The sequence below is a fragment of the Cannabis sativa genome, chromosome 8, assembly GCF_029168945.1.
Source record: "Cannabis sativa cultivar Pink pepper isolate KNU-18-1 chromosome 8, ASM2916894v1, whole genome shotgun sequence".
NCBI classification, from domain to species: domain Eukaryota; kingdom Viridiplantae; phylum Streptophyta; class Magnoliopsida; order Rosales; family Cannabaceae; genus Cannabis; species Cannabis sativa.
The window spans coordinates 43375260-43447348 of record NC_083608.1 but is presented as its reverse complement, the minus strand read 5'-3'; the positions used below and the strand labels follow the sequence as shown (position 1 = coordinate 43447348).

The 72089-nt window shown below is 30.4% G+C and overlaps 3 protein-coding genes and 1 long non-coding RNA gene across 12 annotated transcripts; 3 read left to right on the top strand and 1 right to left on the bottom strand.

The window, feature by feature from the left end:
* Positions 1–43497: 43497 nt before the first annotated feature.
* Positions 43498–49484, bottom strand: LOC115699694 (patellin-3). 2 transcript variants are annotated; one of them, XM_030627220.2, is made up of 4 exons: positions 47787–49484; positions 47574–47698; positions 44225–44366; positions 43498–44130 (listed from the first exon to the last, which is right to left on the bottom strand). In XM_030627220.2, exons 1-4 carry the CDS (start codon positions 49014–49016, stop codon positions 43879–43881), a joined length of 1749 nt encoding a protein of 582 aa, XP_030483080.2. In that variant the 5' UTR covers positions 49017–49484; the 3' UTR covers positions 43498–43878. The 2 variants fall into 2 exon arrangements, with proteins under 2 accessions (XP_030483080.2, XP_060957965.1); XM_061101982.1 differs by having other exon boundaries at positions 43498–45372.
* On the top strand, positions 44524–47531 carry LOC133029955 (uncharacterized). Of its 8 annotated transcripts, none has more exons than XR_009683882.1 (5): positions 44534–44606; positions 44693–44761; positions 44850–44953; positions 45278–45407; positions 45602–47517. XR_009683882.1 is itself a non-coding variant. In XM_061101984.1 (3 exons), the coding sequence occupies exons 1-3, from the start codon at positions 45339–45341 to the stop codon at positions 46871–46873; spliced, it is 354 nt and encodes a 117-aa protein (XP_060957967.1). In that variant the 5' UTR covers positions 45279–45338; the 3' UTR covers positions 46874–47531. The 8 variants fall into 8 exon arrangements, 1 of the variants encoding a protein (XP_060957967.1); XR_009683884.1 differs by lacking the exon at positions 44534–44606 and having other exon boundaries at positions 44686–44953; positions 45602–46054; positions 46145–46248; positions 46693–47519; XR_009683887.1 differs by lacking the exon at positions 44850–44953 and having other exon boundaries at positions 44524–44606; positions 44693–44806; positions 45602–47527.
* Positions 49485–55814: 6330 nt separating the features above from the next.
* On the top strand, positions 55815–57948 carry LOC133030078 (uncharacterized). The gene is made up of 2 exons (XR_009683974.1): positions 55815–56649; positions 57100–57948. It is a non-coding gene; the product is annotated as an uncharacterized LOC133030078 (long non-coding RNA).
* An 8008-nt stretch (positions 57949–65956) lies between these two features.
* LOC115698637 (protein trichome birefringence-like 19) lies at positions 65957–69252 on the top strand. Its single transcript, XM_030625766.2, has 2 exons — positions 65957–66755; positions 68313–69252. The coding sequence occupies exons 1-2, from the start codon at positions 66210–66212 to the stop codon at positions 69132–69134; spliced, it is 1368 nt and encodes a 455-aa protein (XP_030481626.1). The 5' UTR covers positions 65957–66209; the 3' UTR covers positions 69135–69252.
* Positions 69253–72089: the final 2837 nt, after the last annotated feature.

The following is a 72089-nucleotide window of genomic DNA, read 5'->3' as shown; positions in this document are numbered from 1 at the left end:
AACTTGTGCATAAAGGCCATCTCAACCCGTTGATTAAGTCCCCAGCGTCTTTGGAGGATTTGACAGATATTGATGCCTCGGGATGGAATGATCAGATGGTGGAGAGAGTTTTTGTTCCTGCGACAGCTTCTTTGATTAAGTCCTCGGATAGGAATTTGCTTCCTGTCATGGATGTGGCTTGTTGGAAGTCTTCAAAAGATGGGAGTTTTTCCTTGAAGGCAGCTTACTGGGACTATAACAAATCTCAGTTTGATGAAAAAAATGAGGCCTGTAGGCGGATTTGGCAGTCAAATATTCATGAACAGTTCAAAGTTTTTCTTTGGAAACTTTGTCAAGACGCTCTGCCTTTCAGCTCTAAGCTGCAGAGCCTTTTTGGGAAACCCCTGGGCGATTGTTCTCTTTGTGGTTGTGAGAGTGGAGACGATGTAGGACACTTTGTGTCTGGCTGCCCGGTTACTACTCGCCTTTGGTTCTCTTCCCGATGGGGTCTTCGTCCTGATGCTCTTTCTTTTCAGAATGGCAGGGACATGATTTCTTGGCTCTCACAACCTCCTTTTCAATCTCTCCTCCAACCAAAGGATTCGGCTAGATTTTTCCTTTATGGTGCTGTGTTGTATCATAAATTGTGGCTTGTTCGGAATGACGCTTTTCATAATGGGGTGCCTGTGGATCTTTCTTCTTTGAAAAAGAACATAGATCAGTGTTTCATCGAGCATGAATGATCTTTGCTTGAAGAGGTTGACAGGTCTGAAGTCTGCCGTGGCGTGATGGAGATCAGATGGGGACTTCCTAGGCCTGGAAGGGTGCGGGGTTATGTGGATTTTGCGTCTGCCAGAGAATTTGGGGCTGGGGCAGTGGTTTTCTTTGACTCCTCTGGTGGGATTTTGGCTTGTGGCGCGAAGAAAATTATGACTCTTGATGTGTTGCAAGGGGAATTGGAGGCCTTGCTTTTTGGGGTCTCTTTGGCCAAGGACCTGCAGTTAGTAGGGGTGGATTTCTTCACTGATAATTCTCTGTTGGTCAAAGGTCTGATTGACAAATCTTCTCCTTCCTGGCTGTCTCATTTCTCTTTTGCTAAATTGTATGAGTTGTTGGTTAGTCTTGACTGTTCTGTTAGTTAGATTTCTCGTGTTTTAAATAAGGCCGCGCATGCTCTTGCTCGATGGGGTTTGTCCCATTCTTGTAATGGTTTAGTGCGTTTCATGGGATGTGGTGTGGTGTTTTTTGCTCACGGGATGTGGTGTTTCATGAGACCATTTTTCCTTTTGTTCAGTCTGCTGAAATACCACCAGATATTCAGGGTTTTTTTTCCTATTTCTACACCTGAACCTGAGCTATTTGCAGCCTCTTCACCCCATCTGAGCCTCATTTTGAGCCCCCTTCCATTTTCAGTTCCCTGTGCTAGGCAGCAGCAGACAAGATTTTCTCGAACCATCACTAAACCTTCATATCTTAGTGACTATCATTGCTTTCTTGCCACTAATGATCTTGTTTATTTTTGTGAGTTTACAATGTCAGTGACTGCACATGCTCTCTCCCAAGTGCTTGATTACTCAAAATTGTCTCCTAAGTTTCGAGCTATGGTGCTGTCCATTTCTAGTCATATTAAACCCATGTGCTTTAGTCAAGCAAAGGGCATTCCTGAATGGGATAATGCAATGGATAATGAGATCGATGCCTTGGAAAAGAATCACACTTGGATTGTGGTTACTCTCAGCATGTGATAGGTTGTAAGTGGGTTTACAAAATTAAATACAATGCTGATTGCTCCATTGATAGATTCATAGTAAGGCTTGTAGCTAAGGGATATAATCAACTTGAAGGAATTGATTATCATGACACTTTTGCTCTTGTCACCAAGCTTGCTTTTGTCAAGCTCATACTTGCCTTAGCTGCTATCCATGGCTGGTTTTTACATCAGCTTGATGTAAATAATGCTTTTCTTCATGGAGATCTCTATGAAGATGTCTATATGACTCTACCTCCTCGGTATAGTCCTAAGGGGGAGAACAAATTACCACCAAATGCTGTTTGCAAGCTTCAAAAGTCTCTATATGGTTTAAAGCAAGCATCAAGACAATGGTTCGCCAAGTTCTCTACAACCCTTTTAGAGGAATGTTTTTCTCATTTAACCACTGATCATTCCATGTTTATAAGGCACTCTTCTACTAGTTTCATCATCTTACTTGTCTATGTAGATGATGTTATTCTAGCTAGCAACAACATGAGTGAGTTAGAGGCCTTAAAACTAAGGCTGAATGACAGGTTCGAACTCAAAGATTAAGGGGATTTAAAGTACTTTCTCAGGCTTGAAATTGCAAGATCAAGCAAGGGCATATTTGTGTCTCAAAGACCATATGCTCTTCAACTTTTAGAAGAACTTGGTTATTTGGGAAGTAAACCAGTAAGCACACCAATGGAGCCTAATCTAAAGTTGTCACAAGATGAGAAAGACAAGCTGGCCGACCCTACAATTTATAGAAAGATCATTGGGAAGTTGCAATATCTTGTAATTACAAGGCCTGATATAGCTTATTCAGTCAATAAGCTTAGTCAGTTCTTAACCATTCCAAGAGCTAAACACCTTGTTGCTGCACAAATGGTTCTTCATTTCATAAAGTCAAGTCCAGAACAAGGTATTTTGCTTGCTGCAACTTCAGAAATTCAGCTAAGAGCATTCACGGGTGCTGACTGGGCTGCTTGCATTGACACTAGGAGATCTACAACAGGTTTTTGCATCTTTCTTGGAGATTCTATCATCTCTCGGAAAAGCAAAAAGCAACATACTGTGTCAAGATCCTCAGCTGAAGCTGAATATCGAGCAATGGCAAACACAACTAGTGAGGTGATTTGGTTATTGTCATTGCTGAAAGAGTTGAAAATAGAGCACAAAGGGCCTGCCTTGATGTATTGTGACAACAAAGCCGCTGAATATATTGCAGCCAATTCTGTTTTTCATGAGAGAACATAACATATCGAGATTGACTGCCATCTTGTAAGGGAAAAAGTTCAAGAAGGACTAATCAAGACTATATATGTTTCTACCAAAGAACAACTGGCTGACATTATGACCAAAGCTTTATTTCCAAATCAGTTTAAGGCTCTTAAGGACAAGATTGGGTTGGTTGATGTATACCATCCATCTTGAGGGGGAGTATCAAAGTTAGTTGGTTAGTTAAAATTGTTTGTTATAGTCAGTTGATTAGTTTGTTGATCAATCTGTTATGACAGCTGTAATAACTAACTGATATGAGTTGTATAATTGAGCTATAAAAGCTCTGCTTCTGTACATTGTTCAGTAATGAAAAACAGTTGGTTTTCTCATTCAATTCCTCTCTCAATTCTCTCTGTTACTCTCTCTTCTTCTTCTTCTTTCTTCCACAGCTAATAAAGAGCAAGGTCTTAAGTCCTTGACATTACAATCAAAACCTTACTGTTGATTCTTATCTTGATCATCTTGTCTGACACTGCTCATTAGATAATCTAAACAAAAATGTTAAATTGAAAAACACATCTTCAATCGGAAACAATCAAAAAGCCCATCTATTAGAAGAAAAACTCATTAGTAACAATCGCTACCATTGGAAAATTGAGAAGAGAGTGAGTGAGAAACATAAAATTAAACTAAAATAAAATTAAATATTTTTAATATTCTGTAAAAACTTTAACTCTTTGTAATTTTTGGGTATTTCTGAAATAATTTATTTCTATGTTTTCTATACTTGTATCTAGGCCCATCTCAAGCTAATTTGGGGCTTAGACAAAAAAAAAATCTAATTGAGTTTTTTATATAGTGATAAAAATTTAAAATATAGTATTTTGAAAATATAATTGAGGCTTTTATCTTAATAAATTGTTAAATATAGTATTTTGAAAAATGTTTTTTTTTCTTGAAAGAAAAAAATGTATTTTCTTTTAGAAAATAGTTAAATTTTTTGATAAATAATAGTTGAAATACAAAATATGCTATTTTTCAAAAATAAATTTGGGCCTTTTTGTTAAAAGTGTTTTTTGGACTTGGGTGCGGGCCTTGCTTGTGTCACAAATGTTATTTTGTATTTTTATATTAAAAAATATAAAGTTTTATTATTACTTAACATCGATATTGCACTTGGTTATTTTTTGGAGAGTAAATAATCAGCCCATGAAAAAAAGTATGATTAATTGAAATATAATTTCCGTGTGTTATCTACTTGGATCATGCAAAAAGTTAGTCTAGGAAAAATAGAAAAATCATGGGTAAGAATTTCACTACGTATATATATATACATGTAGGATAGTAGTTTACAATATTATACATTTCAAATCTGCACATCAAATTTAAACATTTTTAGGAGCACATATAATAATTAAGGCATATGGAACGCTGGGTTTTCCTTTTAATATATGTACTTATTGTTTGCATGGGCTCAATTCAAATTGGATTTTCGGTACAACTTTAAACTCAATTAGTTTTATTGTTTCATTGAAATTTTTTAAGAAACTAAAATAAATGTTAATGGCAGTTTTATTTTTTCGATACTGCCAAAAGTTTTGGCGGTATTGGTGGAGTTGGAGTACTAATTTACGGGCTCGCCTGCAACCGGTTTGGAAGGAAACGGGTATATATATATTTTTTATATGTACATTTTATTTTAATTTAGCTAAGGAATAATAAAAAAAAGACAAAAAATTATTCCTTAGCTAAATTAAAATAAAATGTACATATAAAAAATATATATATACCCGTTTCCTTCCAAACCGGTTGCAGGCGAGCCCGTAAATTAGTACTCAACCTCCACCAATACCGCCAAAACTTTTGGCAGTGTCGAAAAAATAAAACTGCCATTAACATTTATTTTAGTTTCTTAAAAAACTTCAATGAAACAATAAAACTAATTGAGTTTAAAGTTGTACCGAAAATCCAATTTGAATTGAGCCCATGCAAACAATAAGTACATATATTAAAAGGAAAACCCAGCGTTCCATATGCCTTAGTTATTATATGTGCTCCTAAAAATGTTTAAATTTGATGTGCAGATTTGAAATGTATAATATTGTAAACTACTATCCTAGATGTATATATATATATATACGTAGTGAAATTCTTACCCATGATTTTTCTATTTTTCCTAGACTAACTTTTTGCACGATCCAAGTACATAACACACGGAAATTATATTTCAATTAATCATACTTTTTTTCATGGGCTGATTATTTACTCTCCAAAAAATAACCAAGTGCAATATCGATGTTAAGTAATAATAAAACTTTATATTTTTTAATATAAAAATACAAAATAACATTTGTGACACAAGCAAGGCCCGCACCCAAGTCCAAAAAACCCTTTTAACAAAAAGGCCCAAATTTATTTTTGAAAAATAGCATATTTTGTATTTCAACTATTATTTATCAAAAAATTTAACTATTTTCTAAAAGAAAATACATTTTTTTCTTTCAAGAAAAAAAACATTTTTCAAAATACTATATTTAACAATTTATTAAGATAAAAGCCTCAATTATATTTTCAAAATACTATATTTTAAATTTTTATCACTATATAAAAAACTCAATTAGATTTTTTTTTTGTCTAAGCCCCAAATTAGCTTGAGATGGGCCTAGATACAAGTATAGAAAACATAGAAATAAATTATTTCAGAAATACCCAAAAATTACAAAGAGTTAAAGTTTTTACCGAATATTAAAAATATTTAATTTTATTTTAGTTTAATTTTATGTTTCTTTTTAGTAAAAAAAAAAAATAACAGAGAGAAACAATAGTTGACATAAGCTCCCTAAAATAACAATAGTAAAACTAATAAGTACACTAGAAAAGATCTATGCTAAACTTAATGGAAGAGGTGTTGGCACTGGAGGATGCAAAAGGGTGTACACTTGTAATTTCCAATAAAAGAGATAACTAGTACTCCTGTGTTCTTCTGATATAAATTGTCCAATTTTTGTTGTCTCATTCGTCAAGATATCATATTGGTAAATAATATAAGAATTACGGAGTAGAAATATAATATTTTCATCGTCCCCGTGGAAAGCAGCCACACTTAAATGGTGTGATGCTTTCCACTTCACCTCTTCAACTTGATGCACCAAACTCCACTTTAAGGAAGACTTCCATACTCTTATAAACATCTTATATAATTGACAAAATTTATTTTTGCACCAGTAAAATTAAAAATATAAAAAATGACGAATGAAAATGTACAATAATCGAAGTCATACACAAAAGCCTAAATATTTACTTAATTTAAAACTCTTATAGCTTACTTCATAGAATATCAATAACTCTCTCATATCTGATGTAAGTGTTGTGTTGGACCCCATATATGTAAAGTACAAATATCAACAATTAATAGATCAAGAATAGTCCAACAGAATCAACCACATGACAGACTAAAATGCCAAAGTTAAGAGACCTTAGGCTTCAACAATTTCTTATTTTTCAACCCAATATAAATGACGAAGCTGTTAATGCTCTTGTAATGCTTCATCTTTGAGACTTTGATGCATGTATACAATTATAAACAAAGTATATGCATATGCATATACAAAAAGAACTTAGAAAAATATCTACATTGCCCTGTGGTGTGTGATGGTTATCTACATCACATTCAGTTTAAAAATGTGAATTAAAAATGAGAAAAGACATGTTAAATGAGATGAATATGATGAATTATCATAGAATTTGGAGTTCTAAGATATAAGTGGTGAAAAATTCTAAGTTTTGATGCTCAACACGCTTTGTTTGTGATTGAAAATTAAGTCTGAAGTTCAAGCAAATTTTTGACTTTGATGCATTCACTTTGAGGAAAAATGTTGTTAATAAAAGCTCTAGACCTCTCTTTAAGCTTTCTAAAATATCTTGAATCGCCCGATTCCGAGTAATATTGAAAGAGTTATGACCAAAATATTATCAGTCCTCGCACCAGGAAGCTCGCTACCAAAAGTGCTTCAAGCGTCGCGGCACTACAAGGTAGTGTTGCGGCCCACATATTCTAAACTACGAAAAATTAAGTTTTTTTTAATCTTTTTTTTTCGCTATATAAAGGCTATTTTTCAACTTTTTTCAGCAAACGATTTTGAAGTACGAAAATTAGAAGCGAGAAGCGGCTCTGAAGACTTTCAACATTTATTTTTCGAAGAGTTCTTCTTTTTTCTCTATTTTTCTTATGTTCTTAATTGTTATCATATGTTTTCAATGATTATGAGTAGTTATACTTTTTATTAGGGTGTTAATAGAGATTGTTTGAGACTTTATTTTGGTTTTAATTTGATTTAGTTCTTTCTCAATTTTCTATATGCATCTATTTCATTCGAACTTAATTATTTTTAATTTTTCGATCACCAATTAATTGTTTAATGATTTCAATGCAAAATCTAAGAAGTGAGTATTGATTGTGGTATAGTGAAATAGACATAAATTTTGATATAGGACGAGAGTACCTATATAATTTATGTAGCATTTGGGATTTTTATGCTTAATGCCTCCTATGTATTTAAATTTATCAAATTTGCATATAGGTTGAGATTTATATGTTTTAGCTCGAATATAAGTATCTTTAGTAAATCTGCTATCACATGAAAATTAGACTTTAAGAATTAAATTATGTTAAATCAAATAAAATAGATTCAATTGAAATTAATTACCCTAAGTTTTTATCATTGTTGAGTTTACTATTCATTAATTGTTTTATTTGTTTGTTAAATTGTTAATTCTAATAATGTAATATTATGATAAAATAATATTGATTCTATTTTATTGCTTTTAACTTATTTATTTATTTTATTAAGAAGTCTAGTAAGGACGACATTGTTGCTCCTAATGCTAACTTTTAGAGGCGACAAATAGTGTCACCCCTAATAAGGAGTATTAGGGACGAAGTATTAGGAGCGACATGTTAGGGGTGATATGTCGCCCCTAATACATTTTTAAGGGCAATATTCGAGGTCTTTAGGGGTGACAAAAGTCGCCGCTACTACTCTCTTTACTTGTAGTGTAAAGAGCTTCATTGAACAAGAGAAGAAGTCTTCGGGAGAAGACTTGTCTAAGACTTACTTCGGAAGGAAGTAAGCACACACTCATCAAAAGTTGAAGGGAGTTCGCTATTGGTGGTGTTCAAAAATCAGATTGGCAAAATGTATTAGAAAGGATTGCAACAAATCATTAAAGAGAGTCTAAATTTGTTTAAGTCAATTACTTTTGTAATATTTGATACTTCACTAAATTATTTGCTTAAGTCAAGTTTTAAATTCTGCACAATTTATTTCTATTTTTGTGTTGTTACAATAAGTCTGAGTTAATAACAGTAACAAGTTTTGAAAACTTGTAAGCTGTTACAGTGGCATTTTAATTACAATTTTTAAAGAAATAAATTGGGTAGATTTAAATTTGAGATTTTAGGTTGGATTAAAAAAAAATAAAAAAGTTAGAAGAAATTATTAAAAGGAAAAAACCAAAAGCATGCCGGAAACAGTTTTAAATAAATAAACAAAAAGTTGCATTATACGAAACAAATAGTTGACATAAACTTCCTAAAATAACAATATTAAAACTAATAAGTATACTAGAAACAAAATATGCTAAACTTAATGGAAGAGGTGTGGGCACTGGAGGATGCAAAAGGGTGTACACTTGTAATTTCCAATAAAATAGGTGGCTAATAGTCCTATGTTCACCTGAAAATTGGCCAATTTTTATTGTCTCATTCCTCAAGATATCATACTGGTAAACAATATAAGAATTACGGAGTAGAAATATAATATTTTCATTGTCTCCGTGAAAAGCAGCCACACTTAATTGGTATGATGCTTTCCACTTCACCTCTTCAACTTTATGCACCAAACACCACTTTAAGGAAGACTTCTCATCCTCATCACTGCTACGAGGATCATAATTGAATTCCCAAACTTTCAAAAGGAAAGATTTCCTTCCTACCAGATTGAGTTGTGAAAGTCGTAGCCGTCCCCGAACCACTCCAATTCGCACGGTTAGCCTGCCTTGTATTGTGTCAAGGATTGAGGTGTCAAGGTCTGGAGGAAAATTAAAATATCGAAAGTATTTGGGATGGTTTGGATCCTTAAAAGGATCAATGGCAATAATCCTGTAAGCACGTTTGGTGATCAAGTCATTCTCTGTCTCTAGCCAATGTACCATTCCATTACATGAAATGTAATTTTCATCATCCAACTTTTTTCCAATTAAGAAGAAGTTCGATCTACTCCATTTTCTAGTATGAAAACAAAAGGTCATAGTTGTATATTCTTCTCTACTACTTCTTCTTCTTCTTCCTTCCTTGTTCTTATTATACCATAATACAATGACCTTGTACCTTCTCACACTCCTTGTACTATCCCTGACCAATCCACCACTTCCCTCAAGTGCTAGACACCGTTTACATTCTTGTGATGTTAAGGGAATTATTGGGAGTTGAATCCATTGTCTAGTGAGTGGATTACATATAAGAAAATGTGTATGTTTCTTACTACTACAGAAAAGTAACAACAAATCATCTAAAGATGACAACAAAAACAATTTTTGTGGTGGTAAGAAGTTGAGGTAATAATTAGCTTTCCACGTTGTCGAGGGTGAAACAAGGAAATTGATGAGATTCTGGAAATTAGTCTTGGAAGACTTACCATGGAGAGCTCGAGATTCTGGTGTTAAGAAACGAAAAAATGGTATTTCATCAAATCCTAAGTGCCTATAACTGTTTCCAAAGAGTAGCGTCACTGGGGATTTCGATCGAGTGTGGTAATGATAAATTATTTTTCTTCGACGATACTGCTTGGAGTTAATAAGAGAAAACCAGTATTTGCATACCAAACGACATTGTACCAGGGATTGAAAATCATTAATTCTGACAAATATTTCAACCAGTATACGGTTGTTGAGAATATCATTGATGCTCTCTTTTGGTACAACACAATATTCTTTTGGTTCTATCTTGATTTTCTCCGTAACTCTGGCTATAATTCTCTTCGTACTTTTCATCATAGTTGTGATGATACACAAATTAAGAATGAATGTTTTTTTTTTCTATAAATACAAGATGAAGAAGATGATGATATATATAGAGAGGATTTATTACTATAAATATCCTAATTTGAAGTGGAAAAGGCATTTTTAATATATTTATTATTATTATAGGAAAACGATTGATTAAAAAAAAAATCTTTTTAAATTACTTTATTTATCTTTTTTTCGTTTTTACGTTCTCTTTTTAGAATTTTCAATTTAATAAACCCTTATTTACATAAATATTTCTTTCTTGACTTTTCAAATTCATTTTTACATTTTGTTCTGAATTTATCTCTTTCAAAAAGAAAAAAATCACAACTTTTTTACTCTTCTCCATTGTAAAAATGCTACCCACTATTTTGTCGCCATTGTTTGAGTCGGAGCTACCTCTAGACCAGTTTCTGAAGAGAAATGCAAGCTCAGTTCGACTTCGAGCGATGACTGCCAGCCACGCCATCTCCGACAACACCGACCTACTCCAACTGCTCCCAGCGCTGCGATTGGCGGTGACTTCCAGTGCGGCCAACCATCAAGTCGACTTGGCTGAGGGCCGTCGCTGAGGGGTTTGGGTGGCCAATGTGAATTAAAAATGAGAAAAGACATGTTAAATGAGATGAATATGATGAATTATCATGGAATTTGGAGTTCTAAGATATAAGTGGTGAAAAATTCTAAGTTTTGATGCTCAACACGCTTCGTTTGTGATTGAAAATTAAGTCTGAAGTTCAAGCAAATTTTCGACTTTGATGCATTCACTTTGAGGAAAAATGTTGTTAATAAAAGCTCTAGACCTCTCTTTAAGCTTTCTAAAATATCTTGAATCGCCCAATTCCGAGTAATATTGAAAGAGTTATGACCAAAATAGTATCAGTCCTCGCACCAGGAAGCTCGCTACCAAAAGTGCTTCAAGCGTCGCGGCACTACAAGGTAGTGTTGCGGCCCACATATTCTAAACTACGAAAAAATTAAGTTTTTTTTTAATCTTTTTTTTTTTGCTATATAAAGGCTATTTTTCAACTTTTTTCAACAAACGATTTTGAAGTACGAAAATTAGAAGCGAGAAGCGGCTCTGAAGACTTTCAACATTTATTTTTCGAAGAGTTCTTCTTTTTTCTCTATTTTTCTTATGTTCTTAATTGTTATCATATGTTTTCAATGATTATGAGTAGTTATACTTTTTATTAGGGTGTTAATAGAGATTGTTTGAGACTTTATTTTAGTTTTAATTTGATTAAATTCTTTCTCAATTTTCTATATGCATCTATTTCATTCGAACTTAATTATTTTTAATTTTTCGATCACCAATTAATTGTTTAATGATTTCAATGCAAAATCTAAGAAGTGAGTATTGATTGTGGTATAGTGAAATAGACATAAATTTTGATATAGGACGAGAGTACCTATATAATTTATGTAGCATTTGGGATTTTTATGCTTAATGCCTCCTATGTATTTAAATTTATCAAATTTGCATATAGGTTGAGATTTATATGTTCTAGCTCGAATATAAGTATCTTTAGTAAATCTGCTATCACATGAAAATTAGACTTTAAGAATTAAATTATGTTAAATTAAATAAAATAGATTCAATTGAAATTAATTACCCTAAGTTTTTATCATTGTTGAGTTTACTATTCATTAATTGTTTTATTTGTTTGTTTGTTAAATTGTTAATTCTAATAATGTAATATTATGATAAAATAATATTGATTCTATTTTATTGCTTTTAACTTATTTATTTATTTTATTAAGAAGTCTAGTAAGGACGACATTGTTGCTCCTAATGCTAACTTTTAGAGGCGACAAAAAGTGTCACCCCTAATAAGGAGTATTAGGGACGAAGTATTAGGAGCGACATGTTAGGGGTGATATGTCGCCCCTAATACATTTTTAAGGGCAATATTCGGGGTCTTTAGGGGTGACAAAAGTCGCCCCTACTATTCTCTTTACTTGTAGTGTAAAGAGCTTCATTGAACAAGAGAAGAAGTCTTCGGGAGAAGACTTGTCTAAGACTTACTTCGGGAGAAAGTAAGCACACACTCATCAAAAGTTGAAGGGAGTTCGCTATTGGTGGTGTTCAAAAATCAGATTGGCAAAGTGTATTAGAAAGGATTGCAACAAATCATTAAAGAGAGTCTAAATTTGTTTAAGTCAATTACTTTTGTAATATTTGATACTTCACTAAATGATTTGCTTAAGTCAAGTTTTAAATTCTGCACAATTTATTTCTATTTTTGTGTTGTTACAATAAGTCTGAGTTAATAACAGTAACAAGTTTTGAAAACTTGTAAGCTGTTACAGTGGCATTTTAATTACAATTTTTAAAGAAATAAATCGGATAGATTTAAATTTGAGATTTTAGGAGAATCATTGTCCCCTTTCCTCTTTGTTTTTACAACTTGGTTTTTTTTTTTTTTTCATATGACCTTTTTTAAAGTAAGGAATACAGTTCACATATTATTATTATAATATAAATTAGTCTGTAATCCAATTAACGAATTGATGTGAAATTTTAAATTGGGTAACTAACGTACGAAATAAACTACAAGATTTGATAATTTTGTATGTATGCGAGATTAATACAAGATTGAACAAATTAATTATTATACTTATAGGGTTTTTAGCTTTTCCAGTCCTAACAAAAAAGCGATTCCAAGCTACTGCATCGACGTCTTTCTCAAGCAAACTGGTCAATATATGAGGAAATCCAACAAATGCATTTCTTTCGTAAGTACAATCAAATTATATTTTAACTAATATATTTTATGTATTTAAATATTTTAAAGTCATAAAAAAATCAGATCTGAATGATATCTCAGATCCTCGTTTGAATTGGACTTAAAACTCGATTATGAGATGAGTTTCTTTTTTGTTTTTGAATTAAATCTTCCTTTCCTTTTAGATATTCATATGAGTTATGAATTTTAGAAATATCTTTTCGAACTCAAAATTTTAATCCCTTAAATTTTCTTGGCCCGTGAGACCCCAATTTCTCCATAGGAGACGGATTTCTAAAACACAGTAACACTATTCCTCTAGTTTATATTATTTTATTTTTCAGTTTATTGTATATACATACAGTATGTGAATCTAGATAACACTAGTCCTTTAGTTTTAGATTCATTAAGATTGTTTGTAGTTGGTTTGTTGGGGAATTTATGCTGGTTTCTTTTTGAGTTAGTGAAAGGCCTATAGATTTTAGAATTTTTGCTTGAATGTTTGCACAGTGTGATGAAGTTTTTGAGTTAAATTTTTTAAATTTAGTTTTGAGCTTGGGAGATCTCGGTCAGTGTCGTGTTGGGTTGAAGGCTGAAATGGTGGATAGTTGATTTCATCTTGTTGTTTGTTATTGATTTTGTTCTTTTTTGGATGAGCTGATATAATGGGATACACTGTTAATTTTGTTATAGATTTGTTTTATATTGATTTTGTTCTATTTTGCGCCATTATTTATGGCTTTGGCGTCTTACAAGGCTTTAGCACCTATTATATGGTTGGGCCCCTAATTATTTAGGGTAATTTGTTTAAATTTTCATGTTTTTTGGTATTGAATGTATAAGAAAATTTTGACAGAAGAATATTTTAAAGTTAAAGTTATGCACTATACATATTTATTAGTCAGAATAAAAAGATTATTTTAGTTAATGTATGATTTAAAAAATATTTTAAACTGAAATAAAGTTTAAGAGGGTTTATTTTAAATGCTAATTCCTATTAGCTATATTTTGGTTTATATTTTTTAAGGAATTTTCGTGTTTGTAATTTTAGTATTCAGATTCTAATATTATAATTAATTAAATAAATTGAAGAATAAGAATCTTGAGGATCTTGTAATAAAGGGAGGTGGGAACACTAATGGTCTAATGATAATATATTGCTTCAGATATATTTGGGAAGTCAAATTATTATGGAATTTTTGTTTGTTCTCAATATTATGGAAATGTACCAAAATTATTACATTATTTGTATTTTTAAATAATTTCTGGATGAGTGGTATTAGCTTTTTTATGGAAGAAATGGAAGTACAAATTTGATGGATGAGCTGCGCCATTGTTTATGGCTTTGGTGCCTTTCAAGGTTTTCGCGCCTGATTTATGGCTGGCCCCTAATTATTTAGGATAATTTAGTTAAAATTACAAGATATCATTAATTATAAAAAATATTATAAAATTTAATAGCTAACAATTATGATATGTAATTATGAGATTATTGCCTCATTAGTTTATTATGGATAACATAATATTAATTTTCGTATATAAATTATAAATGTGAGATTTTGTAATTAATTGGAGGTAGGAACATTTATTGTGAATTGAGAATATTTTGTTTTATTTTATTTTTATTTTTGGAAAGATATTGAAATAAATGAGAAGTAAATGCTAATGAAGTATTGAGATTATTGCCTTATTAGTTGTATAGGAAGATATTAATATGAATGGTTTTTATAATAATTTGAATGGTATAATAATTAGGAGGTAATCTTTTTAAATAATAAATAAGGAAGCATTATGTCATAATACCGAATTGGATTAATTAATATTAATTTAATATTATTAATTAAATGTATAATTAAGTGGTATTACAAAAATGTATTTTGAATGTGAAGAGTGCAATCTTAAATTTAAGGATATTAATACAATTTTGATTTAATTTAGGCTGAATAAAGATTATAGATACCATGTTTTACGCTATAAATAAAATAATAAACAATTTAACTTATTAAGAATTTTGACATGTTTTAGTCTAAAAATAAGTAATACTTTTAAGAGATAAAATGAAATAATTAGTATATAATATTTTGAATATTTAAGGAATAATAGGTATTAAAAGGAAAATTTTATTTATGTTTGTTTTTAAAAGGGTAAAGGTAAGGAATAGGGATCCTATGAAGGTTATGAAGTATATTGCTATAATTTAGTTGTTACTAGCCAAAGGGTACTCCCTTTGGCTAGTTCTAGTATTTTATAGGGAGATCTAGTTGCTTAGTCTTGGTGGTTGGTTGAATCTATTCAGTTTGAATAGTTTTCTAATTAAAGTTTTATTCTGTTTTTTGATATTTTTTTCAGGTAGAACTTCAGTATTATATTGAGTTGGGAGCGTTGTTAGAAGATGTTATAGCTTTATTGTCTAAATTTCCGGGGGCAGTTTTGTCCCATGGGGCTCGCTCTTAGATTTTAGCGGCTTATGGTTGGCAAAGCATGCTCTGCGGTTAGACGATGGGCTATCCTGGTTCGAGGAGGTTCCAGCGCCGGTGGCGGACGTGGGCGTTGTAAATTCATGAGTGATTTTAATCACTTTGTCAAAAAAAAAAAAAAAAAATTGAGATTTTAGGTTGGATTAAAAAAAAATAAAAAAAGTTAGAAGAAATTATTAAAAGGAAAAAACCAAAAGCATGCCAGAAACAGTTTTAAATAAATAAACAAAAAGTTGCATTATACGAAACAAATAGTTGACATAAACTTCCTAAAATAACAATAGTAAAACTAATAAGTATACTAGAAAAGATCTATGCTAAACTTAATGGAAGAGGTGTTGGCACTGGAGGATGCAAAAGGGTGTACACTTGTAATTTCCAATAAAATAGGTGGCTAATAGTCCTATGTTCACCTGAAAATTGGCCAATTTTTATTGTCTCATTCCTCAAGATATCATACTGGTAAACAATATAAGAATTACGGAGTAGAAATATAATATTTTCATTGTCTCCGTGGAAAGCAGCCACACTTAATTGGTATGATGCTTTCCACTTCACCTCTTCAACTTGATGCACCAAACTCCACTTCAAGGAAGACTTCTCATCCTCATCACTGGTATGAGGATCATAATTGAATTCCCAAACTTTCAAAAGGAAAGATTTCCTTCCTACGAGATTGAGTTGTGAAAGTCGTAGCCGTCCCCGAACCACTCCTATTCGCACGGTTAGCCTGCCTTTTATTGTGTCAAGGATTGAGGTGTCAAGGTCTGGAGGAAAATTAAAATATCAAAAGTATTTGGGATGGTTTGGATCCTTAAAAGGATCAATGGCAATAATCCTGTAAGCACGTTTGGTGATCAAGTCATTCTCTGTCTCTAGCCAATGTACCATTCCATTACATGAAATGTAATTTTCATCATCCAACTTTTTCCCAATTAAGAAGAAGTTCGATCTACTCCATTTTCTAGTATGAAAACAAAAGGTCATAGTTGTATATTCTTCTCTACTACTTCTTCTTCTTCTTCCTTCCTTGTTCTTATTATACCATAATACAATGACCTTGTACCTTCTCACACTCCTTGTACTATCCCTGACCAATCCACCACTTCCCTCAAGTGCTAGAGACCTTTTACATTCTTGTGATGTTAAGGGAAATATTGGGAACTGAATCCATTATCTAGTGAGTGGATTACATATAAGAAAATGTGTATGTTTCTTACTACTACAGAAAAGTAACAACAAATCATCTAAAGATGACAGCAAAAACAATTTTTGTGGTGGTAAGAAGTTGAGGTAATAATTAGTGTTAAAATTAGACCTCTCTGTAATATTTATTATTACAGTTTTACAAGAAGAAGAGAAATACAAATAAATACAACAAAGACCAAAACAAATCCTATGTGGCTTCGGTTCTAGTGGATCAAGATCTGGTTATTAGTTACAACCGAAATTGTAACTAACTCCCAGATCTGTGATCAACCCTAATCTACAAGTATAAAAGGGACTAGAGCATTACCAAAATCTCTCAGTTGAGAGATACCAGAAAACTCAAGCCCTAGTTTCCAGATCTGGAAGTACTCATCTCCAAGTGTTGTTCCAAGTTCATGCAAAAGAAACAGAAGAAAGTTAGTGAGTGAGAACAGAAAATAAGAGAGAAATAAACACAGAAAAACAAAAGAGTGAATACGTTAGAAATACCAGTCGATCTGTGACTTGGATTTCTCACCTGTTGTAATATTCCTTCAAATAGTGCAAGATCTGAGGTCGATCTTCAAGGCGAGCTCATCAGAGGACATACCCCTAATTTAGGGCGAACCTCTATAATTTCTGGTGTTTGATTTCTTACTCTAACCTACTGTGTTTTACCTAATCTTTGTGTATGTGTGTTTATGGTGTTTCTGGGGTGATTTCTGGGTAAGATCGATCAAGAGATCGAGCTAGATCTCTGGTGCTAGGGTTTGAGAACCAGAGAGAAAGGAGAGATCGAGAGAGAGAGTCTGAGAACTCTCGAAGGTTCGAAAAGAGGAAATGAGCTAGGGTTTGCTCTTATTCCTCTTGGTTTTATTCAAAGGAGAACGACAGATCGTTTTGGATCAAACGATCTGTCGTGCAGGTGAGAACGACAAGCTCCATTGTCGTGCAGGGAAGAAACGACTAAGGTTTCTTTGTCGTTGGTTGAGTTTTAAGTTGAATTTTTTTCTAGGACAATTTTGTCCTTGTCGTTTTGACTTTATGCTTGAGTTGGTGTAGGGCATTCTTGGAATTTCACCAAGAAAATTCCTACAGTGGTATCAGAGCTTTGGTTCAAGCTTAATTCAACTCAAGAAAGGTTCAAGAAAGTGACAAAGGCTGGGAGAAGAAGAAGAAACACAACAAGAAGTTGTGGACAGTGGAAAACCTGTGGAAAATCCACAAACTGATAATAAATCAATTTTTCTAAACTCAACTCAATTTAATTTTGATTTTTCTAACATGAGTAATATCAAAGTTGATATTGATCGTTTTGATGGATCTGGTGATTACAGGATCTGGAGGAGAAAGATCAGATCTCTGTTGGCTCAACAGAAACTACTTAGGGTTCTTGAAGACCCTATTGAATGGCCAGACAACACATCAAAGATACAACAAGAAGAGCTGTTAGAAACAGCTACTGGAATCATAATTTTCAACCTCTCTGATGCCATTATCAGATTGGTTGATAAAGAAGAGACTCCTGCCAAGATTTGGAAGAAACTTGAAGAACAGTTTCAACAGAAGTCTTTAACTAATAAGATTTACCTAAAGGAGAGGATTTTTGGGTTCAAGATGAGTCATACTAAAACCCTAGATCAGAATCTTGATGAGTTTCTCAGAATGCACATTGAATTGGCAAATTCAGGAGAGAATGAAGCTCTAAGTGATGAAAATCAGGCAATAATCATTTTGAATTCATTGCCTGATTCATACAGAGAGGTAAAGACAGCAATCAAGTATGGAAGGACTTCAATCACACTTGATGAAGTCATTTCAGCCCTAAAATCTAAAGACTTAGAGATGAAGAGTGAAAAATCCAATTCTGGACATGGTGAAATGAACCTAAGTAGAGGAAGGCCATCTCACAAGAAACCCTACCAGAACAGAGGTAGAAGTAATAGTACACATCATCATAGAAACTCAAACAGAGGGAAGAGTAGATCACCATCAAGAGATTCTGGTGATTCTACAGGTTGTTTTTATTGTGGAAAGACTGGACACTATAAGAAAGATTGCTACTTCTACAATAATAAATACAAGAACAAGAAAGGGGGCAGATTTCCAGAAAGAACAGATCAAAACAAACATCAAAGTGACAAACAACAAGAAGCTAACTACTCAGATGGTTATGACAGTGGTGAAGTTTATGTTGCTTCTACATCTTTCAAAGATGACTGGATTTTGGATTCTGGGTGCACTTTTCATATGACAAACTCTAGGGAAATTCTAACAGACTACAGAGATTCTAAAGGTGGTAAAGTAATTCTGGGAAACAACAATACATGCAATATAGAAGGTTCAGGTAATATCAGTTTTAAAATGTTTGATGGAATTGTCAGAACTCTAACTGGTGTAAGGTATGTTCCTAACCTTGCTAGAAATTTGATTTCTATAAGTGTTCTAGATGACATGGGTATTGTTAGCAAAATTGAAGCAGGTTCAATGGAGCTAAGTAAGGGAGCTATGACAATTATTAAAGGGCACAAACATGAAGGACTTTACTACTTAGATGGAGAACCAGTGACTCAATGTAACAATGCAGTCACTAGCAATCCAGAAGACCTAAAGGCTGTACTATGGCATAGGAGATTGGGGCATATCAGTGAAAAAGGCCTACAGATTATGAGTGATCAAAAGCTACTGGGTAAGGATAGAGTAAGTAAAGTGGATTTCTGTGAATCCTGTGTCCTAGGTAAACATCATAGGTTAAAATTTAAAACTGGCATTCATAAAACTAAGCATATATTGGAGTATGTTCACTCTGATCTTTGGGGACCAGAGAAAACTCCAACACATGGGGGTAATGTGTATTTTATGTCTATTGTAGATGACCATTCTAGAAAAGTTTGGGTATTTTTACTTAAACATAAAAATGAGGCTCTATCTAAATTCATACAATGGAAAACCCTAATGGAAAATTTAACTAATCAAAGGGTTAAAACCCTAAGAACTGACAATGGTTTAGAGTTTTGCAGTGATGAATTTAACAGATATTGTGGCTCTGTTGGAATTCAAAGGCACAGAACTGTGAGAATCACTCCTCAACAGAATGGGGTAGCTGAGAGGATGAATAGGACCTTGATGAACAAGGTCAGATGCCTATTATTGCAATCTGGACTTACTAAAGGATTTTGGGGAGAAGCTGTGTTAACAGCAGCCTACCTGGTGAACAGAAGTCCATCCAGTGCCATTGAATTCAAGACACCAGAGGAGATCTGGTCAGGTAAGCCTCCTGATCTCTCAAATTTAAGAGTATTTGGATGTGCAGCCTATGCACATCAGAGTGTTGGTAAGTTAGAACCTAGAGCTCTCAAATGTGTGTTCCTAGGCTATCCTGAAGGCACTAAAGGCTACAGATTATGGGTAAGAGAGAAACAAGGGTTTAAAGCTATAAACAGTAGGGATGTTGTTTTTAAGGAAGACTTATTTCCTTGTATTACTAATAATAATGCTATATCTAGTCCTACTTTAGACACTAACCCTGCAGGCACATTTGTGGACATGCAAACAAGGAACACTCAACCTAATACTGTTCAGGTGGAACCAGAACAGGTGGAAAATACTCAGGGAGATGAAAACTTGGAAGGAAATGACCAAGTTCAGGATGACAACATTCAGGTGGAACCTATTACTGAAGAAGGATAAGAAAATGAGGCAATACAAGATTACCAACTGACCAGAGACAGAACTAGAAGGGTTCCTAGACCTATACAGAGATTCAGCTTCACAGCTTGGGAAGAAGTGCTAGCCTATGCATTCTTTTGTGCTATGGGAGTGGAAATGACAGAACCTAAAACCTATGAGGAAGCTATGCAGGACATAGATGCCAAGAAATGGTCCAAGGCAATGGACACGGAGATGGAATCTTTGAGAAAGAACAGAACCTGGATACTAGTGAAGAAACCTAAGGGAAAGAGCATAGTTTCATGCAAATGGCTTTTCAAACACAAGGAAGGACTTACTGAGACAGATCCTAAGAAGTTTAAGGCAAGACTAGTGACTAAAGGGTTTACACAGAAAGAGGGAATTGATTTTAATGAGATATTCTCACCTGTGGCTAAGTATAAAACCATCAGAATTATACTTACCATAGCTACTCAATTTGACCTAGAAGTTGATCAAATGGATGTAACTACTGCATTTCTACATGGGGAACTTGAGGAAGAGATCTACATGCAACAACCTAAAGGATATGAGGAAAAAGGCAAGGAAGACTTGGTTTGCAAACTGATTAAGTCCCTGTATGGACTTAAACAGTCACCAAGGCAATGGAACAAAAGGTTTGATGAGTTTATGATCAAGAAGGGGTTCTCTAGAAGCTACTATGATACCTGTCTATACTACAAAGGCACTAAAATTGATGAAGTCATCTACTTACTTCTGTATGTAGATGACATGCTCATTGTGAGCAAGGAAAGGACCAGAATTGACCTAATGAAAGGTTGGCTAAGGGAAGAATTCGAGATGAAGGACTTAGGCAAGGCTGCTAAGATCCTAGGCATTAACATCTCTAGGGACAGGGAGCATGGGACACTAAGGCTACATCAGAAAAACTACATAAAGAAAGTCATAGAGAATTTCTCTATGGCTAATGCAAAGCAAACTAAGCAACCTATGACTAATCAGTACTATCTAAGCAAAGAGCAATGTCCTAAAACTACAGCTGAGAAAGAATCTATGAGTGAAGTGCCTTATTCAAGTGCAGTGGGATCTGTGATGTACCTAATGGTCAGTACTAGACCAGATTTAGCCTATGCCATTAGTGTACTAAGTAAGTACATGGCTAACCTAGGTAAACAACACTGGGAGGCTATGAAGTGGCTGCTAAGATACCTATTGGGATCTACAGAAGTGGAATTAAACTACAAGAGAAGGGATAATAGTAGAATGATCACTGAGTACAGTGATGCAGACTATGCAGGTGACAGAGATAGTAGAAAATCTACCTCTGCCTATTTCTTTACACTATGGGGGAATTGTATCAGCTAGAAAGTACAACTGCAGCCTGTTGTAGCATTACCCACAACAGAATCTGAGTATGTAGCTGTTACAGAGGCTATTAAAGAAGCCATTTGGCTTAAGGGATTACTAGAAGAACTTAAACTACTAGATGAAGAACCTATAATCTACTCAGACAGCCAGAGTTGTATCCACTTGTGTAAGAATCCTGTCTTTCACGACAGAACCAAACATGTGGAAATCAAGTACCACTTTATACGAGATAAAGTGACACAAAAGGTTGTACAGATAGAGAAAGTTCCCACTGAAGAGAATCCTTCTGATATCGGTACTAAGGTGTTACCCTTAACCAAGTTCAAGCACTGCTTGGACTTGTTAGGGGTTGGTAATGGTGGATGACCATTACCACTATGAGCTAAGACCCTTGAAGAACGAAGCACTATAATAATAAACATTACAGAAGAGATCTAAGGTGGAAATTGTTAAAATTAGACCTCTCTGTAATATTTATTATTACAGTTTTACAAGAAGAAGAGAAATACAAATAAATACAACAAAGACCAAAACAGATCCTATGTGGCTTCGCCTCTAGTGGATCAAGATCTAGTTGTTAGTTACAACCGAAATTGTAACTAACTCCCAGATCTGTGATCAACCCTAATCTACAAGTATAAAAGGGACTAGAGCATTACCAAAATCTCTCAGTTGAGAGATACCAGAAAACTCAAGCCCTAGTTTCCAGATCTGGAAGTACTCAGCTCCAAGTGTTGTTCCAAGTTCATGCAAAAGAAACAGAAGAAAGTTAATGAGTGAGAACAGAAAATAAGAGAGAAATAAACACAGAAAAACAAAAGAGTGAATACATTAGAAATACCAGTCGATCTGTGACTTGGATTTCTCACCTGTTGTAATATTCCTTCAAATAGTGCAAGATCTGAGGTCGATCTTCAAGGCGAGCTCATCAAAGGACGTACCCCTAATTTAGGGCGAACCTCTATAATTTCTGGTGTTTGATTTCTTACTCTAACCTACTGTGTTTTACCTAATCTTTGTGTATGTGTGTTTATGGTGTTTCTGGGGTGATTTCTGGGTAAGATCGATCAAGAGATCGAGCTAGATCTCTGGTTCTAGGGTTTGAGAACCAGAGAGAAGGGAGAGATCGAGAGAGAGAGTCTGAGAACTCTCGAAGGTTCGAAAAGAGGAAATGAGCTAGGGTTTGCTCTGATTCCTCTTGGTTTTATTCAAAGGAGAACGACAGATCGTTTTGGATCAAACGATCTGTCGTGCAGGTGAGAACGACAAGCTCCATTGTCGTGCAGGGAAGAAACGACTAAGGTTTCTTTGTCGTTGGTTGAGTTTTAAGTTGAATTTTTTTCTAAGACAATTTTGTCCTTGTCGTTTTGACTTTATGCTTGAGTTGGTGTAGGGCATTCTTGGAATTTCACCAAGAAAATTCCTACAATTAGCTTTCCACGCTGTCGAGGGTGAAACAAGAAAATTGATGAGATTCTGGAAATTAGTCTTGGAAGACTTACCATGGAGAGCTCGAGATTCTGGTGTTAAGAAACGAAAAAATGGTATTTCATCAAATCCTAAGTGCCTATAACTGTTTCCAAAGAGTAGCGTCACTGGGGATTTCGATTGAGTGTGGTAATGATAAATTATTTTTCTTTGACGATACTGGTTGGAGTTAATAAGAGAAAACCAGTATTTGCATACCAAACGACATTGTACCAGGGATTGAAAATCATTAATTCTGACAAATATTTCAACCAGTATGCGGTTGTTGAGAATATCATTGATGCTCTCTTTTGGTACAACACAATATTCTTTTGGTTCACTCTTGATTTTCTCCGAAACTCTGGCTATAATTATCTTCGTACTTTTCATCATAGTTCTGACTTGTGATGAATGTTTTTTCTATAAATACAAGATGATGATGAATGATGATATATTTATATATAGAGAGAGGATTTATAGTGTATATATTTAAAATATGATTACAGCACAAAAGAAACAAATCAATATATTAGTTTCAAAACCATTTAGTAATGCTCTTCTTCTGAACTATTTTTCACAGGGGTACTGATAATCTCATATCTCAATTCTCATCGTTTAAAAAATAAAACACAGATTGATTTAATTGCTTTGACACTGATCAGAGAATATAAATAAAATTAAATATATATATATACTTAGATAACCATATAAAAAAACAGAAACAGAGGGAAATAAAAAATGAAGCAAAAGGGAAAAAAGAAACCTAGAAATAGATGAAAGCTACAACGAAAGAAAGACCCGTTGTTCCCTATCCACTCCTCCTTAGAACCTTGTTCCGGAACTTAATTGTAACACCCTAACTAACTTAGGCGTATTACGTGATTTTTAAACGTACTGTGCAGCTCGTTGCTAGTCAACGAGGTTTATGGAAAAACGTGATTAATTAAAATTTTGCTTTTTAATTAAACTTATAAAACAATATTACAAAAGACTCGGGATCCCGATTGTAAAAATATTTACAAAAAGTTTAACTGTTTAACTGTTACATAAAATAAAGGTCGTCTAACGACCAATTACAAAATCAGCCTTGCTGTCCCGAGGATCGTACGCTCCAGGCCTAACCGCCCCGACATGTACAATCTCATAAGCTCGCTCACGGTCCATCAGCTATAGCCTTGCCTTTACCTACACATAAACGTAAACTGTGAGTCGACAGACTCAGTAAGAAAAGCATAATAATATCATACATAATTCTAACTGCCGTGTCCAACACGATACTGAGTCCCGCTACTGCCATGTCCAACATGGTGCGAGCCCTTCTTGCCATGTCCAACATGGTGCGAGTTACGAACGTTCATAGGGACGGTACTATTGACACGTAACAACACGATCGGTCGAGCCGGTCATACTCATTCTTGGTCATACTCCACTGTACCGACGTGTTACTATATCCTCCCGATCGGTCGAGCCGGTCATACTCCATTCTTGGTCATACTCCGGCTGTACCGACGGGATACGTCAATAGCACGGAACCACCAACCAAGTGTCGGCTGATCGGTCAAGCCGGTCATACTCCGCCGTTGGTCATACTCCACTGTCACCGACGTGACGGGGTTGGATGGTTCGAAGCAAACATACAACTAATGTAATCTAATAGGCTTCTTACATGCACGCTAAACATGTAATCTACATATGCATACTGTTATACTAATCTTACACGGATTCCGAATTCGGGTGTGCCGTCAACTTTGACGCCGAAGGCTGAGCGGCGGATTACTGGCTCCTAAACCATAAAAATCACAACGTTATAAGTGACACGCTAAATCACTTCCCGGGGACTTAAACTAGGAACTAAAAGTTTCCCTATCGATAAAAAGCATGGCAATACCCCTAAAAACATAAAAACGAGGAAAACTAGGGTTTCTGAAAATTCCCCAACCGGTAGACCGGTTGCCCAACCGGAATTCCGGTTCTGGGAATTACTGGACACCCATCCGGAATTCCGGTTGCACAACCGGAATTCCGGTTCCTCGCAGAATTTTTCAAAAATTCCTAACTCAACCAAATCAAACCCAATTGGTTCCAAACCTTCCGGACACCGCTCTAAATACCCCAAAGAACAAATCTAAGGCATCAAACAAACCCAGAATTCACAGATACACAACTTGCCATTAAAGCTCAAGCTTTGAGTTCTAAACTCAAACTTGAGCAATTCCCACAATCATGCATTCAAACAAACTAGAATCTACTAAATCATGCATAAATAAGCCTCTGAAATCAAGTAAAATCATACACAACAACCCAGCAACAGATTCACCATATTTTCACCAAAAATCACATATTTAAGCTTAAAAAATCTCAAAGCTTTGAACAACACAACTAGCATGCATTCCAACCTAACTAAACATAATTAATCCAACATTTTGAACATAAAAACAACAACAATCACAAGCAGCAGCAACAACATCCAAATTAACATGCATTTACTCACATTTTCATCAAAAACTCAAGAAATTAAGGAAGGAAGAAGATGAGCTAACCTAGCTTGCAAAGGATCTTAAGATGAGATGAATCAACAAGTAAAAATCAAAGGAGAAAACCCACTCCTTGCTGCTCAAGCTTCAGCCGAAAATGAGAGGAAAAGAGAGAGCTTTTCTTTTTCAAAGTTTTCTAATATTTTGCTAAGTGTAAAATTTTGAGAGAAAAAGAGTTTTAATGCATATAACACCTTATTTCAGCCAAAATAATTATTTAAAATAAACATTAAATCCATTTAATAAATCACATAAGACAAAATACTAATGGGGCAAAAAGACCATTTTGCCCATCCACCATAAAATCACATAAATCATACTAAAGGGGTATTTTTGGGAAATTCTAAATTCCCGGCCATTCCCGACATTCCCAATGTCTAAAACCCGTCCCCAAACTACTAACATACTAAGTTGTGATTTCTACTGAGCCAAACGCCGAGTTCCAAAATACCGGGCACCGGAAATGCAAAATATGAAAAACTACTGATAACATAATCATGCATTTCAGAATTCCATAAATAACAGTAATAAATTATTTAAATAGCTATAAATAATTTCATAATTAATCATAAACAACTGCTAATTTCCAAATTAACTAAGCGGGCTTTACATTAATAGTTTATCCGGCCAATGAGTGAAGCGCAGGTTAAGCGATCAATTTTGAAGCCATTCAAGAATTCTTTTCTACGAATAAATATGAGTTGGTTGGTATAAATATCTAGCACAACCTATAAATATCCTAATTTGAAGTGGAAAAGGTATTTTTAATATATTTATTATTATTATAGGAAAACTATTGATTAAATTTTTGGGAAAATCAATATATTAATATAAAGGAAAGCACAAAGAGTGTCTATGTGTCCTCTTATAATTTTTTCTTTCCATTTTTCCTATTTTTTAACACATTTTCCTATTTTGTTTGAAAACCAAATCATATGTGCAAACTAAAAGTCCCACATTGTTTAAAGATTATTTAGGTTTAATATCTATATGTTATAAATAATATTCTTACTACGTTACTTTCCTTTGTCTAATTTTTTTTTTTATGGGTGATTGATGAACTTAATGTTGCCCAATTTTTATGGGTGATTGATGAACTTAATGTTGCCCAAGAAGTTGCAATTTTTTTTTAAAGTGAATGCAAAATACATATGAGATTATGTGTCCTCTTATAATTTTTTCTTTCCATTTTTTTCATTTTTTAACACATTTTCCTATTTTGTTTGAAAACCAAATCATATGTGCAAACTAAAAGTCCCACATTGTTTAAAGATTGTTTAGGTTTAATATCTGCAGGTTATAAATAATATTCTTACTACGTTACTTTTCTTTGTCTAAATTTTTTTTATGGGTGATTGATGAACTTAATGTTGCCCAATAAGTTACAATTTTTTTTTAAAGTGAATGCAAAATACATTTTTGTATTTTTCAATCTTTTTCAAGTTTAAAATGATTATAAAAAAATTAATTTAATTATTTTTTATATTAAAAATTATTTTCTTATAATTCTTTATTTTAATTTTATTTCAATAATTAAAACTATATTGATTTATTAATGTATAATATTTATTAGAATAATAAGACACTTTAAATATATATTTTTATATATACATCTATATGAGACTATTGTAAATGTTAAACTTTTAAGTTATATATATTTTTCATCAAATATATGTGAGTGATAGATATTATTTATTTACACATATTTTTACATTTTTCAATTTTTGCAAAATATTTAAAATAAAAAAAAAATTAGTTTTTAACAAATAAATCAATATCTATATGATGAACTTAATGTTGCCCAATTTTTATGGGTGATTGATGAACTTAATGTTGCCCAAGAAGTTGCAATTTTTTTTTAAAGTGAATGCAAAATACATATGAGATTATGTGTCCTCTTATAATTTTTTCTTTCCATTTTTTCCATTTTTTAACACATTTTCCTATTTTGTTTGAAAACCAAATCATATGTGCAAACTAAAAGTCCCACATTGTTTAAAGATTGTTTAGGTTTAATATCTGCAGGTTATAAATAATATTCTTACTACGTTACTTTTCTTTGTCTAAATTTTTTTTTTATGGGTGATTGATGAACTTAATGTTGCCCAATAAGTTACAATTTTTTTTAAAGTGAATGCAAAATACATTTTTGTATTTTTCAATCTTTTTCAAGTTTAAAATGATTATAAAAAAATTAATTTAATTATTTTTTATATTAAAAATTATTTTCTTATAATTCTTTATTTTAATTTTATTTCAATAATTAAAACTATATTGATTTATTAATGTATAATATTTATTAGAATAATAAGACACTGTAAATATATATTTTTATATATACATCTATATGAGACTATTGTAAATGTTAAACTTTTAAGTTATATATATTTTTCATCAAATATATGTGAGTGATAGATATTATTTATTTACACATATTTTTACATTTTTCAATTTTTGCAAAATATTTAAAATAAAAAAAAAATTAGTTTTTAACAAATAAATCAATATCTATAGATCTATATATAAATATAAAGGAAAGCACAAAGGAGTCTAGGTGGCATCTTACATTTTTTTTATTGTATTTTTAAAATTTTGTGATATTTTCATATTTTGTTAAGAAATAAACTACTACACAGTCCCACATGGTTTAGAAACACATAAGGTATTATCCATGTAGATTATAAATAACACTTTTGTTATGCAACTTTCTATGTCCAATAAATATTTTTCTTTATTGATGTATATTTTATCCAATAAGTTTTAATAATTAAGTAATTAAGGTTTGAAGGAGTTGATGTTGCACTCTTAATCTTCTTATTTTGTCTAATGCCTATTTTTCTATTTTTCTAATTTATTTTAAAAAAATTAGTATATAACTAATAACTAACACTAAGGTGCCGTTTGGTAACACTTTTGTTTTTTAATTTTTTAATCACAAAATGAAAGTAAAATTTTTGTTTTTAAAAATTTTGCTTTTGAAAAACAAAAATGCGTTCTGTAACTACTTTTGTTTTTCAATTTTAAAAACAAAAAACAAAAGTGTGTTCTGTAAAATTCATTTTCAGTTTCATTTTTTGATTTTATTTACGTCGGGTCTAGGTCCGGGGTCGGATTTGGGTTCAAGTCAGAGGCCGGGTTCAGCGCCAGGACCGTGGGGGATTTGGGTCCGGGTCATGATCAGAGTCCAAGATATTAATTAAGAAAAAAAACTGTTTAAAAAAATATTGAAAGTGATTTTTTTTTTTGTTTTTAAAATTTTGATTCTCAATTAAAAAATTAAAAAGTAAAAACAGTTTTATAGAACATGTTTTTGAAAAATATTTTCACTTTTTCAATTTTAAAAACAGAAAACTGATTAAAAAAGTGTTATCAATCGGCACCTAAATTAATACATACTAATTAAAAAAATTAAACCAAAGACTTATAGTATTCTAACAAAATTATTATGTATACTAAATTAAACATTAAAGGAAAGCACAAAAATTGCCACATGGCAAGTTTTATTATCTTCTTTCTTTAATTCTCATCTCTTAATTTTTAGACTTAATTAGATTTAATTAGTGTTTTATTCTAATTCTTAGATTCAATTAGAATAAATCTAAGATTAACCAACCTTTCATCTTTTTTCAAGATTGAGTCCTTAAAAATAATTAAGTGGCAATCTCTAATAATTATCATTAACCTACAAGAAAGATGAGTAGGTCAAGCAACCGAGAGCCTTCTTCATAACATTTTTTTCTTTATAAATAACAATAAATTAGTGTAAAATATCAAAACTAATAGATAGCATATTTCAAGAAATATATCTATATCTATATATCAATAAATATATATATATATTGCCATGTATACTAAACTAAAAGAAATCATTAAAAAAATTAAACTAAGAACTTATAGTATTCTAAAATAATTACTACCAATTTTATTATTATAAACATACATAATAATATACAAAATAATTAGAAAAAGAAAAAAAAATTGGCCATGTGTCATCACACATAGTTTTCTTTTACCTTTTCTATTTTCTCAATTTTTTTATTATTTCTATTATTATATTAAAACTATTTGTATTCTTTAAACTAAAAAAAATTATTTATATTATTTATGTATGGCTCTTATCATTTATATTTATATTAATGTCCTATTATTATGATAAAACTATTTGTATTCTTTAATTAAAAAAAGTCTATTTGTATTCTTATGTAACTCTTATTATTTATGTGTATATAATATTCTATTATGATATTAAAACTATTTGTATTCTTTAATAAATTATTGTATTCTTCCACTACAAAAAACCTATATATAGTGTCCAAGATCAAGTTAAACTTTATAGAATTTTTGTTATGTTAATTATTTTTCCTTCTAATTTTTTATGTTGATCTATTTTTATTACTTAGCAATATATATTTATTTTTTGAAGTTTTTGTTATTTTTTTTTTTTAATTCTTAATGTTCTATATTTTTCAGATTTCGAAAAAGATCAATCATCGAAAAATTATTCTCCAATGGATACTTTGCAACAAAATTATTAGGTAATTTTTTCTCTTGCTATGAAAGATTATATTTCTTTTATTTTTATTTGGTTTTTAATTACAAATTTTTTTGTCAAAGTTTTAATTACAAATTAGGTATTAAGTTTTTCTCTAATAGATTTTTTGGTAACAAAGTCCACTCATAGTTTTGAAGTTTTTGTCATATTAATTTTATATCTTTTTAATTCTTGATGTTGATTATTTTCACTACTCAGTAATGTATGGTCATTTTTTAAGCTTTTATTATGTTTTTTCTTATTTTTTGATGTTTTATATTTTCAGATTACTTGAAAAAGATTATTCATTCATATATTATTTCCCCAATAGATATTTTGTAATATAACTATTGGACAATTTTTTCTTTTTCTTTGAAAAATTATATTACTTTGATATATATATATATATATGTATATATATATAAGTATCAAGTTCTTCTCTAATAAATTTTTTGCAACAAAGTTATTAATAATTTTTTCTACTTTAAAATTCTATATTAATTTTATTTTTATTTAGTTTTTAATTACAAAGTATATTAAAATGATAAATTTCTATCTCTCTCCATAAAATTTATATATATATATTATAATAGACATATATATATATGTATCTCTAAGAAAACCTAAAAAATAATTATATAAGAGCTAATATGATTTTTTTTTTAATTTATAACAACAGAAACATATGTATTAAGACATAATTTAAATGTGCTTAAATTTTATATATGATAGCAAACAGAAATTTATATATTACTCAGTTTGAAAATATCTAAGAAAATCTTTCTAATATAATATTAATAAAATTTATAACAACAGAAACATATATATATATATTATAATAAAATCTTTATTATTACATTTTTATCCAAAATGAATTTCTTCTATTTTGGTCATCATCTTCACTCTCAAGATTCCTAGGAATAACAAATTCAAAGCTATTCCTAGGTGTAACAAATTCGAAACTCTCTTCTTCTTCTGTTATATTATCGGGGATAGGATGATTAGGTTCATTAGCAAAATGATCAGACTGATAATCGTGATCACTTGCCTCTGAATTTACGGGCGCTCCTGGAATTTCCGTCTCCGCATTCTCGGAAAGGTGCTTTTTTTTACTCTTAAAAAGACCTTTGAAGATCTTATTAAGAGCTCCTTTAATTTCTTTTAAAGCTCCTTTCTTCTTTTGGCCTCTTGGCCTTTGAACATCAGTAAACTCAAAGCTTGGTGATGTAGCTGCATATATCACGCTTTGAGATCTTGGTATATCAGAAAAAGACGACCTCCTTGTACTTTGATATAACTATTGGACAATTTTTTCTTTTTCTTTGAAAAATTATATTACTTTGATATATATATATATAAGTATCAAGTTCTTCTCTAATAAATTTTTTGCAACAAAGTTATTAATAATTTTTTCTACTTTAAAATTCTATATTAATTTTATTTTTATTTAGTTTTTAATTACAAAGTATATTAAAATGATAAATTTCTATCTCTCTCCATAAAATTTATATATATATATATTATAATAGACATATATATATGTATTTCTAAGAAAACCTAAAAAATAATTATATAAGAGCTAATATGATTTTTTTTAATTTTATTTTTATAAATTTTCATAATGAATAATTAAAATTTTATTATATTTCTCTCCTTCAATCATGAGCTTTAAATTTTTATTATGTTAACTGTTTTGTAATAAATTACATACATTTATATTAATTTTAGCGATGCCTTTTGATTTTTTTAATTTACACTATATAATTAATATATTGAAGATAATATTTTAGCATTTTTTTTTATTAATTTTAATCATTTAACTTTATAAAAAAAACATCACAATACATTTATATTAATTTTTTATAAATTACACCATATAATTAATATATTGAAAATGATATATGTAGTATGTATTTTTTAATTAATTTTAATTATTTAACTTTCTAAAAAATTATTAATTTAAAATTTTTTTTTGGTTATTGATAAACTAATTTTGAATTATTAATATTTAATTTTAAGTTGTCTTCTAATCGATCTATTTATCTGTATATTTTTTATATCTACATATAAATCTGAAAGAAAAATAAGTGTGGTGACTTCATCTCCTTCTAATTTTCTACTTTACCTAATTTACGGTTTTTTTATAATTTTTTTCATTTAATAATATTATAAAAAAGTATATAACAACCGATTAAATATATACTCAGATCTTACTACTTCTTCATTTATACAATTAAATAAATCAATATCACCCTTACATATTGCACTTCCACTGAAATCAATGAGAAATTTATTAACTACTATTTATATTTCTTTGTCTATTAAATTCCTACAATTTTTTCTTTTTTTCAATTATTTATTTTCTAATAAATACTTTTCAACTTTTAATCATGTAAAGTAGTATGTATATAAATAGAGAACAACACAAATCAATCTCATATTAAAAGTAAATATTATTGATCACTATTTTTTATTTTTTATATATATAAACAATTCTCTCTTATATATTTTTTAAATAGATTTTCATTTTATTTGAAAGTCTGCTATAAAAATACACATAGAGATTCATTTAATTGTGGTGCTCCTTTAATAATGAAATAATATATATATATAATTAGTGATTTTTTTGTTATATTTATGTACTTTTAATATTCAAAATATTTTTAGTATTAAGTTGTAATTCTATTATTTTTATGTGTAATAAAAAAAAGTTATATTTTGCTGTCCTAACAAAAAAAATATACTTTTAGTATGAATAAATTTTTTTAAATTATTATACATGCCGCACGAAGTGCGGCTTTGTTCACTAGTTAAAAATAAAGGATAGTAACTCTAAATAGCACGATTATACTTAATTACTTAAATCTTTTTAAATTACTTAATTTATCTTTTTATAGGACTCAGATCCTCTGTCTATTATTCCTGTCTACCCAATTAAAAAGGGCCACCTCATTTAATGAATTAACAGCATTACATAGCTCCTAACTTGCCGTTAGCACTATTTATAACTTTCCGTTTATTATTTTAATAATTATCTTTTTTCAATAATTTTTTTTTTCTTTTTTAAAATACATATATTAATTTAAGATAGTAGGACTTGCCATACTTTATTAATTTTTTTAATTCTTCGTTTTTCTACTTTTAAATATATGTACAGACTATAGTATACATGAACAATAATATTATATATATAATCTTTCTTATAAAAAAATAAAGTATATCTGTAAAGCGGTTTTTGTAATTTTTTTATTATTTTTGTAATTTTGTGAAATTATCCCTTAAAATATAAAGCGGTTTTTTTTTTATTCTACATTTTAAAGCAACTGTTTTATATTTTTACGAAAATTCACGTAGTACTTCATATAATAATTTACGGAGCAACTTATATCGCAATTGAAATCCACATATCAACCCACATAAAAATCACTGAAGCAACTCAAACTAAAAATAAAAAAAAAAATAGTATATGAAGTAGTTTCTCAAATATATATATATATATATATATATATATATACAGGAGAACCTCTATATAGAATATTCTATTTAAGAATAACTTTTAATTTATTATAAAAAAATTAAGTCTCGGTCAGTAATAAATAAAAATAACCTCTAAATTATAATTAATTAGGGATAATTGCAGCAAAAGTCTTCAAAACTTAAGATTGATACAGATTAGTCACCAACCTTAAAAATCGGCAGTGTAAAACTGTAAAAATGTAAAAAAAAAAAAAATCATTAAATATAAAAATATAATTTTTTTATAAGGAAAATAGTACCTTATGTAATTATCTTTTTAAAAATTATATAAAATTAACTTTTTTGATGAATAAATTATACAATACAATTTTTTTAGGCTAATCAATTATATCATACAAGGTGATTTATAAAAAAAGATTTTTATACCACATACTGAAATTTTCAATTTTTTTTACTTTTTTTATTGTAGGGCGGAATTTTTTTCAAAAATATGGTGTAAGTTTTATACTGTGTACTGTGTTAAGTTTTCACAGTTGTTCTACGGTTATTTTTTAGTTATTCTACTGTTATTTTAATTGTTCTGTTTTGTTGTTTAACGGTTGTTTTATAAAAAGACAGTATTTTTATAAAAAAATTCGCCCCATAATAAAATTATAAAATTTTGCTCAAAATTTAATATTTTTGTAAGAACCTCTTATAAAATTATATAGTTGGAAAAAAAAAATAAGCAGTAAAAGAATAATTATTTTTTTGCTGCACAGTGCACCTTATATATTATTGTATTTAGAACAATATATTAAGATAGTTGTTAGACAGAAAGTTGTCAATAGTGCAAATGCTAAGTTAGGGACTATGTATTAAAGCTCTTAATTTATTAAATGATGTGGACATTTCTAATTGGTTAGACAGGAAAACAGACATCCCTTTTTATAGATTATGTTTCTTTGTATATTTTTATTTTATAATTACTAAAAGCAGCACCAGCACATTTTATTATTGCAAATGATCTTTAAAACTATTCAAATATATTATTATAATTTAATAGAATACATGACCCTTATACAGGGCTCCAAAAGAGCCCAAAAAGATGTATTCAAAGCTTAAAGTAATGGAAGCGGTGTTGGCACTGGAGGATGCAAAAGGGTGTACGCTTGTAATTTCCAATACATGAACGGACGTTCACCTGAAAATTGGCCAATTTTTGTTGTCACATTCCTCAAGATATCATATTGGTAAACAGTTTTAGTATTACGGAGTAGAAATATAACATTTTCATTGTCTCCGTGGAAAGCAGCCACACTTAAATGGTGTGATGCTTTCCACTTCACCTCTTCAACTTGATGCACCAAACTCCACTTTAAGGAAGACTTCTCATCCTCATCACTGCTATGAGGATCATAATTGAATTCCCAAACTTTCAAAAGGAAAGAGTTCTTTTCCACCAGATTGAGTTGTGAAAGCCGTAGCCGTCCCCGAACCACTCCAATTCGCACGGTTAGCCTGCCTTTTGTTGTGTCAAGGTTTGAAGGAAAGTTAAAATATCGAAAGTATTTGGGATGGTTTGGATCTTTAAACGGATCAATGGAAATAATCCTCTCAACACGTGTAGTGACCAAGTCACTCTCCAGCCAATATAGCATTCCATTACATGAAATGTAATTTTCATTATCCAATTTTCTCCCAATGAGGGAGAATTCCCATCTACTCCATTCTCTAGTATCAAAACAAAAGGTCATAGCCTTATATTCTACTCTAGTACCTCTTTCTTCCTTGTTCTCCTTATACCATAATACCATGACCTTGTAACTTATCTCACTCCTATTATTACTTCTCCTAACCAATCCACCACTTCCTTCATGTGCTAGAGATCCTAAAGATTCTTGTGATGTTATGGGAGAGTACATAGGGAGCTGAGTCAATTGTCTAGTGAGTGGATTACATATAAGAAAATGCTTATGCTTCTTACTACTACAGAAAAGTAACAACAAATCATCTAAAGATGACAACAAAAACAATTTCTGGGGTTGTAGGAAGTTGAGGTAATAATTCATTTTCCATGCTGTAGATGGTGAAAGAAGGAAATTGATGAGAAAGTTTGGCTTGGTAAAAAAATTAGTCTTAGAAAACTTACCATAGAAAGCCCGAGATTCTGGTGTTAAGAAACGTAAGAATGGTATTTCATCACAATGTATATGCATATAGCTGTTTCCAAAGAGTAGTGTAACTGGAGATAACAATTGAGTTTGTTGATGATAAAGCATCTTTCCTTGACGATACTCCTTGGAGTTAAAGAGAGAAAACCAGTATTTGCATACCCTACGACATTGTACCAGGGATTGAAAATCATTAATTCTGACGAATATTTCAACAAGTATGTGGCTCCTGAGAATATCATTGATGTTCTGTTTTGGTATTACAACAGAAGATTCTGCTGGTTTTCTCCTGATTTCCTCCGTAACTCTCGTTATAATGATCCTCTTCATACTAATTTTCTTCTTCATAGTGTTGATGAATCAAACTTATTGATAGGAGAAAAGCCAGGAATTAATGTTTTTCTATAAAATAGAAGAATATATATATATATGCTTAGCACAAGTATATGTAGTTTAGGACTGTCATGTGTTTAGCTCACTAGTATATGCTTAGGACTGTCATGGGCTTAGCACTGTCATGGAGTTGGAGAGTCATATCAATCATGAGTGTCTTTTCAATTACCTTCTTGTTTCTTATCTCCACTCATCTCATGCTTTCACGCGTTTCATATTCTTATCACAAGGAATTTCTTCACCATCTTCAGAGATCTTATCTTCAAACTCACCACAAGCCTTTCCAACCCGCCAACATCACCATTTTCACCTATTTTTAATGATATTAATCTACACGCATTCCCACCTAAACATGAAAATTGTAAGAAAAGAAACTATATAGAAAACAATAATAATATTATGACTCACGAGAGAAAGAAATTGTAACTAATCTATTACCTCAACGGAGAGAATGAAAAGAGTATGCATGTAAGCTCAAAGTGGAAGAGCAGCTATATAGCTAGCTATAATATTGGTGGGCATCTGTATAAATATAAATAATAATGGAATTAATGAAAATAATGGTAATAAATAAGAGAGAGTAGTTAAGAAGAAGACAATTGAGAGAGATCATATAGATGGTTGAACATCCTATCCAATCCTTTTTCTTTTTTTATAAATTTTATCCAATCTAATTAGTAATTAAATTTTAATAATTATTATTTAATTATACCTTAAAATCTATTTCAATTACTAATTAGTCTAAATTCATTTTTTAATTAGATATCTAATTACAAGCATTATTATTAACTAAAAAACATGAAGCTTAAAGCATATAAATTAAAGACTGGCTAATTAGGATTTTTTCTCCCGAACTTTGATATGTACCAAATCATGCCCCTTGAATTTTTTTGACCGTTAAAAATTCTCTTTGAACTATTGAGATTGTTAGATTTAAGCACTTTTGTTTAAATCATGTCCCTCGAACTTTGATATGTACTAGATCATCCCCCACGAACTTTCATCCATATTAGAATTTTTTTTACTAAAATTGGACAAAAGTCCTTAAATTCAACAATCTCAATAGTTCAGACGTATTTTTAACGACCTTAAAAATTCAGGATACATGATTTGGTACATGTCGAAATTTACGAGAAAAAATCCTAATTAGCCTAAATTAAATTTCACTATTCATTTCAGTTTAAACTCCATAAATACAAGTTTATTAAAATTAAAAATTTGAAATAAGTAATATAACATTATAAAAGCAAATACACAAAATAATTAAATAAGCATAAAAAAATGTAATTAAAATATATTTTTTTTTAATTTTTAATATATATAAATAATTTTTTAATATATATTCAATGTAATTCCATTAGTCCATTTTTAATATGAATTTTAATATTAACCAGCTTCAATAACCAATCTAATACAATTAGAATTAAAACTTTTAACATCAATATCAATTAAGTTATAAGAGTCAAAATGGTAGCCACATCATTAAGAGCTTGGAAGGAAAACCACGCAATACTTAAGACCTTCACTTCACATCCTTTGACTTTCTTTATTTTATTAAAAATACAGAGAACGAAGAAGACTCAAGTAATTGGAATAATATATTACTAGAGAATGCATTATTTATAAAGTTATTTATTTTTTCTGAAAGAGCATTATTTTTGTAAGGTTGTTATATTATGTATGATATCATTTGCAATTGCTTATAATAAACAAAAAATTATAAAAAATTTCCAAGTTAACACAAAAACCCAAATTGTTCGGTGAGGGCATCTATGTCACACAATACTAGTCTATAAAAGGGATGATCTTGCAATCTATTTGAACTAGTTCTAAACTAATTACTTTGAATTTTTGATGTATTAGAAACTGGTTTCAAGTGTTTATTGTGGATTGTTATATTTTGTTCAGAGTTTTGTTAAATATTATGGCTAATATCTAGCAAAATATTACTTCTCCAGTGTCACACCCCACGTGTAGACAAGAGCTTGGTGATATAAGGTATAACTACTTTGCCAGATCTGCTCTTATAGTTTTCCTGAGATAATCCTTATTATAGTTTTTATTAGACTCATTTAAATATTTTAGTTAATATACGAATTATATTAGATTTTATAAAATTGTAATTACATTGGATTTTATTTGTGACAAATAATAGACATTATTTGATTTAATAATTATACTCTAGAAATGTTAAAAAAAAATAGAAAATTTAACATTTATAAATTATAACATTAATAAATAGTTATTATTAAGAAATTACAATAACATAAAAATATAATTAAAAACTATATAATTACATTTTAAAAATATTATTGAAATGAATATAACACAAGGAATTATAACATTAAAAAATGGTTATTATTAAAAATATATAACAATATTAAAATGTAATATTTCTTCATATATAACATAATAATAATAATGTAATTAAAACTTATCTAATTACATTTTGAAAATGTTATTAATGAATATAACATAAAGAACTATAACACTTAATTAATGTTAACTATTTATAATATATAACACCAAAATAATGTTATAATATGCTATTTAATAACATGTAAAAAATATAACTAAATGTCAATACTTTTAATTACATGAGCCGTCTTAACAATTGCTAAAGTGTTATAAAATGTATTTAATTACACTTTTTAAGTGTTATTGTAAATGTTTTTTCTTGTAGTGCAACAAGATAGGCAAACCATATCTTTTATAAAAATAAAAATGAAAACCTTAATAGCACCTTTAATTAAAATACCAATAAGTCAAACATTAAAGCATTGAAAAAGTATGAAGAATGTTAGATCTCCAATCTAAATAAACATGCGACAAATCACACCTATATCAATGTATCACCCAAAGATCTTCAATAAAATTTAGATAATAAGAACCCTATTATTCAATCTAGAATAAAAGGAAATAACAAAACAACCAACCATAGCGATAACAATTAACAAATAATCGCACCATAAACTATGAGGCCAATAAAAATTTTAAAATCCCCTAATTTGAACAGGCCAAGATAATCATGCTACTAACACAAATATACTTTGAACCAATTGAGATTTCCCTAACGTAAATGAATAAAGCTCTACTACCATAGCAATAACAAGGTGATGTGTAACAACACTATTATTAAAAAAAAAACATAGCAAGTAAAATTAATACACTAATAGCACGTTTACTAAACCATAAACATAATCAAAATAAATGAATGGGAGAAATATAGGGGAATAAAGTATTAAACAATTAGAATTATTATTTTATTATGTTGTTTACTAAATTAACATGAAAAGAATTAAAATCATTTTATTTTGTTTACATTATCAGGGAAAATAATCAGAATGATTTAATTTAATTAAATTGTCCTAGAAAATATTTTTTTATTATAAAATAAATAAATAACTATATATTTGATATTTTATTTTTTAATTGATGATATTAAGCTTGCATATAAACACAACAGTAAATTTAATATCTAATTCTAAATCAATATTATACGTTTCATTTAGGAAAAGTTACCGAGCTATAACATTAGCTATTAAAGTGCTTATTTATTGGTTATTGAGTTGTAAAGTTATTCAGTTGTTAAAAGTTGCTAATTATTTGAAGGTGGGATCTACTTCTAAAATCAATTGCAGTAGACAAGATAAATTTTCACTCCTTCCATATAATGACTATTATTATTCTATAATTTCTAATTATTCAATAATATTTATTTATATTTCTTATAATTATTTTATTTAGTCATTTACTAATGTTAGTATGTTTCATTGATATTTTTTCTTTGTAGGTTATTCTACGGTTATTCAAGCAAATTGTGTAGCACAATGATAACGCTGGATTGATTTTCTCTATGTGGGTGAAACATAATGTGTAGCAGTTATGTTTGCTTTTCTAAGAAACATTATTTTCTTTTTCAATGATCTTGAATTATTGTCAAATATTTTGTAACAAGTTCGTCATCTAGATTTTCAAGAGTATCCCTAATTTATGTTTATTGGATAGGCATATGATTACACATAGATTGGCTTGGCATGCTCTTTGGATGGATGAACAACTTGTTTGGTTAGGAACTTCTTCATATTATCTTTGGAATGTTCAGTTCTTATAGTTTTTTATAAGTTGTATGACATTGGTTTATCATTTTAATAATATATTCATTGCTTTAAAAAATGGCAAAAATCTAACTCTAAAGCCCATATGGGAATTCAGCCCTAAGAGTTAATTTCAACCCAAGTCTTTATTTTAAGCCCATATCATCTAAACTTAATCCTAAGTGAATCCCTATATAAAGAAAGAGAAGAAGATTGAAAAACTTAATCTCACATCTTTCTCTTCTCTTTAATTTTTGAAATTCACTATGCTTTCTCAATCTCTAAATTAATTCTAAAGGTATTTTGAGTATCATCCCACACTATTCAAGTTGATACTCAAGATTTTGTGGAAGACTGTGATGAACACAATCGAAGGAGGAGAAGATCCAGGTTCAGTTCTTGATCATACTCTGCAACAGAAGAGATCTAGGATTAGAGAACTAAAAGGAAGGAGACATTGTATTCCGCTGCCATTATTGTAAGGTTTTCTACATCCATTTATGTATTTGCATTATTATTTTAGGAATTACGTATTTAGGATATTAGATTAGTGATAATCAACATACTTGAATAGTAAATTAAGATCCTAATTAAAGATTTTCTAACACAAAGTGCATTCTTCCTTGGACATCTTAAAACTGATAATGCACTTATTGGTTTTGAGTGCATTAATTCTTTGAAAAAGAAAAAAAAATAAAAGGTGATGGTTTTCTACACTTAAACTTAACATGTTTAAAGCCTATGATAGGATGGAGTGGAGATTTCCAGAGAGCATCATGTTGAAACTTGGGTTTCATATGGATTTGTCAGAAAAAGTTCTTAATTGTATCTTTTTGGTGGAATATTCTATTCTCCTGGATGAGAAGGTCATTGGCTCCATTACTCCTCAACGTGACCCTAGGCAAGGAGATCCCATGTCTCTTTACTTATTTTTACTTTGCATGGAGGGCCTTTCGGGTTTGGTGAATCGAGATAATAGTTTTCTATTTGGTTTTCCTTGTGGTAGAGGTGGCCCAATGACCTCCCATCTGTTGTTCGTTGATGATAGTTTTTTTTTTTTTTTTTTTTTTTTTTTTTCCAAGGCTTCTCATGTGTGTTGTCTGAGATTCAAGCAACTTCTACATTTGTATGGTGAAGCTTCATGTTAACTTGTTAACTTATCTAAGTCGGTTGTGTGCTTCAGTCCCAATGATACAAGGCGTGAAAGAGAAATATCAATGGATTTATTGGGTGTTGTTGCGGTAGATTTTCATGATAGTTATTTCGGTCTTCCTTATTTTGCGGGCCATAACAAAGCAGGCATGTTCAATTCTATTCGAGATAGGATTTGGAAAAAACTCAATGGTTGGAAATCTAAATTATTTTCTATGGCAAGTTAGGAGATTCTGATCAAGGCCATCATTCAGTCTATTCCTTCATATGCACTATGAATTTGTTTAAACTTCCTAAACATTTTGTTTAGAATATTCATAGGATGTGTGCTCGCTTTTGGTAGGGAAAATAATGTGAAAAAAATGTACTGGTCTACTTTGAATAAACTGTGCTTGCATAAAGAAGATGGTGGTGTGAGTTTCAAAGACTTACATCTATTTAATCAAGCTTTACTTGCGAAGAAAGCTACTAGAATTTACAATGTTTTGTTCTTCCCTGGCTGCCTAAGTTTTAAAAGGCTTGTATTTTAGGAGTATGAGCTTTGGTGACATTGTTTGTTCAAAGAAGGGCTCTTTTGTGTGGAAAAACTTTTTATGGGGTAAGGAATTTTTTGATTCTGGGGCAATGAACTTTTTGACTCTGGGCTTTTTGGAGGGTTGGAAATGGGAAAAATATAAACATATATTCAGACTATAGGGTCCCTTTTGCATCTCCTTATTTCATTTTCTTAGTGAGGGAAGCAAAGTCTCTTTGTTACGAGAGGCTTCAGGGGGTTGGGACTTGGGTTTGGTTCGAGGTCTTTTTCTCCCTAATGAAGTGGAAGCTATTTTATCTATTCCTTGGCTCTCCTTTGATGTGGATGATAAACTTATATAGAATTTTGAAAAGGTTGGTTGGTGGAAAAACAGTTGGACCTTGAACTTCTTCTAAAGTTGAGATTGTTTGCCTGACAAGTGTCTTCTTATTGGATTCTTGTGAAGATTAATTTGGCTCCTCATGGTCTCTTATCTGATGGTCTTTGGTCTCTCTGGGAGCTCCATGAAGAGACTAGCCATCATGCCATGTGGGATGTTCTACGATGTTGGCTTGGAGAAAACTATATGATTTTGATCTAGGTGATCTTCTTACCACTCATATGGATTTTCTTAGCTTTATTCATAATGTTATTGACCCTATCTCTAAGGATAAAATTAAATTAGTTATGATCATCATGTAGTGTATTTAGTTCAAGAAAAACAAAATGGTCCATAATAACATTACTTTGCCTCATAACTTGGTGGTGAATTGGGCTCAAGAATTTCTTTAGAACTTTCAACATAGCCAAGCACGGCATGTGCCTTCGCATTCTCGAGGACCGACAATTACTATGTCTTCAGATGAGGTAGTTTTGAAATGGCCTCCTCCTTTGGCTGGGTCTCTCAAGGTTAATACTGATGCTGCTATTGACACATCTAGAAATTGTAGTGGCCTTGGCATGGTGGTGTGTGTTTCTAAAACACAGTCCAAGTTCCAAGGGCCATGCGTGTGCAACCTGCATGCTCTTGGTTGCCAAATTCCATTTTTGACATATTTTGAATTTTAAAAGTCCAAATTGAGTGATTCAAAAGCCTAAATGGTTCATCTCTTGCTTCTGCTGTGTAGTGCCTAAAAGGTTGTCTTGATCCCGAAGTGGTAGAAGCTTTGGCTCTTCAGCATGCCATGATCTAATGTCATTGTTTCGGGTATGACAATATTATCTTTGAATTGAATTGCTAGAGTGTTGTACAAAAAGTGGTGAACAAAAGTATCTTTGATTTTTTCTATGGGTCTTGTTTTGAATGACATTGGTAGTCTTTGTAATAATTTAAAAAATGTTTATTTTTTGTACTGTTTTAGACATTTTAATGTTGTAGCCTATACTTACTAAAAATTTGCTTTAACAACCTCTTTTACTATTATTTAGTGGCTGAGTTATTTAAGTTGTATTCAGAACTTATTAATAACAAATGCTATTGAGTAATGCATTTACGCTCCTATTTTTTTTTTTTTTTTGAGTTTTATTATTTTTGGTGTTGTGAACTAATAAAGTATTTGTCATGTTATAATAATAAGATTGTTATTATACCCCAACACAATGTGACATCTTGTAATTACTAAGTAACTTTTCATATATTTTAAAATGCACTAATAATGATATTGACACCTAATTAGTATTTCAATAATCATTATAACAGTAATAAATAATAATAATAATAACAACAACAAAAACAAAATAGTTAATAATAACAACAAAAAGAAAATAGAGTATCTGAAATAGTAACAAAATATTTATGTCCAAAGTTCAAACACGTGCCATCTCTCCCAAAAACAAAAACGTATACACACCCACAACAAATGTTGATGCCTTCCTACACATTCCAACCACTTTGTTTTTCCCAATATGATTTCAAACCAAAACAAATTTCAAAAAGAAATGATAAGAAGAAAGAAAATATCAATACCGTCCTCATAACAGAACAAACTGTGAATTATGAACAAAATTAAATATCACCCAAAAAACAATAAATAAATAAATAAAACCTTTGTCTGTACTTCTTTTTCTTTGAACATTTCGACAGTCCTTCCTTGGTATGTGTAATCTTCAATTTGTTGGCTTGTTATTATTCAAGAACAGATTTTGGTCTTAGACCTGTACAAGAGCTTCTTCTTCTTGGAGCTTTGGTTATCAATGGTGAGCACAATCTTCCCTGGTTCACCTACTTTGAAGCTATTAGATATCACAGCTTCTTCTGTGGAATTAACCTTCCTTGCCTTTTGTACAATTACAGTGTAATGACCCTCCGTACTTGGCACGAATTCAGCACCATAGCTCACATTCCAGCCCAAAACTCGAAGTTCCCAAACCAAGACACTCGTCTGAATTAATCAACACAAACAATTCTCTAATCACAAACTAAAATATTGGTACAACACAAATATAGAAATTCATATTAGCTAAAAGTTTATATACCTCAGTGACTGGAATTTCAACTGTCTCTTTGGTAGATGGTTTTATGGTGACTTCTGTTACAGAGTCAGATGAGGTGAATTCCTGGTCACCATCTTGGCTCAAACCACCTTGTTGCACTGGAACTTGTTCAGGAGCTATGTATCTTTTCAATAAATACGAAACAAGTTCAGTATGATTATGATATATAAATATATATATATAAATATATATATGTATACATAGGATTCAAATAGAGAAAAAGTATTGAATTTTGACATACTTGAAAAGGGTGTCGGCAGATTTTGATGGACCAGCGTAAACAAATACACAGCTTGAAAAGAATGGTAAAACCAGCGAGTACTTCCCTGGAGAAATATCCACTGATCGGATAACTGCAATTCAGGTTCTCTATGACTAACGCTTTCCTTATTTGCTAAATTTTCTCTGGAAATTTGTAAACTTAATTTATTTTAATTGGTGAATGTGTAGGAAGCTTACTGGAGTATGGCATCTGCTCTCTCTAAAGTTGATGGAATTGATTACACTGATCCTGAAGAGGTCCAATTTTACTTTCATGCTACTGAGCCTCGAAATATCAATTTGGTAATGTTTTGTTTTACTTAACTATTCTTTGTACTTGGATTAGCTCGAGTTGTTGATCACAACTCTCATAGATCTGGATGCAATGGATGGGAAAAGTAGTGTTTCATTATTGGCAGAATGTTCAAGCTCTCCTGATGTTAATACTAGGTGAGCTATCAAGTACTACAATCCATATAACTGTATTTCCAGAACAAATTGATATCTTTGACGAGTTAAAGAAAAACCTTTACTCCTAATCAGCTTAGAGCTTTGTGAAATAGCTGAGAAAGAAATGTCTGATGGTCATTAATTCTAATATGATGTTGTTTGTTTGTTGCAATATTAAAATTAGAGTTCAAATATTCATATAAAATGAAAATCTGTACTTGTGAAGTGTCACTATTACAGATCATCTAAACATGTGAGAGTTGATATCTTGTTGAACATTTGCTTCTGTTATAATGTAAATCGCTCTTTGTTTTTGGCAAATAGGAAAGCATTGGCTAATGCATTGTCTGTAGCTCCATCCATGTGGACATCTGGATTGTAGTTCATGGCATTTCCCATTTTGTCCTCGCTTGTTCCACCTGCGATAGCAAGCACGATAGCCATACAACTCAAGGTGAGTTTTTCTTTTTATCTTCATCTTTTTCTTTTCTTTTCTTCTTTTATCAAATTGATTTATATTTATTTATTTGTTTGTTTTCAAAACTACAATTGTTCTACCCAATTACCATCTGTTTTTCTTTATTAGTACTGTTTTGATTATGGTAACTAAGAATATTTACAAACTACATCATTCTTTACTTTTGCCAGATGGAAGAGTTGGTCCTACTTTCAATCAAAATATATCAACTTGTTTGATTTAGGCCAATTGCATTGCATCATCAACCATTAAGAGTCATTGCATTGTATTTCGAGCGGTCTCCAATTGATTCATTTTTAATCCAACGGCTGAGAATTGTTTGGTTTGGGGGTCTGTGTGGGCCCATTTGGACTGTTTAATTTTGTCTCTTTCTTCAAACTTACTCACTATTTATATTTTTTTTATATATATATCTCTGTTTTATATTTGCAGATATGAGTGAGAATAGTTCATTTCTTTTGTCTCCTAATTTATTAAGCTCAGAAATATTAGAAGAAGATGATGATGTTTTTTCAACTGGTTACTTAGAAGATGCCTTGTTTGAATTCACTAAAAAATCAAAGAGAAGATGTTTATTGGTTTATACTGATCATAATCATAATCATGAAAATCTTCTCTCTAAGGTACTAATTATAATTATACTTCATTTTTATTATTATTATATAATAATTAATCAATTAATCTCAACTTGGGTTTTTATTTATTTTTTACAGAGTTACTTGGACTCATCAGCAACATCATCATCATCAATATCTAATTGGGAAATTATGTCATCTCATGATCACGAGAATAATTTCAATTTTATGACTCATAATTAGTGAGTTCATTATTTCTATAATTAATGTGCATTATTATTTGGAGAATTATTTTATATATTATTTTTTTTTTAATTTAGTAGCTATATGGATCTTGGTATTTTAGTTGCAATTTAAGTTGCTCTGTTAGTTTTTATATAGATTTTCGTAAAAATATATAAAAAAATTACTTTAAATATAAAAATAAAAAAACCTCTTATTATTATATATATTTAATTTTGTATAATAACATATTAATTATGTTTTTAATTTTGGTAATCATCTTAGGTGGGATAATTTTAAACAGAGGAGATGAAAACAATATCATCAATGTCAGAAGAAGAAAAATCATCACTTAATTCATCTTAATATGATAATAATAAGGACCCTTTTATCTTAATTTTTTTTGTTTATGTTTTGATTGAACATTGCTTATTCTAATTTCATGCATATTTTCTAATTTTCAGCATTAGAATAGATATGGATGTTGATATAGATCACTATACTATTCTTGGCCTACCAATGGGTGAGGATGGTGCTAATAAGCTTACAGAGAAAAAGATATTAAAGGTGTATACCTGTAACCAGATAAATTACCTGATAAGTTTTGTATTAGTTATTGTTCTTATTGTCCATATTCTGATATAAAACTTTCATTACTTGCACTACATTATTAATTTTAATCAAAATTGGACTTTGCATTATGTTATCTTGTACAGTTCTATTCTTTCATAAAACAGAGACTTCAAAGTCAAAAGGACCGCATGAGTTAAATTTGCATTTGGCTTTGATTGTTAATTAAAGTATTAGCATATATCTTTTATGTTGTTGCATAGCAGTTAAATATTATTAAGAATTACACAAAAGGCAAAACTAATGAGTAAAGAAACCAAATTATTCAAACTAATACGCTGAATGATTTTAATCGAAGATTCGACTGCAAAAAAAAAAATATATTATTAAAACTGTATATATATTATGTAATAATGAATTTGTGAACCAAATTATCATAAAGTATTTCATGATTTTAATTTTAACATTATTTAATGATATTTATTTTATTTTATAAATAATCTTTTTACTTTATTTTGGAATATGAACGGGATATATGACAAGACTCAATACTTTTATTTAAAAATTTTTACTTAAAGTCTTTGAAATTAATAAGTTTTTCAAAATTTACAATTTTATTTTAATATTCAAAATTCTAAACTCAACCTAGAAAAAAAACTAAGTGTATAACTAGATATATACGTACATTGTACGTAACTTTATGCTAGTATATATATAAATATATATATGTATACATAGGATTCAAATAGAGAAAAAGTATTGAATTTTGACATACTTGAAAAGGGTGTCGGCAGATTTTGATGGACCAGCGTAAACAAACTTGTTTTTAGTTCTCTGAGTCAAGAAAGGACTGATAACCCTACTGAAAGCCAAGTACCACCATGGAACGTTGATGAATACCTTTCAAAAAAATCCGATTTTGTTAGGATTACAATACAAACGTTGATAATATATAAATATTCATATATGCTGATTAAGGATACGTTACCTGTTTGGCTACGAACTCAGGATAATTGTCTTGAAGCAGTTGAATTGCTTGGCCAGTAACGAGCTCTTTGTTTAGAAAGAAACCAGGAGAATTCTTGAGATCATTGACCTGAACGATGGTTGAGATAGCAGTGGGATTGAAATCAAATTTCCTGATGCTCTTCTCCAAGAACTGAATCCTCCACTTGATGAACTTGGTCCGTTTCTCTTCATCGGAGAAGGTGTTCTGATACAATTCCATGTTTTGAAACTCGCCGAAAACATTGTAACAGACAGGGTGGCCTTCTTTATCAACTCCATGGCTGAAAACAACCTTATCCCAATCAGAACCAAGATCTTCCTCAATAAGGTCATCGATTCCGTACTCCTTGCGCCACTTGACGGTGTTCTTCAACATGGTGAAAGCCTCCTTAACTTTATAATCTCTGGCTCTAAGGAATTTCAAGAGGATCACGTCACTCCTGTCATCGGCCAGAAGGGGAATTCCCCAGATCGAAACCTCCTCCGGTGGGACACACACTTCTTGTTCTTCCTTTTCTTCTTCCTTCTTCTTCGGTTCCTCCGCCTCTGTTTTTGCTGATGAGGTTGCCTCATCGACTGGAGCAGGGGTTACGGATACGACGGATTCTTCGATTGCTTCCACAGTCTTAGCGCCATCGTCATCCACAGTCGCAACCTCGGTCACCACAACTACAGCCTTCTCTTTCTCTTTCTCTTTCTCTGGTTCAACCTTCGAAGCCTCTTGATCAACAGTTTTCACCTCTGTTTTCGCCTCTTCCTCATCTTTCTTCTTCTCTTCCTCCTTGGGAGGCTCTTGTTCGTCAGTTTTCTCCTCTGCCTTCGGCTCTTCCTCCTTCGGAGCCGGTGGCGGAGGTGGAGGAGCAGTAAACTGGTGCTTGTTAAGAGCATCACGAACGAGATTTTTGAATTCCTCAAGAGCCTTCTTCTGCAACTCCGGAAGCTCAGCAACTACATAGCTTTCCTCGTTACAAGAAACCGATTGAGGAACTGCTGTCTCCTCCTCAGCAGTTTTTGTTTGTTTCTCAGCCTCAACAACATCATCGGTGGTGGCAGGCTTCTGGGCTTCCTCCGGCTCAGGCACGGGTGCAGGTGGAGCTTCAGTCTGAGTAAGGGGTTTTTCTGCTTGAGGAACATCGGCAACGACAGTTACCACCTCGGCGGATGGTGGTGCTCCTGCCTCAGCTGCTGGGTTCTTTGATTCCTCTGTCATGGTGTATGGATCGTGGGTTAGAGAGAGAGAGATGATAGGGAGAGAGAAAGAGAGGATTGTGATTGATTTTTGGTTGGAGAAGAAAATGCGGGCTTTGTTATTGTTGTTGTTGACGTTTTCTAATGGCTAAAACCAGGCTGTGAGACAATTTTGCCAGCTAGCTTAGTATAAAATAATACGATACTAAATTTGTTTGAACAGAATAATATCAGACATAACGGTGTTTTTCAAAAAGGCAAAAAAATAAAAAAGCCAATAAGATAAGTATAAATGTTTGAAAAACGTTAAAATTGATTGTAATTGTCGTCATCATCCTAAATACTACCAAAACCACTTACTATTATTATCTTTCGTTTCAACCTATTAGTTTTATTTGTAATCATTTGCGTTACGGCCGGTTTCAAGTTTTGTGTGAAAAATTAAAATTGTACATTTTTTTTTAAAGAAATATCAATGTATTCAGTTTTCTCTTCAAAAAAAATTTAGGGCTATTCACCCTTAAAAGACTCCTATTTATTTCCGTATCTAGAAAAATTTTTTAGTCTATTTTTTTTAGGTTAATTTCACAAATGCACAAAAACAACAAAAATACGGTTTCACAGAATTTTAAACATTTTTACGATTTTTTTGATTTTATTTACATAAAATACGGTCTTTTTATGTTAAAATTTTGTTCATTTGTTGTTAATTTTTTATTATATGTATGTTATTTTTTGTTATTTTTTTGTTGTTATTTTGATGTTATTTTCATGTTACTTTTATGTTGTTTTCTTGTTGATTTTATGTTGTTTTCGTGTTATTTTTTAGAAAACCGTAAAAATGTAAAAAAACATTCTTTGAATGTAAAAATGTAAATATTTTATAAAAAATGGTATCTTATGTAATTATTCTTTTTTTTTTTATATATTCATGCATGTTATAGTTATTTAAGATATCTTACAAAATTTTGAAAAATTCAGAATAATTTACAATATAGAAAACAATATTCAAACAGTCTATTTTACACGCGTATAAAATAAAATAGTCACGCGTACAACACACTGCTTAAATGTAATTTTTAGTGTGTTAAACTTTTCCAAATTTCTTAAAATTTCGTAGGATTTCTCAAATAACTATAATTTACATGATGATGAGAAAAAATTTGAATTTTTTCCAGATACTAAAACAGAAAGAGATGTATCACTATACATTATTAAAAAATATTAGGAAATTCTATAATATACCCCCTTAAAAGGGATACGCCGATACATCTTTCTCTATTTTAGTATCTAAAATAATTTTTTAGTCAAATTTTTTGCCAAGATCATGTAAATTATAATTATTTAAGACATCTGGTAAAATTTTAAAAAATTCAGAAAAGTTTAACACGCCAAAAATTGTGTTCAAGCAGTGTGTTGTACGAGTAATTATTTAATTTTATACGCGTGTAAAATAGACTGTTTGAACATTATTTTTTATATTGTAAATTATTCTGAATTTTTCAAAATTTTATAGAATATCTTAAATAGCTATAACGTACATGAATATGAAAAAAAAAACAAGTAGAGGTGCATCAGTATGCATTGTGAAATCATCCAAAACAAAATTTATTATATTATATACTTTAAAGCTATCATATGCTTAGACCGTTACAAGTACTCCTACTCTCAAATATGAGGTGTCAAATTCAAATCCTTATTCCCAAAGTAAAAGAAAAAATACTTTATTTTTTATTTATTATTTTTTGTCACTAATTTATTTATTTATGTTTGAAATATTCCAAATTCATTAAATAGAATTAGCTATCAAAGTAGTTTGTAATCCAGCCGAAACAATTGTAAATACAACCAATATAAGTACCCGAAAACAAGCTAACCAGTCTGTCACTTGGCCCCCAAATTATAAAACAAAAGAAATAAAAATACCATTGAGACTTTGAAGAAGTCTCTTACAATCATCAATTACAAGACTAAGGAGAAGAAATAAAAATATTACAGAGTACACATTCTTACACTCATTCTTAATTAATTATTAAATAAATTAGTATTTATTTTTATATAGATTTGATGTGTTTTCTCTAAGTGTGTAAATTTATACTTAAAAGATAGTTTTGTGATGGAGTGAGATCCTTGAGCCTATTTTTACAATGATTTTAACATTTTTTTAAAGAGCTTATGAAATCCAAAATGATAGAGCTCGTTCCAGCTTTTCAAAATCTTGCGCTATAGCGCCGATTCTGGAAAAAAATATTTTTTGCGCTAAAACAAAATCTTGAAGAGTATCGCATGGCGCTATAGCTCCAGGTCTTCGATGCTATAGCGCTGTACGTGTATTTTTAAATTTAAATCTTAATTCTAAATAGATTCTTTTTATCTTTTTTTAGACTTATATAAAGAATGATGTAATTCGACTTTGGGGACGACTGGAGAGAGAGAGAGAGAGAGAGAGAGAGAGAGAGAGAGAGAGAGAGAGAGAGAGAGAGAGAGAGAGAGAGAGAGAGAGAGAGAGAGAGAGAGAGAGAGAGAGAGAGAGAGAGAGAGAGAGAGAGAGAGAGAGTGACAGTCAGTAGTCCCGTGATCCGTAAGGGGAAACACCGGGTAAGCTGTGCAATCCCACACCGCCTGGGGAAGGTCAAGTGGGATGATTCTGAGACTGTGTAGGTATGGGACTACACAGTTAAAGAGAGCTTAAATGGATTGATTGGTACTACCTATATCAACAAGGTGCATCTTGTTTTTCGGTAGCCCATCTCGAAAGAACTCCACAGTTAAGCGTGCTTGGCCTGGAGTAATTTCAAGGATGGGTGACCGCCTGGGAAGTTTTCCCAGGATGCGTGTGAGTGAGGACAAAGCACGCTGAAAACACTTGTGTTGATCTATAGGGTCAGTCATCAATCCAGAAAGCAGCCAGAGTGACGAACTCGTGTATAAGAGCCATTAGTCCGTGGGTGTAAGGGCCCAATGGAGGCTTGAAGCGGGGACGTTACACACAGAGAGAGAGAGAGAGAGAGAGAGAGAGAGAGAGAGAGAGAGAGAGAGAGAGAGAGAGAGAGAGAGAGAGAGAGAGAGAGAGAGAGAGAGAGAGAGAAGCAATTTCAAGATTAAAAAATACATTGAAGAGCAAGAGAGAAGATATTCAAGTAATCATCATCAACTATCATTATTAGAGTTTTTTTTTTCTTCTTATTTATTCTTTTATTTAGTTATTTAATTATGAACATGAGCATTGTGGTTATTATGTTTGTGATTACGAACAAAATACTTTTTCTAGAATATTGATAGAACTATTTTAGATTATGAATTAAAGTTTTTAGATTATTTCCATATTTGTTTATGCAATTTTATGTTAATTATCATCTTGTTAATGTTTGATCACCATTAATTAGTCTAGAGATTTTAGATTCTATACTTGAGAGAGGCAATTTAAAATTAGACTTGGAATCGCATGACATAGGAAAAGTGTGAGGTTAAGCGATTCCACTAATTCTATGAGTTTTATTTAAAGAGAATCATATTGCTTTATGAGTGCTTAATTGATTAACATTGAATAGAGATATCTTGTTAGTTAATTAAAGTAAAATCTATTATCACTCAGAGAGATTAATAGATTATATTAGAATTCTTAAAACTACAAGTTATAGAGAAAATTGAGATAATTAGTAAAGTGAGATTCATAGTTTAAAATAGAGAAATCAATTCTCTAGATTTTTATTTTCTAATTAAAAATCATTGTTTGTCTAATTATTTTTCAGTTATTTTTTTTATTTCATTCTTAATCATTATTTACTTTGTATTCAGTAATTGAAGTATAAAATTAAAAAAATATAATAATTAGTGAAATTTAATAATCAATCTTTGTGGGTTCGACAACCTTTTTAGTATTAAAATTTTACTATAACTACGATGTACGCTTGCAGTAAAAACTACAGGTTAAGAAAGAAATTTTGCAACATTGAAAGAAGGGAAAAAACTTATATCATGATGTGGTAGGATCTAAGAAATGTAGTGTTTAACTTAAAGGAAAAGATAGCTCGAAAGAAGCAAAGTTGAAGTAGGAAAAAAGTGCAGAGCAGAACTCGGACAATAAAGGAGCATAGCTCTAGAAATAAAGGAGGAGAACTTGCAAAATAAAAATAGAGCTTGAAAAGTTCATAAAGGGGAAAGAGGAAACACGCTAAGAAATACATGAGAACTTATCAACGTGGACCAATCAGAACGAGAGAAAAGAGAAAGTACAACGATCATTCCTACCTATAAATAGAAGACCCCCATCATTTGAAAAAGAGAACAAATTCTTGCTCACATCTAACTAGTCAAGACTCTGTCTGAATACATCATCAAGATCATTTTGAGCTTGAAAAACAGTCAAACTAGAAAAAACCACTGTAATTGAGAGAGAATTGTGTAAATTGCTAGAGTATACAAACTTTAAATGAGTTGATTATTATGATGTAAAAAATCTTATGTTGTAATAGTTGAGCTATTTTTCAACATCAACACACTATAGGTGTAGAATTAATCAACTATAAAAGTCAATTTTTTTTTTTAATTTTTATTGAAAGTATATAACAATCCTATTAAATATATAGGCTAATTAGAATTTTTGTTCCCTGAACTTTGACATGTACTAAATCATGTCCCCTGAACTTTTAAGGTCGTTAAAAATGTTCTCTGAATTATTGAGGTTGTTGGATTTAAGGACTTTTGTCTAATTTCATTCAATTTTACTATTTCAGTGATTGTTTATATACTAAACTATGCTCCCCAGACTTTGCTATCTACTAAATCATGTCCCTCGAACTTTGACATGTACTAAATTACGGCCCTTGGACTTTCATCCATGTTAGACTTTTTTTTACTAAAATTGGAAAAAAGTCCTTAAATCCAACAATCTCAATAGTTCAGGATGCATTTTTAACGACCTTCAAGGTTCAAGAAACATGATTTGGTACATATCAAAGTTCTGGGGATAAAATTCCTAATTATATAAATAAAAAAATAAAAACTTATCACTTATATATACTAATGAGTGGAAAAATAATAAATTAATCAAAATAATATATTTTATGGTGTAAATTTAGCTCGTACAATTTTTATACTAATTAAATTTGGTATAATTTTTAGTAACAAATTTATACACCACTATTAAAGTTTAATTCAATTAAGATGAGCTAAAAAAATGCATGGTATTGGTGACTCCTGTATAATACTCTATTAGAGATATTCTAAATACCTCTTATAACAATAATCTTTCATTATTTTATATACTTATAAATCAAAAGTAGTGGTGGCCAATTTCACTAATTTTCTTTGCAATAGTTTATTTTCATTATTGGGCAGAAAAATCTTTTAAGAAAAAAAAAAGTCCAAACCACTAATTATCCATTTAAGCTTTTTCTAGTGAAATTTAAGTATGCGTGCAAGACAAGCTTAATTATCTATAATTCTATATGGTCCCAATTTCATACCATGAATTAGTCAACTCAACATTCATGTTGTCTAAGCTAATACGCTATGTGGAAATAATGTGAAATTTAATACTAGATAAAAGACTAATTATTAGTTTCATTTAATTCATTGTGATTCAAATGTAATCTGCATAAAATAGATGGTCTATATTCTATAACAAAAAGCAAGACTGATGGAATGAAATTATATATATCACTACAAACTAATATGTATATATGGAATATCTTTAAATAAGTATTATTCAGTGATTGTTGTTAAAAAATTTAACTATAAATGTTAATTTTTAAAATATTAAATAATTATATTTTAATTAATAATAAATAATAAAAGATATATTTTAGTTTTTATGTTTAATTTAATTATAAATTAAAAAATATTTTTTTTTACACTATATTATTATATAAAAACATATCTAAATTTAACTCAATTTTTTTTTCTAAAGAAAAATCCCCAACTATATATAATATAAAAATGAGTTTTATTAATTAAATAAAAAATTAAGTATAAAAATTAAAAAATTTCTAATAATACGATCATAACAACTAACTACACGTTTTATATAATTTTTCTAACCACCCATTCATTTTTTTTTTCAAATTTTTCTATATATTATATATATGGTTGGGACTAATGCCCTACACGTTTTGGGCACTATCATCATGGGGAATTGTATGTTACTATAGTCAACAATTAATTTTCATATTTATATTTTCAAAATATTCTGAATTATTATTATTATTTTTATTTTTTGAGGAATATTCTGAATTATTTAAAACAAGACTGTTATGAATAATATAGTGTTAATAACAACTAACTAGTAACTACTTGGTAGTTATATAGTTTTTTTTTTTTTTTTTTTGAAACATTGGTAGTTATATAGTTAATTATGTTTAGAATTGGTATTGTTTGTTAGAGTTAGTTACAAAGTTACTTCTTGTAACCAAATGCCTATATGCTGCCATAATGTAAACTCTTTCATTCAATCAATATACTTCATATGTTATACAACTTCTTAATAATATTATCAAAATATAATTTTGTATGGTAATATAGTCTTTTTAACATAATTTCTTTAATTTTATTGGAAAACAGTTGATAAATAGATAAAAATTAAATACATTTCACTTTTTTTATTTTAATAATTAAAAAATTAAAACTAAAAATATGAATTATTATAAAAATATATATATATATATTATTCATTAATGGTAAATAATAAAGTATATTTAATTTGCATTTGTTAAGTATCATTCAATAAATAGAATGTGATTGAATTGAAGGTCCACATTACTAAAAAAGTTACATTAATTTTAAAAGGTATTAATTAATATAACTTAATAGTATAAAAATTTCAAGAACAAAAATATTAATTATATATTTAATTCATTTCTTTTCAATATTATTGTGAATATTTACAGATTAAAAATGAATTAAAATAAAATTTGGGTGGAAGAAACTTTAGTCCCTTAATTAATATCCTTTTGAAGATTAAACTTTTCTTTGGCAGCAGTTCATAGGTGGATCCCTACTCTCACTAATTTGTGATTAAACAAATTTTATATTACAAGGAGCAAAGACTACTACTTACTTTCTTCTTGAAATAGTTATTGGTTCATAGTACTATGCTTGAGAGTTCATAGCTCACGGTCACTTGGTTACTGAATTGGCTTCGTATTAGGACCCTATTGAGTCCAAACCTACCGAGGTTGGTCATGGTTCTGGTTCATTACTGTAACAGTGAAGTCCTAGCTTCCACAACTATCTAGTCCTTCACCTCTGCCTGTTTCAACAATTTCTGGTGATGGAATCAGACTGCCAAGTTCTCATTCTTATAAATTCTATACTGGCTCTTATCTAGGCAAAGATTTGTGATCATCATTTTTATGTTTTTTTTACTGTTCTCAAATCATGATTAAGATGTGAACATGGCCTGGCTTCAAGTTTCATGATCGGTGTATTACTCTGAAATTGAATCATTTATGCTTTGTGGATGATCTTTTACTTTTCTGTAATAGTAATTATATTTCAATCATTCTTATGTTGAGGGGTTTGAAATTATTCTCATTAACACCACAGATGCATCCTAATGCTGCAAAGACTTCAGTGTACTGTCATGGCATGTCTGAATTAGAAGTGGATCGGGTGCTTAATGTTTCTGGTTACGCTCGCAGCTATCTCTCATTTAGGTACCTTCGTATTCACATTTATTCAAAGAAAATATATGTTGTTGAATGTAAGAGTATTGTGGAGAAGATGACAAGCAGGATTTGGATTTGGAGTACAAGGAATCTCCCTTACATAGGAAGAGTGACATTGATCAACTTGGTTCTCATTGCAATACATTCATATTGGGCTCAGATCATGATCTTACCCAAAAGACTTCTGAAGGATATCAAAGCCATTTGTAGAGCCATTCTTTGGAAATGTGCATCAGTTTCTTATAGTCCAAGATTCAGGCACGGCCCTGGGCATAGGCGGGCTAGGCGTGTGCCTAGGGCCCACCTAGCCCAGGGGCCCAAAATTTTTTTTTCCCTTTTTAAAATTATATATTTTTTTTACTGATTTTCAAAAATACCACATTTTTTTAACATAAGGACCCATTTTTTTTTTTTTTCTTGTGGCTTACTTTGTTTCAGGGCCGGCCCCAAAATTAGTTGCTTGGGATAATATTTACTTATCGGAGTCAGCCGGTGGCTTGGGTTTTCGAAGAAGACATGATTGGAATGGGAAAGTATGTTTGGGATATTGCAAAGAAGAAAGACAATCTGTTTGTCAAGTGACCTGACAGTGTTTACTTGATGAATCAAGATTGGAAGGATTACCAATGTCCCAATGACTGTAGATGGTACTGGAAACGTATAGTCTCTGTGAATGATATATTCAAATCCAAAGTCTCCTTTGGAGTTTTCCTCTCTCAGAACTATACCATTAAAACTGGTGTAGAACTGATGGCTCCTCAAGAAGTGGAAATATCATGGAGGAAGTTTGATTGGGATAGGCTCATTACTCCCAAGCACTGGTTCATTATGTGGATTTTCATGGAGCAAAGATTAAACACTAAAGACTGAGTTGCCAAATACAATCCCAACATGTCTACTTCGTGGAGATGGAAATGAAAACATAGAACACATTTACATACAATAAGAGGTGTTTGGAGGTGATTAAGGATTGACTCAAGTGGAGGGCTAAGTCTAATATTCTTGGCCGATTACTCCATTGAATTTCTCATGCAAAGCACACATCGAAAACTCATAAGCGCATATTGTTAGCTATTCTTACTAGCTTGTAATGTGGTTTTTTCTAGGTGTACAGGGGATGGATACTGTTAGAATTGTCAAGTATATGGAGTGAAGCTAGAGTTGATTGAGCAATATAATGATCTTATATTTCATTAAAAAGAAACTCACTTATCCAACACTCCAAACATAAATTGTTTTTTCTAATTTTTTTATTTTAGAAAAATAGAATTTTTTTCCATTAAATAACTTTTTGGTGAATAAGTATTTGTAGTCATTATATAAAAATCCATAAATATGTAAGATCCTCTAAGAACAATAATACTTTTGATTTCAATCATGCTATTATTTCTACAGAAATTATAAAAATAAGAGAAATCATCCAAAATAATTTGTTAATAAATTACATCATCTTATACGATAACTAATTAGTTTTTAAAATAACAAACAGACATAAAAATAATCGGTATATAAAAATAATAACTTGTTATATTACATGGCAACTCATTAATTTTAAAAATTCTTTTTAAAGTTACCTAAATATATTTTAAGTTATAATATACCATGATATAACTTAAAAATAGTTAACTAGTTACTAAAATATATACAAATAAGTTTTAGATAGTAACCGAAATGTATCTCAAATTATATGATATGAAAATAAAGTTTTTTTATAAAACAATAAAAGTAACTAATTGATTTTTTATTAACTAAAAATTTACTTATAAAAAAGTTTGAAAATAAAAATAATAGAAAACGTCATAAAACAACAGAAAATACCAGATTTAACGGAGGTGGCACATGAATAAAAGTAGTAATGTTATTACTGTAAATTAGATGAAAATAATGTATATTCTTGTAAACATTCCTAAAAATAATTGCATAAAATGAACCCAAACAAAATACTTTTTCTAGATCACAACGATTAAAATCCAAACAAATACACATATAATTAATATAAAAAAATATTAGAAACAAAAATCATAAAATAGGTAAATAAATGAGAAATTTACATAAATTACTATTTTCAGTTAAAAATTTACTGTTTTACATTTAAAGATGTTTTTTTTTTTACATTTTTAGGGTATTTATAAAAATAACAAGAAAATTACATAAAAATAATAGAAAAATAACATCCAAACAACATTAAAATAACATAAAAAAAACAATATACAAAAAGCAAAAAAAAAAAACAACAACAAAATAACAATAGTATAACATAAAAATGCATTAAAAGACTGTATTTATATAAATAAAATCTTAAAATGGTAAAAATATTTAAAATTTATACAATCGTATTTTTGTAATTTTTTTTTTGTTACTTTTGTGTATTTTCAAAACAATCCCCAAATAAATTGGCAAACATAATGAGTGTATATTTCAAAAAAAATAAATAAATACAATGTGTAACATATTTTGTTCGGTGTGTTCCTCCTCTAATTTATGGACCCTATTATTTAAATAATGTTGGGCTCGGCCTATCTCCTAGGCCTTGGACCAAGAGCACAAGTCCAAAAGAAATTACAAGAAAGGATTATTTCAAATATCTAAAAACAATAAAAAATTTATATTTTTACAGAATATTGTCTTTTTTTTACGAATTCTTTTTTCCTTATAAACAGTTACAGTTGGTTTTAAGTTGTTCAAAAAAAAAATTATTTAAACATTATTTTCACCTTACAGAGAAATATAGTATAATATTGCTACAACTTATAATAGTTGGAAGGGATGAGTTTATGCTATTTTGATAGTTAAACCGTTTAAGTTATGCTTAGATAAACTTAGTTTCTCTTTTTTTTTTGTGAAGAGAGATTTATTAAAAAAACAAGTTAAAATTACTTGACAGATTTTTTCAGCAGATTAATAAAAAAGAGAAGTAAGCATCTCAATTTTTCCGCTCATTGAAAATTGACATTTAAAGAGTTGTGTTAAAAAAACCGTAGCTATATACTATAGTATACCTAATTGTTGTAGTTATTTAGGAACAAAAATATTAATATCTAAGAGTAGAGATTTGATGTTGCTAATAAAATAAAAGTTTGGAGACTAATTTATCAAAAAAAAAAAAAATTTGAAGATAAATTTGTTAAGACGTATATAATTTGGGAACCAATTTATCATAAAATAATATTTGGAGACCAACATACTAAATCTTATATAATTTATGGACCTATAATACAAATAAGCCAATCTATTTTAACTTTTTATTTAGAATTTTCACAAAAAAAAAAGATAAAAAATATATATTTTCACAAATTTGCACCTCAAAAATCATAAAAAGAATGAAAATTTCCGTATATTATATCCAATGATTACTTAGATAAGCAAATACTGAAGGCAAATTTGAAATTTTATGCTTACATTACGGGAAAATTTTTCCCTTAACCCTAAATATCCTATATTAGTAAAATGGGATAATATTTTGTTAATTCCCACATTAACCCCCTCATTCAAACCCGTCTCTCTTTCCCCTCTTTCTCTCTTTCTCTCTCTATCTCGCGAACCCCCACACTTAAATTTTTGAGATTTCAAGTTTGGGTCCGATGCTCGTCCGATGTCGTCCGATTGCACACAAAAAGCACTTAAATTTTTGGGTTTTTAAGGTCGGGTTCGATGGGCCCATCAGACCCAACCTTAAAAACCAAGAATTTAAGTTTTTTGTGTGCCATCGGACGGGCATCAGACTGGCATCAGGCCCCATCGGACCCAGCCTCTTAAAAACCCAAAAAAATTTGACATTCGACAGAAAACTCATACCATTTTCAACCCTATAAACTAACAGATCTTTTCCTAAATCTAACTCTAACTAACAGATTTTGCGTAAAATTGCAACATATTAATCTATTTCATGAATTTAAGCATCAAAAATTGAAAGAAAAAATTGAAAAAGAAAATTGAGGGTTGGGGCGGTCGGGTGTGGGCGGCCTGCGTGGACGGTGGGGGTGGCCAGCGTGGACGGTGTGGGCAGTCTCCGTCAAAGTCTGGTGTGCGTGCGTGGACGGGGTGGGGGTTCGCGAGACAGAGAGAGAAAGAGAGAAAGAAGGGAAAGAGAGAAGGATTTGAATGAGGGGGTAATGTGGAAATTAACAAAAATATTGTCCCATCTTACCAATATAGGGTATATGAGGTTTAAGGAAAAAATTTCCCCCTAATATAAGTATAAAATTTCAAATTTCTCATACTAAAACTTTGTGAAAGGGATGATAGAAAACAACAATAATACAATTAATTATAAGGAGGAAACAACAATAAATTTTATATTAAGCACTTTTTTTTAATTATTTTTACTATACCAAAATCTTCTTTAAGATATATAAACAAAATCATAAATTTTAATTAGAATTATAATTAATTACAACCATCTATTACAATTATTTAATCAATTTTCATACTCAAAATTAATTCAGAATAGTATAATTATAATATAATCTGCGTGGACGGTGGGGGTGTCGAAATATTGTTATGATTATAATATAATGTGAAAAATTCAGAATAGTTTATATTACTGAAAATAAAATTTCTGATATTTTAGTCTAACAGGTATGTTCAAAAAATTTCAAACTTATTATTACTAGGATTATGGTAAATTATTTAAATTTTTGTTTTTTAAAAAAAATACAAGAATAATATTATTACTAGGAGTATGTATTTTTAGGCTCAAAAATTAACAAATAGATTGTAATAAGATAAATGGTAGCACTCTTCTTTTAATTATGGTCACTATATTGAAATTATCTTAAAAAAGATTATTACTGTATTTTTAGTAATTTACGACATAAATATTTAAGTGTAAGTCTTAGTTGTACATAAATTTTTAAGTTTAATTTTTAATGGTAATAATAGCTAAGTTATATTTTTGTAACTATTTCACTATTAAATATTAAGTCATTATAAAATATCATTTTTTTTATTAGTATATTTAAATTTATTTTTTTTAAAAAAAAATAAAAATTTAATAATTTAAATTAATTAAAAATTATCAAATTACTTCACACTTAACAATAATATTAAATTTATATATTTATTTACAACAAAAATTAATCTTTATGTTGAAAATATTTCAAAAAATAATGAAAGAACCGACAATTGCAACAAATTAAGATAAACGAGGTAAATTTTTAATTTAATTTTATTTATTTAGAGGAAAACGATGTTACCTTGGTGGAAAAGATAAAACTGAAAGAGTGTCAGAAGTGGGAAAAACAATACAAAATTGGGAAAAGAATAGTACACCACAACTCGTACGTAAGAAAATGGACCAAAGGAAACCATATATAATTGGAAAACGACGAAAATTTACGAACAACGAGGCTATATAGAAACTAAAACGACAATAACTTTGTTCGATGAGAGGAGAATAACATCAGACATTACGACAAACTAAAAACAACAAGATAAGTATAAATGTTGAGAAACGTTAAATTTTAATGTAATTGTCTTCATCGTAATCAGTACCAAAACACTATCTACTATTAGTAATACTTCTTTTTTATTTAATAATTATTTGTTGTACCTTAATTTAATTATATATGTAGTAGTTTAGTTAAGGAAAAAAAAAAACAAAAAATATATATGTAGTTTAGAATACATCGTAAAAAGCAATTTCCTTCCCTTCTAGGTAAAATTATCTCTGAAAACTTATAAGTGTTGATTTGATCGATGTATAAAGGCTTTATTAATTATTATACTGACATATTGTAATATCTATAATTATTAGTGAATTTACTCTATTAATATTTTTGTTATTAGTTTAAATTTTACCTCTTAATTTTTCACATATATATAATATTCCTTTTTATATATATTAAACGGGCAAATTCACTAATCGCTCTAATTCGAAAGTAGCCGTGGACGATTTTTGCCCTTTTGTTTTGTATACAATTAGTATGCTTTCTTTATTTTATTAATTTTTTTTATAATTCTAGTCAAATCTAAGTATATATTACAAGGCAAACTTAATCTAGCTATATGGTCCCATTGTATTTACCATTAATAATTATGAGTCAACTCAATTCATGATGTGTTAGCTAAGCAAATATACATGACTCGCACTAGGTGGAATTAATGAGAAATTTGATATTAAATGAAAGACTAATTTTTATTTTTATTGCTTAAAATTGAATGTAATCATGTATAAAATTGATGGTCTAACTAAAAGCAAAGACTATATATAGATGACTAGATTTTAGCATATTATAAAAACGTCGGCAGAATGTATAATTCTAGTTAAGTTAATAATTTTTCAAAAATTTATATATGTATTCATATATAATTAAACTATATCATATGCTACAGCTTGCATGCATTAGGGTGTCAAAATTAAGTGTATGATTGTAATGTTATACCAACTAATTAAAATAATGCTATTTAATTAATGAGCTGATCAGAGCGGACAATTTTACACGTCTTTTTCTTTATATATTTAGCCAAGAAATAATAAAAGAAAAACCAACATATAATGTTTTAATGAATTAGTAGAAATGTGCCCCCACTATAAAATAAATATACTAATGATCTTATATTTTATTGGTCTTATTATTAATTTTTGTACGTATTTATAGCATCTAGCCATGATAGATTGTTAAATTATTTCTCCAAATGAGATCATGAAAGCAGTAAATAATTACCTAGTTCAGTTCATAATTAATCACTATAACTCGCTTATATATAATACTTCTGGTAAAAAATAAACCAATTGTTTATAATTTATTATATACGTGTTATTAAATTAATTCAAATAATAACAATGACTGATTGAGTCTTCTTTAAAAAAAAGTGTCTGATCAGAGCCAAACAAGATCTACACTTGTAATATATTAAATTAATTAAGTGGGATTCGTAGAAGTTTCAATTGCTGTAATTTGAAATTTAGTTGATCAAAGTCGACTAATGCTTTCTTTGAATAGCTTCTGTTTGTTCCCATTCTTACCAAACGAAAAATTAAAGTAATCCTAAAAAAATGTTTTAAATGATAATAGGTCATATATCATAATTATATATCTAAAAGCACTGTTGCAGCAAATCAAATAATTTATATATCATTATTGAAAAACACTGTCCAATATTTCTGTTAATTAATCATTTTTATATTATATATGATTGTCCATATGACCCGACCGTTATAGATGCATGCAAAATTTAAGTAGTTGTGAGACATGTGACCTTATGCTTAATGCCAAAGTCTGATGTCCGATCAATCAAAATCCTAATTCTTTGATTAATAATTTCTGATTCACTACTCATATATATATGAAGACCACAGTACTACTCATATATATACTAAGTAATGCTAGATTTTAGTACTGTATATATTTATTGTAGTGTAATAAATTGCAAGTTGGAGTTCTTTCTTTCAATTAATTAATTAAAATTAACTTGATCCATCAACAATTTGGAAAAACAATTATTTTAAAAAATGTCGATACAATCCAATAAAGATTTCGTTGGAGATAAGAAGAATATTAATAATTAATTAGGTATTGTGGATGTATACTGAAGATGTTTGAGAATTCAGATTCAACAAGCACATGAAAGAGTCCAGATTACCCAACATCAAAATATATATACATTTTTAGAAGAGAAGAAGGAGATCGATGAAGACGAAATTAGTTTTTGGCTTATATATATATACATATTAATCAAATATATATAGTAAATTATATACAGACTGGAATCACGTATACGCACATGCAAATGGGGTGGTGTCCAAATATTATATATGTGTGTATAAATTTATATATTAAGAAATAAAAAAATTATATATGTATACGTAAACCCCTGCGGCCGGGTTATAATAATCATACTTTATTGAAAGAAATATATGAATATATAAACGAATATAGTTACTGTATAAATTTTTTAAGATTTGTAGTTTACATGTGCATGTGTAAATATGTATAATAGATTTTTTCATTGTTCGGAATTAATTAGGAAAGTTCTTATCGAAGCTAGAATATATTAATATATATATATATATACATATATTTTTAGCCCACAGATAGACAAATAATTAAAAGACATTTCTTTCACCAAATTAATAATTATAAGAGAAACTACTATTAATTTGCTAAATTCTATGTAAAATCTAAATTATATTAATTATTATACATATTCAGATAATAATATACAATCGTAGAATTTAGATCTATCGTCTAATAGTGACGGACTTGAAATTTTACTTTATAGAAGTTTATTTATTATTAAAAAATATTTATACATATATTATAATTACTCTTATTAAATTTATTTAATTTTGTTAAGAATTTTTTTACTATTTTAATCTATAATTATTAAACTAAAAAAATAAATTTTATTTTTTAAAAGATAATACTTTTATTAGTGGGGATATAGCCCCAACAATAACTCAACTGGGTCCTGTATATGAAGAGAATCTGATTATGAAGAAATAATATTTTTTTTAAAAAAAACAGTCATACATACTACATAGCCCATAAAAGGAATAATACTCGAAAGTACGTATTTTGTTTTATTTTTTTTCCAAAAAAGAAAAGGAATAAAAAGATTACACTCAAAGGATTTTTTCTTTTCAAAAATCATGCTGTTATTCTCTGTAGAAAAGTGTAATGATATTCCATCTTTATTTAGCTAGTAAAGGCTCCGTCAGAATTTATTCCTTCTCTTTAAAATTAAAAAGCTCAGAATTAATTAAATTTATAAGTATACAAATATTATATTGTATAAGTTTATATGTAGCTTGTAAGTAAAATGTGTACAACTTTCAAGTTTTTTTTTTTTTTTTAGGTCAGTAGTATTTGTATAAGTTCATGTATAGCTTCTCTTTAAACCAATAAAATGTGTAAACCCCCCAAAAAAAAAAAACAGATTTATATAGAGCTTAAAACAGATATATACGGCTAAATTAGAAGAATTTGGTAATTATTTATGATTGATAGGTCAGTAGTAAGACCCAATTTTGAATTCAATCCAAACAAAGTGTCATATCAAGTCAAAAGTAATTAATTAATTATCTGATCATACACAACTAATTAATCTCTATTTGAATTATTATTAACCAAACCAATAAAATATTTCTTTCAAATGTTTCTATATATATATTTGGGTACTTATCTAATAATGTAATAATATGTACAGCTTTTTTTCCCAAATTAATATAAACACACAATTTATTTATAAATATAATAAAAAAAATAATTAAACACACGAAGAGGCCGGGGTCACATGTGTAACATTACTCCATTGGCGGCTAGCTAGCAACGTATATATATATAATATATATATATAGATATATTAGAAATTATCTATACAATAAACTTTGTTATATTATAAAGTCATGCTCATATGAGCCATGACCATATTATAAAATTATTTATACACTTCCATTCCATTTATAAATATAAAAAAAATTAACGTAACTACTTAACTACAGAAAAACAAACAATTACCACAACCCCCAATTGTTCTTCTTCTAGATACCCTTTGAATTTTTCTCTCCACAAATCTCTTCTTCCCTTTTTCTTCTTCTCTCATCAATGAAGAACATTCAAGATCATCAGTTTCCCAATGGAATCATCAAATATTACAAGTTTAACACCAAAAAACTCGTCCTCTTATCATTTATCTTCCTAATTATCCTTACCATCGTCCCTGTATACCACCCTTCTATAAATTACTCATCTTTTTTCTTCAGTACTAGTAATAATAATAACGTTGATAATAATAATTATTCGTCCTCGTCGTCGCCGTCGTCGTCTCCGTCGGAGAAAAATGTTGATATTAGAATACAGTCGTCGTCGACGCACAAGTGTGACATATTTTCCGGGGAATGGGTTCCGAACCCGGAGGCTCCGTACTACACGAACGACACGTGTTGGGCCATACACGAGCACCAAAACTGCATGAAATACGGGCGACCCGACTCCGAATTCATGAAGTGGAAGTGGAAACCCGACGGGTGTGACTTGCCCGTTTTCAACCCGGCTCAGTTCTTGGAATTAGTTAGAGATAAATCCTTGGCTTTTGTGGGTGACTCTGTGGCCAGAAACCAAATGCAATCTCTCATTTGCCTACTTTCAAGGGTAATAAACACTATATATATCTCTTTAATATATTTACTTTACTATTATTAATTAATATATAAGAAGAAAAAAAAATCCTCTTATTTTTGAAGTAGTTATAATCATGAATCATGATGGAAGATTTCATCTTAAGTAATTATCATGAGGTCCTTATCATGATCCTTGTTTTGATTTGGTTATTTTTCTAGGTATACAACATTTATAGATATAAATATGGTAGTAAATATGATTGTAACTATATAACTATCATTTTCTACTATCAACTAATATCTTTTTTTATTATTACTATTTTTTTTCACTTGCCCATGATTTTTTTTAAAAAAATAAAAAATTGTGATAATAAGATTAGTTGACCAACGCCTTGAATTTTAAAAAAGATTAGGTAGAAGAAGAGGCAATAATATTGATGTACATCTTAGCTAGTTTTGATCGGTAGCATATGGCATTGGAATCTCTTCCCAATGGGTTCAAATGAGTATGTCTTGTTTTGCACATGATTAAAGGTTAAGGCCAAACCAAGACAACTTGTCAGGCACAACCTATATAAATTAATATATTTAAATATATTTTGTTCCTTATATATTTTATATCACGATGCATGAGCAACGTATCAGCTTATGCCACGTGGAATATTTTAGCCTTAATTTTCAGTATCTTGTTATAGATGAATATTATCTCACATGATAATAGTACCACTACTACACAAAATGTTATTGTGATAATATCTCCTTAGCCATAAAAGTAAGGAAATTTCTTAAGCTTTTTATTGAAGGGAATAGGGAGATGTGATGTCCATTTTCTCTTTTTCTTCTGTTGTGTGGCCCAACTTATTCTATATATACGTGTCTTTATTAGTATATATTGCTTGATTAGACCATATGATATCGATAACTTTTAATATCTATTTATTCTTTCTACCAAATTATTTATTATATGCAGTTTTTTTAAATAAATAAATAAGAAAAAAATTAAAGAAGAAGAAGAAAAGAATGGGGTGCAATTGTTGTTTGTTAGTCCACAGATTTGGCTTTTAAAGTTTGATAAATTATAAGTATTCTCTAGATGGTTAGATTAAACATAGTTTTCAAATATGAGAAGAAAAGCACATATTTAAGAGTCTTCTTGATCAAGTATAAATAAACAACTTTTTTTCCCCTTCAAAGCTTTGAGTATTTATTCAATTTTATGTTTTTGAGTACGAAAATAACACTGTAGCTTAAGTTTTGTCCCTAATAAAAAATTACTTTTACCGTCTTGGAAAGATCGATGTTGTCTAATGTACTGAAAAGTATATATGGATAACATAGCTCTCTCTATTTCCAGCTGGAAAGGAATCAAAATCTAAAACCATACACGCAAAGATATATCATAATTAAATTACTTTTGTCCCATTTGTCTTTGGACATTCGAACAAATTTACATAAGCCTCATTTTTTTTTTTTTATTTTGGGATGAAAACACCAACGCATTCATTACAGCTTTTTTGCTTGGTTCAAATTAAATTGAATTAGTCATTGTAGCTAATTTAGTTATTGAAAAATAATTTCCTTTTTTCAGGTTGAATATCCAATTGACGAGTCATTTACCAAAGACGAACAATTCAAACGATGGAAGTACACAACCTACAATTTCACCTTAGCCACATTCTGGACACCCCATTTGGTAAAAGGCCAAGAATCAGACCCAAACGGCCCAACCAAAACGGGCTTGTTCAGTCTCTACTTGGACGAGTTGGACGAGACATGGACGACCCAAGTTGAGGATTTCGACTATATCATACTCTCAGGGGGCCATTGGTTTATGAGGCCCATGGTCTTCTACGAGAACCATAAGATAGTTGGCTGCCACTTCTGCCAACTACCAAATGTGACCGATTTGGGTATGTACTATGGGTATAGGAGAGCCATGAGGACAGCTATGAAAGCCATTAATGGGTTAAAAAACTACAAGGGTGTTACTTACCTTAGGACTTTTGCACCATCCCATTTTGAAGGTGGGTTATGGAACCAAGGAGGGAATTGTGTGAGAACGGCGCCGTTTAGGAGCAATGAGACCCTTTTGGAGGGTCCAAATATGGAGTTTTATATGACCCAAGTGGAGGAGTTTAGGAATGCTGAGAAGGAAGCAAGGAAAAGAGGGTTGAAGTTTAGATTGCTTGATACAACTCAAGCCATGTTGTTGAGGCCAGATGGTCACCCTAGTAGATTTGGTCATTGGCCCAATGAGAATGTGACTTTGTATAATGATTGTGTTCATTGGTGTTTGCCTGGACCTATTGACACGTGGAATGATTTCTTGCTCGAGATGATCAAGACTGAACGGTTGAGATCTGCTGCGGAGAGCCTTCAGTTTTCTGACCGAAAATTGCTAGTGAGATAGATAGATTTTATTTTTTCTCTTCCTTTTTGTGTATTTATGAAAGATTATTTTTTTAATTATTATTTACTTTTACTGATTATTACTTAATTAATAAGATACGTGATTAAGGTTTGAGATTGATGCATGTTTTTGTAATTAAAGTATAAATCTATATATATAGACTATATTTGGAAAAAAGGAGGAGATGCTCTGGTCTAGATCCGTGATGTAATAATAAAATAATAACATTTGTCATGAGCATATCAGCATGAAAATTAATGTATTATACTAGGAAACATAATTTCTTACAGTGATTTTGATTTTTCTTTAAAAAAAAAATTATCAATTTTATATTATATTTTTTTGAGTTATTATTAATGAATTAAATTTAAAAGAGAAAATGAAAACATAAATTTAAAATTTTAAAATATCTAAATTAAAATCACCGCATTCCACGCGACCACATTCAAAATTGTTATCATCACTGTATCTCATTTTGTAGTCGCTTTTACAATCAAAGTTATTATCATCATCATATCTTACTTGTAGTCGCGATTACATTCAAAGTCGTTGTCATCATTGTATTTATAACGTTTAGATCATGGGACTCTAACTGTCACAATCACCCCTTTTTGAGAGTCCGACGTCCTCGACCACACTTCCGGTTGGGTCAAAGCTCTGATACCATTTGTAACGTTCCCGCTTCAAGCCTCAATTGAGCTCTTACACCTATAGAATGATGACTCTTATACACGAGTACGTCACTCTGGCTACTTCATGGAACCGTGATGACTGACTCTACAGACCAACACGAGTGTTTCCAGCATGCTTTGTCCTCACTCGAACATTTATTGGGAAAACTTCCTAGGAGGTCACTCATCTTGAAATTACCCTAAGTCAAGCACACTTAACCATGGAGTTCTTTCGTGATAGGTTACCGAAAATAAAATCCACATTGTTGAGATAGGTTGTACCAAATCAATCCATTTAAGTCATCTTCAATGTAGTCCCATACCTACACAATCTCAGAATCATCACGCATGACCTTCCCCAGGCGAAGTGGGATTGTACAGCTCCAGCTCTTTCCCCTTCGAATCACGGGACTCTGACTATCACAGTATCTCACTTATAATTGCCACTATATTTAAAGTTAATATCATCACCGTATCTCATTTGTAGTCACGACTACATTAAAAGTCTTTATCACCACCATATCTCACTTATAGTCGTCACTATATTTTAACACGTATCTCACTTATTACAACTTTAAAAAGTATTTATTTTGTAAATTTTTATGCATATTAATTTTATTATTACTATTTATTTTAATTTTAATAAAAAAAAACATAAATAAAGTACTGGAGAAGGATTTTAACTCTCAGCTTTAAATTACTCTTTCATTCATATAACAAAATGGTTCAACCATCATAATACTCTCAGCTTTAAATGACTTTTTTTTTTTTTGTTAAATAAGCGTTCATTACAAAAATAAAAGTTAGACCTCATGGTCATTATAAATAATATTTACTGGAATAGATGGCACGATTATCATTCCAGTTAAGTTTTGGGCAAAAACCCACTTAGCAACATTATGACCTGCAAAATTACCAAGTTTAGAGATAAAGGCAAAATTACAACTCAAAAATTATTTAGAGAGTCTAATACAATTAAAAATATAATTATTAATGCGCCAAACAGAAACTTTCCTTTGCAAAGCCTTGATAACTGTCTCGGAATCGCGCTCTTTATAATCACAAAATTGTGCTTCCACTCCACTGCTATTTCCATAGCCAGCTGGCAAGCTATTTCTTCTCCAATAAGGGCATTAGAGAACATGAGCCTATTTAAAGCAAGTCGTAAAATAGTTCCCCAATGATCCCGAGCCAGAGCCACCACAATCATCAACGAACTTTCCACTTTAACGTCGCAGTTAATTTTCATCCACTCTTTCGGAGAGGAGACCAGCGAGGAGTATCTCGAACAATAGTGGAAGTGAAAAGGTGGGATCCATAATCTGCATAACAACGAGTGATAAAATTAATATAATACATGATGCTACTCAGCTTATTATTGTGTACCTTATTATTGCGGGCTTGCCAAATAGTATCCACAACAATTGATGCATACAGGATCACTTCCTTAACATTAATGCCCTTTGGTTTCAAGCCCCATAGGAATTTAACCCAGACCCAAACGTGCCCACCTGAATCCATAATCGGTATCAATCCCCATGGGGAAGATCTCCGTAAGTGGAAAGAAACATTGCAGTAGAGAAAAAGGTATTCCATTGTCTCTTCTCCTTCCCCACACAAGGGGTAGGCAGTATTGCTAATTTGCAATCTCTTTGCAATAACAGAACGAATAGGTAGAGCATTAGAAAAGATGCTCCACTTGTGTCTCTCTAGCACCTTACAATTTCATAATTTGTTCTAAAGCGACAGGACCACAGTACAAGGAGGAGCCCACTCCAACACTTGGGCTAAATAGGCAGACTTGGTCAAAAAATTACCTACGTGATCCAAGGTCCGAATCCACCTGTCGTTGCCCTGACCACTAGGTTTACTCCCTTTCAAGATATTTACACATCGTCTCTGAATTAAACATGGAATAGAGTTTAGATATGTCCCATTCTCCAAAATCCACTAAAAGGTTTACAAACCTATTAACCTCTCTCGGACAGTTGGCCAGAGGGGTAGAGATGAACTCTTTCCCATGAATTACCCACGGGTCTTCCCAAACATTAGTATCTTCACCTACATGCCCCCTTTTTCAGAATAGTTTTAGATTTAACAATATTCTTCCAAACAAGGTATTTTTATATCTGAAAGACGACTTGGGCCAATTGGGATGTAAACCTGTTAATACACCAATGAAAGTTAACTTGAAACTCAGTCAAGATAGAGAAGAAAAGCTAGCTGAGCCAAACTATGTAGAAGAATCATTGGCATGTTACAATACTTGACAATTACTAGACCT

Coding starts and splice junctions, on each gene's coding strand:
- LOC115699694 (XM_030627220.2), bottom strand. CDS start 49,016: ATGACAGAGGAATCAAAGAACCCAGCAGCTGAGGCAGGAGCACCACCA. Junction 47,699..47,786: donor CTGAGTTCGTAGCCAAACAG/GTAACGTATCCT, acceptor TTTTTTTGAAAG/GTATTCATCAACGTTCCATG. Junction 44,131..44,224: donor TTGAAATTCCAGTCACTGAG/GTATATAAACTT, acceptor TGATTAATTCAG/ACGAGTGTCTTGGTTTGGGA.
- LOC115698637 (XM_030625766.2), top strand. CDS start 66,210: ATGAAGAACATTCAAGATCATCAGTTTCCCAATGGAATCATCAAATAT. Junction 66,756..68,312: donor TCATTTGCCTACTTTCAAGG/GTAATAAACACT, acceptor TCCTTTTTTCAG/GTTGAATATCCAATTGACGA.
- LOC133029955 (XM_061101984.1), top strand. CDS start 45,339: ATGGCATTTCCCATTTTGTCCTCGCTTGTTCCACCTGCGATAGCAAGC. Junction 45,408..46,144: donor CGATAGCCATACAACTCAAG/GTGAGTTTTTCT, acceptor TATTTTTTACAG/AGTTACTTGGACTCATCAGC. Junction 46,249..46,692: donor AATTTTATGACTCATAATTA/GTGAGTTCATTA, acceptor TCTAATTTTCAG/CATTAGAATAGATATGGATG.